Below are 69,101 nucleotides of genomic sequence, written 5' to 3'. Positions count from 1 at the left end.
AATGAAAACTTTTGAATAGTTTAGTGATCATGTTGTAATTTTTTTTAGTTAAGTGACCAAAACAAAAACTTACCTATAGTTTAGTGACTAATAGTGTAGTTTTATCTTAAATTGAATGTAACAACCCAAAATTTACGGTTATTAGAAAAGTGCATTTCCGGGTTATTGTTCTCGTAAAACGGGTCCGTAAATATTTATTACAAATATTTACAAAGTTAATTGTGAGGTTAATTAGGTTTTAGCTAGGTGAATTAGCTTGAATTAAGGTTAGTTTAGTGTAAGGATTAAATTGAATAAAGTGTGAAAGTTTAATTGTAGAATAAAGAAAAGATGAGGGACAAAATTAGCAATTAAGCCATAGGTTCCAAGGGTGTGGTAAAAATAAAATACATGTGTAATAAATAATATACATATATTTGTAATAAATACATGTATTTACTTATAATTTAAGAAATAATTATTAAGTTAATATAATATAATATAATATAATATAATATAATATAATAAAACATAAATTAAATAAAGAAATAAAGAAACAAAGTTAGAAAAGAAACAGAATAGCAAAACGAAAAACAGGGGAGAAGGAAGGAAAGAAAGAAAAGGGAAATAGGGATTTCAAGGTTTAAAGCTTGATTCGTAAGTTAATTTAGTCCCTTTTCTTGTAATTTTGATGTTTTTGGAATCTAGAACAAAATATTACTTGATTTATGTTGAAATTTTGAAAGTTAGTTTATTTTTAGATATTGTTCATGTTGAAATAATTGAAGAATTAGGGGTCAAATTGATAGAATTTCAAGTTAGAATTGAGAAAAGGATTGAATTGTAAAACAAATCATAAGTTTTATGTAGTAGGGACTAAATTGAAAGAAATTCAAAATTAGGGATTTATGGTGAAATTAGAGATTGAAATTGATTTTAAGTGATGGTTGAATGAAAAATAGAGAATAAATTGTAAAGAAAATTAAATTAGTTTTGGTTAGGGATTAAATTAGAATTTATTCAAAAGTTGAATAGCAATTGAAATAATTGATGTAAATTGTGTTGTATTGATAAATTTTAATTGTTTTAAATTTCGATAGCTAACGTTGAGCTGGAGACATCGGCTAAAAAGGGGAAAGAGAAAGTCAACGACGAGTGACTCAAAAAAATATGGTTTGTATTTCTATAATCCGAATTTAATTATTAATTGTTGAATTTTGATTATATGTGTATGAAAAGATATTAAGGTAAGTATTACATTTTGATATTGAATTGAATATATATGAATTTGTGATTAATATGATATTTGAATATTGGATAATTGTGGTGTTGAATTGAATAAAATGGAATTGAATTGAGTAATATTTGTTATTATATTGATATTTAATTGAGATTATGATGATTTGTGACTATTGTGAAATTGATATTGAAATGTATAATTACTGTGAATTGAGAAATAAATTGAATACCCTATTAACAATATCGGGCTGAGTCGGATATAGTTGGCATGCCATAGGATTGGGAGTGTTCAGGGATACTTCGACCTCAAGTCGATGAGGCACTGTATGCGTCGTAATATTGCTTCGGATAATTCCGATGAGACACTATGTGTCGTATTATTGCTTTAGATTAAATCCGATAAGGTATTAGGTGCCAATTCACTTCGGCATGGCCGATGAGGCACTGAGTGTTGTACTGGCGTCCGTCCGAGTCTGAGTCATGTTAATAGGGGTGTACAACTGTATTGAACAATTGATTGTTATTGAATGGTATTGAATGATATTGAATATGGATTGGAATGAACAATGAAATAAAATATGCAATTGAAATGCATGAAATTGCATGAATCATGGATTCATGAAAAGGATATTGATATTGAAATTGAATTGAGTATCTTATTATGAAAAGTTATTGAATAGCAATTATGAGATTGATATAGAAGAGATGATAATTGAAAGTGTTATGAATGATATGTATAAGAAATTGATTAATTGTTTGAATGATTATGTTTGTGTGAATATATATATAAACAATAGAAATTTTTGCTTAATACATATTTGGATTACAGAAATACTATTGAGTTTATACTTAGCGTACGGTTTGTTTCCGTTCGTAGGTTAGGTAAAGTCAGATCGTTGAATCAGCATCAAGATACGATCCCGAACTCAAAGTGGTAATGTACATTTCTTTTTGGTAAATAGCATGTACCTAGGGTGTTATACTTGTCATTTTGGATAATGTTTGTAAATGAAATATAAGTTAATATTGGTACTTATATAAATATTTTTGGATTATAGCTATTAAATGGTATATTTTGGTTGAAATTAGTATAATCTTATATTTGGTTCAAATGGTGGTTTTGAATTAATTTGGATATTATGGTTAAAGTATTTATAAAATAAATAGGTTAGGTTATTAGATTGATTAATTTATGAAATGTATGTTATTTAATTGTGTAATGTTTATATTTGAACTGAAATGACTGGTAATACTCTATAACCCTGTTCCGACGACGGATAAGGGTTTGAGGTGTTACATTGAAAAGCCAACTAAACTAACTTATTTTTAGAGACGGTAACAAGGCAAAGTGGGTTGATTTTTTTGCTTGCTTTGACCTCCAGCTTAGTATACTTGCAACATAACTTCATCTTAATTAGACTCAAAATTAAATATTAATTTATTAACTTAAATTCGATTCAAAAAGTCAACATTTAATGCTATACCCGATTTTTAATATTTTTTATCAAAATAGAATAATAATTTTAAATTATTTTATTTTATAGTTTGATCAGCAATGTTATTATTACAACAAGGAAAAATATAAATTCGAACGCACATAAGTGTGTTTTTTTCTTATTTAAGAATTTAAGAAATTATGAGTAAAAATAATCATTATATCAAAAAAAGGTACTAAAGTAAATATTAATATAAAATTTATTATCATATATTTTAAACAAGTATTATATATAAAGGTATTTTGATAATTATCTTAAGATGGGGTAGGATAGTTTTTTTTAAACCGATCATGATTGATTGAAAAATAAAACCTATATTACTCCAAAACCTGATTTAAAGAAACCCGATTCTATCGAATCAAGTTGGAACTCATATATTTATTCACTTTTTACAAATCGTTAATAATGTTTTAAAAATGGGTAAAAACTATGGTTAACGTTTATTTTTTTAATGAGCCTACAGAAAGTGAATTATTAATACGAAAAAAGGCTGGGACCACTGTAACAACAGGTGGGTAAACCAAACTGATTTCAATCAAATTTTATCCATTAATGCTTGTTTATTGGGATAGTTGGAGAATAAATATACCACAATGTCCATAAGAAATCGTTTTCTGTTTGAAAGCACGTAAGGGGCAGATAGAATGTTTTAATTTCACATTTCAAATACAATAAAATATCTTACAAGTACCAAACACTTGGATTAAAAATTTATTATAAAACAATTAATTTAATTATCAGCTCAATCGATTTATATCGGCTCAAGATTTAACTAGTTCAATATAATTCTTTATCCTATTGATCTAATCAACTAATTCAATTTAAATATCATTGTCTACAATGCTTTCATTAAATCAATCACATTGATTAGAGAAGCTTGTTCAACTTAAGATTAGCCAATGAATTATTTCATTTAATGGGGACATCTTGATCACGATAACTTATTTATAAATTCCATTTTATTAATGCATTGGATCAACTGCTCTGAAAAGAGATAGGATTGAGTGGTTAAATTCTTCAGGAGTAAAGAACCAAAAGCAGAGAGGAGGAAGAAGCCCCCTTTTGGGACATCTGTCGAATTTTATTAAACTAGGTCAGACCTCGAGTCAGATTATAATTATATAACAATTTGCCCCACCTGGTCAAAAAAGAGTTATAAAGTGACTCTTCTCAAACAATCTAACATTTATGAAGTGTGTAATTTGGGGCTTAACATATAGGTTTCAACTTGAAGCATTTTTTATAATCCAACCCGGTTTAATAAAAGTCGACAAACGTCTCAAAAGGGGGTTTCTTCCTCCTCTCTCCTTCTGGTTCTCTATTACTAAAAAATTTAACCTCTCAATTTTATCTCTTCCCAAAATCGTTGATTCAATGAATTAACACATTTATACCTTGCATATTCAATAAATAAGTCATCACAAAATCAAATCAAGATTTACTAAGAATATATCACCAAAATATTTAGGGTCCGGGAAAGCATGAAATCAACATTGTATCCTATCAAAGGTTAAAAGGACCTTCGAATGATATTTTGCGGCCAGTTCAAATTTGGTCAATAATGATGATTTGCCATCTGACCCAACTTGTGCATTGATGGCGTTGTGGAGTCTTAATTAGGACCCATTGGCAACGGTTGAGAGATTCTCCAAGTGATATCGTATAATCGAGACTCTTATTATGATTGAAAAGTGTTTTTGGAAATTGTTATGGAAAAATATGGTGAAAAAACGTGATTTATTAATTTTATATGTTTGATATTATTGTTAAAATGGTAATGAAAAGTTAAAATATTTATTTTATACATGGTGTTGAAATTAAAAAATTTAGATAATATTTAAATAATTTAATGCAATTATACATAAAATATATATTTTAAATGCTTTTCAATAATTAATAAATTATTTGTAAATTTAATTACACATGAAATATTTTAAAATTTTAAAATTAATAAATAATATTTAAAAATTTAATATAATGATACATAAAATATGAATTAATCTAAAATTTTAGATATATTTTAAATAGTTAATAATTGAATTTTGAAAATTTATACTTCAAAGCACAAAAGTCAAAAGCATCTAACTCTCAACTTTTGGGTTTAGGTGAAAAACACTTTTGCATTGTACTTTTTAACTAGACCTATTTATGGATTAGATTACCAACTTAGGTACGAAGATTCGTTTGAAATTCAAAAGGGTTAGGATAAAATATTAAGATCGAAAAATAGGTTTAGGTAAAAAAATTTATACCAGTTTAAGATATGGCTTGGGCTCAGCTTGAACAATTAAGGCCCAAGACCAACCCGACCAACCCATATTTAAGTTTATAATATTTTATATTATGTTATTTTTATATATTATGTAATTTAGAACATATTAAAAAATCTATACTAAATATATAATACTACTCTAATGTAAACATTAAAATAATGTTAAGATGACTATATGAAAATTTTCAATAAATAAAAGATGTATAAAATTATTAAAATAATATAATGTAAATATTTAAAAAATAAAAAAAATAATATGGATAGACCTAAATGGGTTTCGGTTAGTTTTTTTTGCAAATATTATGGGTGGACCAACCCAGATTCAAAGGTACATTTGAAATTTGGGAGGGTTTAGGTAAAAATATTAAGCCCGAAAAATGGGTCTAGGTAAAAAATTATGCCCGTTTAAAATATGGCTCGGGCTTGATCAATTAAGGCCCAAGCCCGACTGGCCCGACCTATTTTTAAGTTTATAATACTTTATATTATGTTAATTTTATATATTATGTAATTTAGAACACATTAAAAATAAACATATACTAAATATATAATACTACTCTAATATAAACATTAAAATAATATTAACATGACTATATGAAAATTTTCAATAAATAAAAAAATGTACAAAATTATTAAGAATAAAATAATATTAATACTTTTAAAAAATTAAAAAATAATAAAAGTGGACCTAAATGAGTTTGGGTTAATTTTTTACAAATATAGATGAATTTGGATAAAATTTTCAGCCCATATTTTAAGCTGGGCCGAGCTTAAATAAACATAAAAAAATATTAATATCACGCTTAAACTTAACTCAATCCATAGATATATCTAGTTTTAACCCTAAAATCCAAGTATTTTACATTGCTTATGGGGTGGAAAAGCACCCACAAGCATTCCCGAAGAGCCCCTTGGTCACATCTAGCTCCTCTTATCAAGACATCGACTTAGGAATCTTACACCAATTCACTGACTATATAAACATTCCCAACCAAAGGTTTTAGAATCGAATAAGAAGTTGAACAGATTAAATTATTGATTTTTGATCTAATTAGTCCAATCATCTAGTTTAATGGAATATATTATTAATAAATAAATAAATATTAAAAATAAAAATAAAAATAATTTAACCAATTCTACTATAAATTCAATTAATTCACGGCTTAAACAATTTAATACTTTATTGTGGATCAATACCCAAACTGTTTCGGTATGAAAACAGTGCTCTCAACTACTCAATAATTTCAAGACAATCACAAACAACAAATTTTGTTTAATAAATAAAATAAAATTTATTGTACACAATTTAATACTTAAAATATTTTTTTATTATAGTTAAATCTAGAAAAATCATTTTATTATCATCCTTTTATCTTTAATTTATCAACACATTTGGTAGTTGATGATGTACTTCCCCATGTCCAATCCTTTTCTTCCACTGCATGATTCTTGCAATTACAATTATTTTAACGTTTCTTCTTGCTGTTGAGAAAAAAAAAGGTTTTCTTCTTGCTTACAATGTTGGCCATTTGAAAAGTCTAGAACCCTACTAAATGGGGTCAAATTTGGTTGCTAAAGTATTTAGGTAACTACAATCAGGTTTCTCAACTATTAATAAATTTACATTTTAATAATTTAATTTTAAAAAGTTATAAGTTGATGCATTAAAACTTTCCAACAGTTCAATAACTTTACCCTGCAATAAATAGTAAGGTAACGGGATTTGAGTCTGCTATTAAGTTAACAGGGACAATGACGAAGCTGTAACTTTTTTTAAATTAAATGACTAAAATGTAAATTTATGATAATTGAGTGACTTAGGTGTAATTTAACCTATTTGTTTTTATTTGCAATTAAACAAATTGCTTTGCTTGGAACCCAACCCAATCCTGTTTTCGAAAACTTCACTGTCACACCAATAATTTTATTCCACCCAAACCACATAACCCATTTTCTTCCCATATAAAAGTAAACACAACAGCCTCCTTTCTCTACCAACAATCAAAACCAAATACCTTTAGTTTTTTTTAAGCTTTAAAATCTATAATTGTTTACCTTTTTGCTTCACTTGATTGTTAAATCTCCATGGCTGCCAAGGTTTTTGCATATTTTGTCGCTTTGGTTGCTGTCTTCAGCGTCGCCAAATCTGACCCTGATCTCCTCCAAGATATCTGCGTAGCCGATACATCTTCAGGTAATTAAAACAAAAGTCAACAGTTTGATCTAAACAAATAATACCCTTTTTTCTAGCTAACATAAATCATGTATGTATGTATGTATCTGTAGGGGTGAAGGTGAATGGATTTGCATGCAAGAAGGATGCCGATGTAACGGAAAATGATTTCTTCTTTAGTGGCTTAGCCAAGCCGGCGGTGGTCAACAACTCGGTGGGATCGGTGGTGACCGGAGCCAATGTTGAGAAAATCCCAGGGTTGAACACCCTTGGGGTGTCGCTTTCTCGTATTGACTATCAACCTGGCGGACTTAACCCACCTCACACTCACCCACGCGCCACCGAGATCATCTTTGTTCTCGATGGTGAATTGGATGTGGGGTTCATCACCACTGCCAACAAGTTGATCTCCAAATCCTTAAAAAAAGGAGACATTTTCGTGTTCCCTAAAGGTTTGGTTCATTTCCAGCAGAACAACGGCAAAGAACCGGCATCGGTCATCTCCGGCTTCAACAGCCAATTGCCGGGAACTCAGTCGATTGCCGTTACCTTGTTTGGTTCAACACCAGCAGTGCCGGACCATGTGTTGACCAAGGCATTCCAAATTGGTACCAAAGAAGTCAACAAGATCAAAAGCAGACTTTCCCCTAAGTAAGAAAAAAAAAGAAGAAGAAGGTAATTTGAGTTTTGAGGTGAAAAATCATAAAATTGTTTCTTTGGAGTTGAATAATGTAATTTAAATTACCAAAATAAGTTCACTTTGAGGCAATATAATCAACATACTATCATGTATTGAATATTTGAAGTATTTCACACGATATTTATTTTATGAGGTTTGGTATTTTTTTATCTGTTATTTTTATTCGCCTAGAATTATTTATATAATCTTTTCTTAATCTCTAAATAGGAATATAGTACATTTTAATATATTTAAATTTACGTTTTCTGTATTGATAATAATATTCATATTAATTGAATTAAAACTTAATTAATTATATAAATATTCATACTAATTAAATTAATATTCAATTACCTGCGTAATTTGGTAATATGATTATGTTTTCACTCAAACCAATGAGTTTTTCATTATTTAAAATACATAAGGTAGCTTAAAATATAATATGAATTATAAAATTCAACACTATCATTTTCATATGGCGCAAAAGTTTGTGATAATTATCAGTTTGTCAAATTACCAACTCATTTACCTTGTATGACCAAACTTCCATTTTTGAAAATTAAGTCATTTAATAGATATAAAAGTCAATTAAATATCTTGCAATAAATGAATTAGAAAATATTAAAACTAAAATTTCTTTAGCAATATAATATACCCCATGATTCTAGAAGATGATTTAACCAAAATTGAAAATAGGCCTAATAAACACAATGATGGAATTTATTCTTAAACAATAAATTGAAAGTATATTCTGTAACTGAAATTAGAAAATCAAAGTCAACTCAAAAATTCCTATTTATGTTTACTTCCTATTTTCGATACATGATTCATTTATAAATATACTTTTATATATATACAACAATTATATATTATGTATATTAGAACTTTTATATGTATGTGAAAATTATGTACTTAGAATACATTATTTTTAATAATGAAATATTTAATTTAAAATTAATTAATAAAATAGATTAAATTATAAATAAAATGAAATTTAAGCACATAAATATATTATTTTAGGAATGTTAAATGCAGTACAATGGTTTATCATGATGTTGTCATCAATTTTGAGTTATAGTCAAGTTGACTACTAACACCAACTCAATCAACAACATTATCAATATATACAACTGATTAAGGTAAAAATGTATAATAATATTAAAAAGTGAATTTAATATTAAAATAAAGATTTAATTTAGTGATAATGTTAATGTTTTATTGATATGAATATTACAGAGTTCAAATGTCATCCCATGTAAGTTTTTTATTTGTGTTTTTTAAAATATAAAGACTAAAATACACTCAAATAATATAACTTATTTTAATTATAAAATGATATTTCCTTAATTTTCCTAATTGAAATGGTTTCACAAGACACTAACTCAATTAGGGACTTAAATCATACTAAAATTCAATAACACATAAATGTGTAGAAATTATAAATATGAGTATAGACATAAAAATATATAAAATGTATATAACAAATATAGTTATTAAAGTTTTATATAAGAATAAAAATTGTTTTACTTCAAATTGTAAATGAAAAATTTTATATACATGGTGTCTTTCGTTCACATTTTATTATAGATAATTCTTTTATTAATTTATAAAAATATAAAAAAACATAAACCCCACATAAATATATAATTTACTTAGCAAATAAAATAGGTTTTGATAAATCTCTAATTGAGTTGAAACCTAAGCGATAGGTGACATCAATTCAATAAAAACTTAACAAATAATATAGATACATAATAGGAAAGAAAACCAAAAGAAAGAATATAATATAATATTTATGAGAAGTGTCCATACTTTTATAAACACAATTATTCATAAACATATTTCTATACGAAGAGTTGTGTCTTTTTTTAATTAATTTCATTATAAGTTTTTATCATATTTATTCTTTTTATATAATGCTTAAAATTTTCTATATTCCTCTTCGACTCTTAAATAGGAAGATAATACTTCAACGCACTCAAACTCACATTATCCTATATCGATAACAAAATCAATGTCAATCGAGCTAAAACTCAATTAGTAAAATTATCTTTTTTAAAGAGAAGCATAAGTGTATCCCTTAGTACTCTATATATATATATAGACACAATAATCAAAATTGAGTTCATAAGTGACTTACACAAACATTCTTTTTAAATGTTTTCTCTAAATTCATTTTGATTTGTTAAAATGATTTAAGTATAGTCAAATTATTCCAACTCAAAATAAAAGCATTGTATCCTAAAAATGTTGGACACAATAAAAAAAAAAAGCAACTCTTAAAAGAATTTTTATAAAAGTTTATAATTTATAATTCATAATTTTCCGATTTCATTTCCAACTAAAATTTTTATACAACAATAGGGTTAAACAAATTACGAGTGCCAATTTTAATTATTTTTAATTTGTTCAATATTATATAAAATCATATTTTGAATTGCGATTAATTATGTATATAAAAATATGGAAGAGAGAAGAAGGAAAGATAGCTGCAGTTATACTACATGGCAACCACTATGAATCTGCAAATATTGGTTTCTTATTTATAGAGGGGAAAATTTATTTTGTTAATAAGTGGAACCATACAGCACAGTTTGTCCTAATGGATTACACCCATATAGCACATGCCTGATGCCATATTCGAATCCAACTTTCGGATCCATTCAATTGCTTACACATGATTTCACGTTCTTCAAATGCAAGAGAAATTGTATTTTGTTTTTATTGTTTTTAAATGATCAATTTCTACCATTAGCATCATTTAATCTGCGGTTATTTTAATATATGAACATTTTTAAATTTTAAAGTTTTTATATAAACTCTAAAATTAACAATAACCTATCTTTTATTTTAAAAAATAGATAAACATATTTCAACGTACTTAAATTCACATCTTATTGCACTAATAACAATATCAATTAAACTAAAATTTAATTAACTAAATTTTAAAATTTTTATTCTTACTAAAAAAATAATCATTAGGCTCATTAAGTTAAATTATATTATTTCTAAAATATTAAATGACAAATATATTATTACATATACAGTGTCATGTCAAAATATTTTCACATAATATGAACAAAAAAGTGATTGATTTTAGTTAATGAATTAATAATTACAACACTAAAATTTCAAATTTTAAAAATATAGGAAGTGAAAATTAGATTAGAGAAACCAAATCTATAATTTATAACTTATACCTGTGTGAAACTAATAGCAAAATTTGACATAAAAATTTTATTATTATTATTGAGGTCAAAACTGAAATTTCAAAAGAAAAACATAAATTAATTCTACAAATTACTCATATTATATTTACTAATAGCAGAATGATATTTTTAAAATATACACAAGTAACATAACAAAATAAGTCATGGCTTAAAGGGAAGAAAATTGTCCGCTTAATAGTGAAAAGAGCAATGAATATATGGATCCGAATCATCATATCTATTGCTAAGAGCTGAATTTACATATGAATAAACTACCTCACAAACAATTTTGGCATATTATAATTCCATTAGCCAAACAGGTAAGGAATCAAGGATTCAAAATGTTTGAAACTAATCTACTATTCAAATTGATTAAAACTAATTACTTGCATTAACAAATCTCACTTCACTTGATTTCCATGAAAAAAAGAAAGAAAATGCTAATTGGAATTGGATTACCTTAGGAGATTTTACCTTTCAAGATTCAGAAAAGGGATTCTGAAGTAAAAAACGAGCATTACTCAACAGAGCAGTTGCCTCCTCATTTGATGCATCCATCAGTCTCAGTTCCTTGATCTCTTCCTGCCATTTCTCCATTTGTTCTTTATGTATCCTTCAAAAAAATATTAAAATAAAACAATTTTTTTTTTAAAAAGAAATCTCCTCCGATTTTAGATTTGAATACATAAGTAATAGGTGTAGAATCTTACATGATCAGCCGCTCTTCAAAATCGTTACTCAATTCCTTGAACATTGATTTTCCTGATTCTAACAGCTCCGAGACCTCCATGAAATTATTAAAAAGGAAATGAAATAATTAAAATTATTGTGAATATCTAGCTGCTTATGCAAAATTACAGTTACCAGTTGAGTGAAGCGCTTAATCTTTTCAAGAATGTGAGAGATATTGAATTCCATTTCTTCAGATCCAACGATGATTGCCTCAGATTGTTCTTTCTCTGTTATTTCCTCCATAATAGTTCCATTGCTTATGTGATCTTCTTGTTTCTCTCCCACCTAACGTTTTAGAACAAAATCACATACTAATTTGATTGAAAATAAAAAGAAAATAAAGAAAAAATAAGAAGAGAAATCAAGGAAGCTTTTACGTCTGGTTTCATGCGTTTTCTGGAAGCTTCATTCGTTGCACTTTCCATTTTATCCTTAAAAGTTAAAACTGAATATCTCTCATCATCAAAACCAAAAATAGTGAAGGAAAATTTGACTAAAAAAAAGGAAAAAAGAAAAAATTTCTTCGCGTTATAAAATTAATCGAACAATTAAATCATAAAGAAAAATTTCATACCGCAGAGAAAGTGAGAGCGAGAATCGAAGTTGAAAGTTGAAAATTGAGGAGAATGCTCAGAAGAGAAAATCCTCTCGTTTTTCAAATTTGGATTGAGAAGCGCGCGCCAAATTTAGATTTATTTCGTGTCGATATCCATATGGTGGGCCGAAATGAAATGGGTTTTATAGGCCCCAAAATTACGTAAAATGGGGTTTCTAAGTTTTGGTCCACGTAAGGCTTTTTTTCGAGGAATATGGTTAGATATATTTATGGGCCAGACTTAAATAATAGTAGTTTTAGAAATTTTCTTTGTTCAGGCTTGGCTCGGTCTGAAATATGAATTAGTAAAATTTTCAAGTCTAGCCTTATATAGAATGGTGAATATACTTCAGAGGTCCCTCTATTATAAGAACCTAATCAAATTAATTCTTATACTATTAAATGGATCATTTTAGTAATTGTATTATTAAAAAGAATCCACAAATGCCCCATTAGAATAGAGGTAATATTTCATGTTTAAAAATATAATTTACTATTTAAAAGAGTTAACATTTTAAAACTTCTTTTATGATTTTGTAAACGAAATCTTTTATTTGGAATTGAATTACAACTGAAGCGAATAATAGACATTTTTATACAATAAATGTTAACTCTTATACAATTTAGACTTATTTGATTCTTTTTAACAATATAGGGATTAAATTGATTTGGTGTCTATAATGCAGGACCTCTCATATACTTTAACGAGTTTTTAATCCTACAAGAAAGATTTATTTTAAAATATTTAAATATAAATTAACATCATTTAATGGTTTTTAATCTCATTTATGGAATTAATTTTTCTTTTTAAATCAATGCACCAAACAATTATCTTTTAACTAATATTTATGAAATTAAATAATTATTTTCATATTTTTTTATTTAATGATGAGATGGAATGAAATTATTCGGTAATAATGTTAGGTGTATTAAACTCATACACTGACAATACATCAAACATTGTTGCTAATAAAAATGTCGAAACTTAACCCCACTTGATGAATTGGACTTAGAATTGAAGACATATTAGGATCAGTTCATGCTAATATCTTTAACCAACAACCAAAGTTTTCAAAACTAAATTAATTAAATTAAATAATTTAAAAAAAAAACTTTTAATTTAATTAATTTTTAATTCAATTCAATAATTTGTATTAAATTATGAATCATTCAACTAACGTTTTATTCTAAATCAATACTTTAATTGATTTTTGATATAATCAATTCTACTTACCAATTCAATTCGAAAACCTTAGCGGGGACTTAACATGTTTGTGGCACGTCACTCTAGACTTGCTACTAGCTGTTCTTTATTAATGCATTCGATTCTTTAGGTCACATAAATTGATACGCCTTATGTAATAAATCAAGGACTGCCATATAACAAATATAGATAATTTGTCTTATTTTATCAAGCTGTCTTATAGAAATTTAAATAAAAAAATTAGTAGTAACTAAATTATGAGTATGTTTTTAATTTGATTATAAAACTATTCAGAACTTTTGATTTAAGAATTAAGATGTTAAAATTGATGTTATATAATTTTTTATGTTCGCATTGTCAGCACTAATCGAAAGGTTTTTCTCATTCTCTATTATAACTTTGTTTTTTTTTTTTGAAACAACTTTAGACGTCATGAATCTGTGAATCAAAATTCAAACAACTCCGATTGCTTACATTGACCGTCAAATTGACTTGAATCTAATGTATGTTCTACTACTTGTCAATGGGTATCGATCCACTACACTGATCGTCAAATCATTACTTAGAGTTCGCTGGCAAAATTTTTTTTCAAAAAAACTTAACTATACAGTGACTTAAATAAAAACTTTTAAATAATTCAGTAACCTGAAAACTTTCGAATAATTTAATGACCAGAACAAAAATTTACTCATAATTTAGTGATTAATGATGCAGTTTACCCTAAAAGAAATAGCAATTTTCTCTATTTAAATCCATTTACCCTCCACAACCTTTCCCATCTCTCCCAACTTCCATTTTCTTTTCTCCGAACTGTAAAATCATGACTATATTTTCTTGTGCTTCATTGTCGCTAACCAATAGGAAACGAAACCATTGGTTCCATTGTTTCATCTTGCTATCCCTAACATCAACCACCTTCCACCGTGAAACCCACAATGCTGCGGTTGATCACCCAATCGGCAGTACCTTCGTCCAAACAAAAGGAACCAACTTCGTCATCAACGGAAACCCATTATACTTAAACGGCTTCAATGCTTATTGGATGATGATATTTGCATCAGACCCATCAACAAGAAACAAGGTCACAAACACATTCCGACAAGCCTCCAAGCACGGCATGAACATTGCAAGAACTTGGGCTTTTAACGATGGTGATTACATGCCTCTTCAAACATCTCCTGGTTCTTACAATGAAGACGTGTTCAAGGTATAATTTTTATTTTATTTTTTGGTATTATTATCGGGTACTCTGGCCATTATAGCTAACATTGGTTCCTATATATATATATATATATATATATATATTTACAGGGGCTGGATTTTGTTGTAGCAGAAGCAAAGAAGTTTAAAATTCACTTGATTTTGAGTTTAGTGAATAATTTTAAAGATTTTGGAGGAAAAGGAAAATATGTTCAATGGGCAAAGCAACGAGGTCAGGACCTGGAAAATGAAGATGACTTTTATACAAACTCACTTGTTAAAGAATACTACAAGAATCACGTTAAGGTACTTGTATTTTTTTTGCTTAATTTCAAATTGACCCCAAAATTATTCCCTGTTTTTCCACTTATGTATTTTTTTTTTTTGTTAAAAGTGGTATTTAAACTATTAATTGAGGTAAAATGAGGTAAAATTAATAGTTTAAGCTGGACATCTACGTTGGCATTTAAAACTCATTTTATCTGTCACACCGGACTGTCATTTGAAAGATAATAGATCTTAATGGTAAAGTGACCATTTCGTAACAAAACGATAATATAAATGACTAAAACGTAACATTTCAAACATAAATAATTAAAATGTCACTTGAAGCAAATAAAAGTGACTATTTTAATGATTTACCTTCTTTCTTATCCTTTTTCTTTTCGGATAAGGAGGATAAGATCTTTGATATTTAATATTAGGGTTGACAACTATGTTTGCAGGCAGGGAATATTTTAGTTGATTAATTCTTATAGGGGTGATTGATAAGGTTTTTTTTAATTGAAAAATATGGGGGTATATTTGCAATTCTTTATTAACTTATGGATCGTGAGAAAAATATAATTCTGCAGGCAGTGTTGATGAGAAATAACACAATTACTGGAGTGTTATATAAAGATGATCCTACCATTTTTGCTTGGGAGCTCATCAATGAACCTCATTGCCCCACTGACCCTACGGGGGCTCTTTTTCAGGTTTCAATTATCTCTTTCTCTCACTATGTGGAATCCATTTCATGCTAGTTGTGCTCAATCGGTTAAATTTAGTTATTAGTCTTTGTATTTTATGAAAGTACATTTATACTTTAATTTGGTCATTTTAATTATTCTCTTTTTAGATTAAAAACTTCAATTCTCACCAAATAATAACTGTTAAATTTATTAAATCAAGTTTTTAATTTTCAAAATCTAATATGACAAACATATTATTATATGTGTAATGTCACATCAATTTGTTATTTTCATATATCACTCGCTAAAATTCAATTAATAGATTAACGACTATTATTTGTATTAAGACAAAATTTTCGAAATTCACAAAGTATAAGAACTTAGAATAATCTAATTGAAGAATATAAACCAAATCTACAACTGTAAACATAGTTCAATACTAATAATTGGATTTCACCAAATGAATTTAACTGCTACTATTTCTGTCAGAACTAAATTTTCGAAATTCGAAAAGTACATGTACTAAAATTTATCAAATTAAAGTACAAGGACTAAATCTATAACTTTCACAAAGTACAGGTACTAATAGCAAAATTTAACCTTTACTCATTACATGTTGAGTCTTGCTTTTGGGTGAATGCAACTTGGAGGTCCCTCTATTTTAGAGACCTAATCAAATTGGTCCTACTATTAAATAGATTAATTTAGTCTCGTACTATTAAAAAAGAACCAAATAAGGTCAAATTGAAATAAAGTTAACATTTTCGTTTAAAAAAAATCATTTAATGTATCTTTATTTGAAATTGATCAGCAATTGAAAAAAATATTTTTTTAAAACAATAAATATTAACTCCGTTACAATTTTTACTTTTGTGGTCATTTTAATAGTATAAGAACTAAATTTATCTATTTAACAATAAAAGATTTAATTTAATTTAGCTCCTATACAACACGGATCTCTTAGGTACTCTAATCCTTACCTTCGTCACAATCAAGTTGGACCTTTTTATTTGTGTGTCTTGATGCATAATTCAAATTTACTTTGTTTTATATTTACAACTTCTCAAAATTTTATTATTCTCAAAATGTGTTTTCGTAATTCAAATCTATATCTTCAGATAATAAATAAATATAATAAATATTAAAAATATAATTCCTATTTATGTGTAACGAAAAGACCAAGAACAAGACAGTAATGAAAACAAAATAATTACATTAATCTCATTTCTAAGTATAGTACATGCATGTAACTCCATAGGGAATCATATGAAGAAACTATGAAAGTGGCATATAGAGAAAGAGAATTTGCTTCTTTTGTTGTTTCTGTTTGTTAAAAATAATTCTATTACTTGTTCAATTTCCCTCTAAAAAAAGCTTTCTGCCCCCACTTCACTCAATCTAATTAGCTATATTTAGCATCACCAACTTCTCAATCCTGTTGCTAGGATTTTTGGCCATACTATTATTGGGATTTGCTTTATATGTCTTTTACGCATGTTAACAATAAAATATTTTTTAGTTAATTCACTGAGTTGGTTCTAGAGGTGATTATGAGTTGGGTTGGGCTCAAATAAAAATTTAGGCCTATTTGTTAGGCTCGGGTTTAGCCCGAAAAATGGGCCTAAAAATTTTCCCAAGCACGGCCCAGATAAAATACTAAAAACCTGGTCTGGCCCGTCTATATTAAATTTTTTTTACATAATTTTAAATATATATAATACATCAAAATACTAAAAATATTAAAATAAATATTTCTAAATAAATTAAAATAAATTTTAAAAAATATGTATATTTAAATAATACTAAGATAGATGCAACTTAATAAGAAAATATCTCTAAAATAATAATGAATTAACAATAAAACAAGTGTTATATAATATTCAAACAATAACAACAAAATAGTAGCAACATAATAGTGAAATGGTGGCAAAATAGGAGAAAACAACAATAATATATCATTAAAATAGCAAAAAAATAGCAGATTTAAAACAAACTTTATTTTTTTTGCCCAAATCTTTCCACTTTTTGGGCAGGCCTTTGGGTAGGGCTAGGTGCCCGGGCCCATGAGCAGGTCTAGTTAGTTCATGTAGACTTACTCATGGATCGGGTCATTCGTTTAGGTCTAAAGATTCGCCTAGAAAATGAGAGGGTTTGGACAAAATATAAGGCCCAAAAATGAGTTTGGGTAAAATTTAAGACCCATCTTCTATATGAGTTAGGCTTTGGGCAAGACTTTTTGGTCTAAACACGACCCGAATATATTATGTAATAAAAAATATTATATTAATTACATATGTTAAATAATAATTATATATTTATTTTTATATTAAATCATTAATCTATTAACAATTAAACTCATTACCCAAAACCTAAAAAAACTTATTCAAATAAATAACCCAACCCAAAATATAAAATTTTAAAATATATATTTAATACAATAAAATATTATTATTTTTGTTTTTTAATATAATAAAAAATTATTAATTTATAGAATTTTTTTAATATAAATACTTTTAATGTGTTAGAAAACTTTTATTTTAACTTTTTTAATACATTTAATGTAATTTTAAAAATTATTTTTAAATAAAACCAATATATAAAAAATCAAGTATGAATGGGCCAAGTTAGACTTGGGTTTACCTTTCTTAAATTAAATCAAGCTTGGGCAAAAAAGTAAGCCCCTTTTTAAGGGTTGTTCGGGCCTGAGTTTAAAAAATTAGTCTAGATACCTTACATGGGTCTGACTCGAACCCGGACTAATCCAACCCATAAGCACCTCTAGTGTCACGACACCAACTAAATCAAACACTTTGTATACAAGTAGACTATAGCACATCCAAGCTATGAGTGAAAATTTTATGTAACGAATTTAAATAATTTATATAATAATCAAACATGATTTGGTTTAAATGGTAAAGTAGAGATGTTAAAGATCATAATATTTTAGGTTCGGATGTAACTATTTTTCTAGAGTTTATATGAAAAGATAAAACTATCATCAAAATAATATCAATTTTTTTATAAAAATAATGAGTTTTTGATAACTTTATGTCAAAATTAAAACTCAATTGATGGATAATATAAATTCAATCAATTCTTAAATACAATATATATTTAGCATTCCCATTTTCAGCTGAATTTCTTTTTGGCTCAACTATCTTTACACTTTACAGAACTGGTTAAAAGAAATGGCTGCACATGTTAAGTCCATTGATAATCACCATCTACTGGAGATAGGACTTGAAGGATTTTATGGAGCATCAATGGCAGCCAAGAAACAGTACAATCCAAATAGTTCTCTCACAGGGACTGATTTCATTTCCAATAACCAGATCCCAGAGATTGATTTTGCTACCATTCATATCTACCCTGAGCAATGGTAACATCTCTACTCCTTCATACTTATTTAAACATCTAATTTTACTATTAATTTTTAAATTACGTTATATTTTGACATAATTTGATCCTTTAATTTTATAATATTATTAATAAATCCAAATAGATGATGTTATTAATTGCTTTTGTTAAAAATTAAGGGAAGGGATGAGATAAAATTCCAATTTTTAAGGATCAGAACTAAAAATTGCATTAAAATGGCTCACAATCATCTATCAAAGGTCAAAATGTAAATTTCCATTTAAATTATGCTTACAAGGGCTTAAACTAAATTAATAATTTTAAAAAATTACTATTAGTTAAATATGATTGATTGAATTTTCTTTAACTATACCACTGAATAAGAGTACAAGAAAATCTACATCACTACTTTAATGACATCAACTGTCCATGTTATGAATTTGGTTTTGTTAATAATATTATAAAAGTAAAGAATTAAATTATATCAAATTAAAATTAAAAATAAATCCTAAATTTTAGGGATAAAAGCTATAATTAAACTTGTCAACGAGATATTAGTATTGTTGGCAAAAGCTAAGGTTTTAATCTTTAAGTATTTAAATTTGTGTCTCAATATGTGTAATTAACATACGTGAGTTTTTAGTAGATTTGTCCACGGGCTGGGCCCAAAAGCTCATTCGAAAATTAGGAGAATTTGGATAAAAATTTAGTAAATCTGTCCATGGTTATTTTTTTACTTTTTTTTGTTATTTTTTTATTATTTTAGTATCATTTTACTTTTATGTTATTACTATTTTATTGTTATTATTTGGATATTGTATAACTCTTGTTTTATTATTAATTTTGTTGCTATTTTAGAGGCATTTGCTTATTAAGTTGTACCTATCTTAGTATTATTTAAATATAAATAATTTTTCAATTTATTTTTATTTTGTTGGGAAATATTTATTTTAATATTTTTAGTATTTTGATATATTATATATATTTTTAAAATTATATAAAAAAAGTAATACAAAGTGGTCAAACTCAAGTTTTAGTAATTTTATCCGAGCTGGGCTTTAACAAAATTTTAGGCCCATTTTTCAGACTAAGTCAAGCTTAGCAAATAGGCCTAAAATTTTTATTAGGAGCCCGACCGATAGACACATCTAATCTTTAGTTGAACCATACGTAAATATCATGATTTTTGTCCAGTCATTTCAATTTTTCGTCTGTTTATGCTTTGTATTAATTTAATTTTTATAATAATAGAATTAGAATTAATTTAAAAGAGGGAGTAAATTGATTTTTATTTTCCCCTAATCTAATTACAGGTTACCATCAACAAACTTAAGTGATGATGGCCAGCTTGCTTTTGTTGACAAATGGATCCAAGCCCATATTTTAGATTCCAATTCAGTACTGAAAAAACCACTTCTAATAGGGGAGTTTGGCAAGTCTTCCAGTTTGCAAGGGTACAGCTTAGAGAAGAGAAACAATTATTTCCGGCGTATTTACACCGCCATATACGGCAGCGCTATAGGTGGTGGATCATGTGCCGGTGTGCTGTTTTGGCAACTCTTGACCCTGGGAATGGATCAAGTCGGAGATGGCTATCACGTTGTTTTGGAGCAAAGCCCTTCAACTGCTAAAATCATAGCTCAACAGTCTTGCAAGCTACATCGTCTCTCACAACCAAAATGATAGAACAATTATCAAAACTATGTGGAAGTTGTCGGAAGGTTAAACTATGTTATTAGTTCTTATATTATGTTTAAGTTGTGGATTTATTTTATGTAATTGTACTTGGTTATTTTTAGTAATTGTACTTTTAGAATTTTGAAATTTTAATTCTAATAAAAATCTAATTGTTAAATGCGACAAATATAGTATCACATATATAATATCATGTTAGCAGAGGCAAAGCTAGAAAATTTTTTGGAGGAGTAAAAACTAAGTTATATAATTTTATGAGAGTTAAAATGTAATTTCGCTATTTTAATAGTTTGTATCTTTATAATTTTAAAGGATTATATCAAAATTTTATCATTTTAAAGGCTAAAGTATAATTCTACCATGTACTAATTTAAAATGTCATAAATTTTAAAGGGTCAAATTTTAAATTTCTAAATTTGGGAGTGTCCAGGCTCCTACTATCCCTTTGTTGCCCCCTGCATATTAATTTGCTGTTTTCAAATAATATTCACACACACACAAAAATACAATTAATGAATTTAATTATTGTTGTTGCATCAAAATTAAAATTCTAAAAATATAAAGATTAATAATGAAAAATTTTAAAAATATAAACTAAATATATAATTTTACGGATGGAATAGGACTATTGGCAAAATTCAACCAAATGCATTTAACTATTGCAATTTGGATAGGATTGAAATTTAAATATATATACATATACATATATATATATATATATATTGTAGGTGCTAAAATTAACATGTTGTTGGCCTCATTCTTAATGCGTCTTTGAGTAATTATTCGATGCTAATGGTGAATTTTATATTCCTAATCTTTTAACTTCATCTTTTAACGATAACTATGACGTATATACGGGTAAGTACTAAGGCTCGACGTGGCTTCACCCAAGGATGGTTCCTAAGGTTCACTATATGCGGTATAGTTCTAGGAAAAGGGGTACCCAAACCAGCAGATTCCTCAATCCTCACCCATTATAGGCTCATATAGATAGAGTTCGGTTCGGAGGGATACATTTCCCTATGACCATGCGGAGATGAAAATCTCACGAAATCATAGGTACAAATGTACCCCGGAAGCAATCCACTAGCCTATGCGGAGGTGAAAACCTCACGAAAATGTAGTTTCTTACTCCCACTTGGAAGGTGTGACCACAGTGGTCATGCAATGAAATGCAGTACTATTATACAAGACCCGCACCAAAACAATCACAATCGAATGTAATCAAAAGATACATATTTTTAAAATACATTTTTGGTTTTTGACAAAAGGACAGTAAATAATCGATTTTTATGGCTCGACTCTCAAGTCCCCAGTGGAGTCGCCAAGCTGTCGAAACCATCCTTTGATTTTAAAAAAATTTAAATTTAATAAAAAAAGAGGGAATCGACTTTGGGAAAACCAATGCGTGGAGCCGCTACCGATCTTTTTGTTTTGGTGTGATCGGATCACCTAAGAATTTGGTTATTTTAATAAAACATTTTTGGTTTACTAAAACAACGATTCTGGTCTACGAAAATATGAGAAAACGGGCTCGGGAGTCGGTTACGTATGAGGAAGGATTAGCACCCTCACTACGCCCAAAATTGGTACCAAGTCGATTAAATACTGCCCTTATGTCTAAAATTAAAAATGTTTTTGGAATGTGGTTCTTTTTTAATAACATTTGAATAACCCGAGTTGGTTGCCAAAAATCTTCTTGTTTCGACGTCCGAAAATTTATAATTTGAAAATACAAAAGGGTGTTCAACTATTTAGTCCAACAGAAAACCGAAACCAGTACAGTAGAGTATGATTCCTCGAATTTCCAAACATTGACCATTGCCTTAACTTAGAAAATACGTGTGAAATTTCGAAGAGATATTCAATTATTTAAGACAAATGAAAAAGCGCAACCCAGCACGATAGGGCACGATTCTCAAATCGCCAAACGTTGAACATCGTTTTCGTTTTTAAGTATTTTTTTTATAAACATGAGTGAGAATATAAAAGAATATTCGATCGTTTTGAGCAAACGAGAAATCACAACCCAAAGACGATAGGGCATGATTCTCGAATTGTCAAATGCCGAATGTTGCCTTCGTTTTAAATAATTTATAGAAGATATGAATGAAATTCTAAAGGGATACTCGATTACTTGAGCAAAGCGAAATTGCAACCCAACACGTTAGGGCACGATTCGCGAATTGCCAAACATCGAATCTCGTCTTCGTTTTGAAGAATTTTTGAATGAATAATCATAAAACTAGCTTAAAGCGTCTTAATGCGTTTTGAAATAGGACAAAATTGGTCATAAAGATTTGAATTTTATAAAACCACATTTCATAAACCAAAAGGAAAATGATGATAGAGGATAATGTGCACACATAAGACACAATCAATTAGCGAACTAAAAATTAAATACAATTAACCAAAAAAAATATAATCCGATTACAATCATGCATAGGAAATAATTGATATCGTAATACAATGACGAAAATGATAATGTAACAATTCAACACAATCAAAACAATACACACAATAACATACCACAAAATAAAATGATGCACAAATCAAAAAGATATATATATATATATATATATATATATATATATATATGAAACAAAATGGAATTAGAAACCAACATAAGACATTTTCAACATAATGATGAATTAGTAATCATATAATACGTATATAAGTTGACAAATTTGCATAAAAACTTAGAATACATATTTATTGAAATAGTTATTATAAAATACAAAGTTCAAATCAAATTATATATGAAACATTTAAAACACCAACTCATTTAAAATTGATAATTCACATGATAACTTAAGTAATGTATTAAATATGAAGGAATGAAAATAATATACAAAATAAATTTATGAGACATGTATATACAAGTAAAATTGGGTATAATTATTTTAAAAAGTGAAATTAATAAGGTATGAAAGAAGCGAAGTTAATATATAAGTTATATAAGTAACAAAATATATATAAAAAATATATAATACATAAGGATAATATGAGAGTGTATACAATAAATAAATTATAAGATTTAAAATAGGGTTCTTAAAAGAAATATATTATACATATAAATAACTTTGAAAGAGGATACATACATAGAAAAATATTTACATAAAGTTATATGAAAATAATAACATGTACCATAGTAAAAATAATTTAACATGGATTATATACATGTGAAGAAATGTTAGAAATAATTGTATGTCAAAATATTGTTTAATTAAAACAAGATTAACTTAATTTTATTATAAATTATATATATAATAAATTTTAAAAACACAATTATATAAGATATATATTTTTCTGTTAAAAAACTATATGTATAAAAGCATGGCTTTAATAATGTGTATAGGTCAAAGAATCAAGTATGTACTTAATAATAATTTAAACAACACATAAAATAGGTGGATTTCCTTTAAATAACAAAAAGAATATATACATTAAAATAAGTTAATAGATTCAAAAGAAATTATAAAATAAGACAAAATTAAAAGTATACATAAACTAAAATAAATTTTATTACAAATTATACATACCAATTATTAAAATAATAGAATAAATAAAAGGATCATTATAATGTTTTTTTTTAAAACGAAATTCAAATACCCAAAGCAACAAAATATCACAATCAATACTCTAGCATGTAAAAGAAATTTTATGTGCAGTAAATAAAATAATGAGGATAAGACTTAATTGAAATAAAGTTAAAACAGGAGAAACAATTTACAAATAAATAATTGCAAAATAGAGTCAATGTGTTATGCGCACAAATATGCGGGGACTGGGATTGTAAATATCTCGCGCCCATAATACTAAACTGGATCGTGGATCAAAGTGAAGCAACGCATGAATTAGCGAGCTAAATTTTAAAACATGAGGGAGGGAAATTGGGGCGCAAATTGAAGGCTGTGCACAAGGGAAGGATTCAGCACGCAATTTCCCCATTCACACAACATGGTGCAGATCCATTTTACTATTCTGGCCCACGCGCGGACCTTTATGGTCATGGGCAGCACTGTTTTGTATTTCAGACCATTTTAAACCATTTTTCCCTTCCTTTCCTTTCAAATACCCATCCATTTTAACAAAAACCAGCAGCCTTGAAATTAAATTTGCTAGGGTTCCTTTTACAAGCAGCTAGATCTCCATCAGATTTGGTGTCCAGCGGCGCGCAAAACAATTCCCGATTCTGTTGCTGTAAGTACTCGATTATGCCTTGAGGAAATTAATAAGTATTTTCTTTTTTACTTGAGAAAAAATAAAACTTCAAATCTCATACATTTTTAAAAAACGAAGAAAGTTCATAAAATAGAGATTCAACACCACTTGACCCCTCTCCCCTACTTTTGTATCTTAAAGTATTTGGGATCTCATTGGAGTCGATTTACCTACTAAAAGACGATCTAAACCAAACAAAAAAAAAAAAAAAAAACGAAAGAAAACTTGGGATTACCCTTGCAAATTCTTAATTGCTCCTTTTTTTTATTTCTGTGCGTGTATATTCTGTGTGCGTCTGTGTTCGTGTTCCCCTTTTCTTTTATTTACTCTCGAAAAAAAAGCAAGAAAATAATCACAAAGAGAAAGCCCAGAGATTTGGATCGGAGAAATCACCTTCCAATATTGCTTTTTTTTTTTGTATTGCCTATTGTGTATTCGTTCGTAAAAATATGCCCCCGATACACTAATTTTTGAGGCTTTTATAGCTGAATAAATTACAATATATTCTTCTATTTTGTTGTCCTGTTGCCTCTGTTGTCTCTGCTTTTGTTTGGCTTGTGGCTTTGGTTTTGTTTTCTTTTGCAGGTACGGAGCACGGGGCTGTGCGTTGGCACTCGAGTATGGGTTCAGAGACTGGGGCGACGTGAGGCCGTGCGTTGGCCCTTGGCACGAGGGTATGGGGCGATGGCAGACAGTATGGGCGATTGAACTTGGGGGCTGAGAAGTTTTAGGACTAGTTGGGCTAAGGTTTAGTTTTGGGCTTGGGTATATTGGGCTATTATATTTGTTTATGGGCCCGGGCTATATTGGGTCTGTACAGGGATTAGTTTTAATAAATAGAAAATATAAAAAAACTACATTAAAAGAAATGAAGAAAGGAGAAAAACAGAGGGAGATGCAGGAAAGAGTGAAAAATAAAGAAAAATAAATAAAGTTAAAAGAATATAAAAAAATTAAATTGCTCAAAACAAAAAAATTTGGAGACCGATTGTATAAATTAATCTAAAATTTTTGTTTGAAATGATGATTTAACGTGCCATATCAGTTTACCGTTACACCATTAACGGCAATTAACGGCTCAATGACTAAAATGTTACAACGTGATAATGTAAGTGACTAAAACGTAATATTTCAAACATAAGTGACTCAAATATAATTTAAGATAAATAAAAGTGACTATTTTAATAGTTTACCCTTGATTTTATTATTCTCGATAAATTTTAAATTTAAATTTATTGAAAAAATAATATTCACAGTTATATTAAAACGACGTGGCATCAAGACTGCAATAAGTATATATTTTAGACGAAACATTAAAATTACAAATTATTAACAACCAAGAAAATAAAGCGATTCCTTAAAAAAAAAGAAAGAACGAAAGCGATAAATTCAAACAATACTGGGCCAAGCTAAAATTCCTTATCCAAAGTATACTTACCACCGGCCCCTTACTCTTCTCTCCTCATTTCCGACCACCACCGGCCATATATGCCCAACAGGCAACAATAATAACTATAATTATAATTATTTATTTATTTAAAGAAACAAAAAGCTTTTCAACTGTAAAACCCGCGAGAGTTCAAAAATTTTCTTTCACCTCCGATCTGATGTTATCTTTGCAAACTCAAACCAGCGTCACCGCTCCATCATCATCCCTTGAACGGTGCCCTTTTTTAGGTGCTCGTTCACCGGCTTCTTACCGGTTATTACGGACCGTAGCCACTCTCAAAGTTCCCGGTATTCCGCAGGGACTCCGCGCCGTATCCACCGAGCCATTGGGAACGCGAAACGACGTTAATTTAACGATCACCGATACCAGCGATGTTGTTCCGAGGATAAAGAATGAAGAAGATGAAGACGAAGAAGAAGAGGAAAAACCAGGAATTTCGAGAATTCAAGTGCCTAGACAGAAATACATACCAGTTTCCAAGGCGGAGCTCTTGGATGCTATTGTTTCGAGCTTGTTCGAATCTCGAGATGAAGATGCGCGTCAATTTCGCCTCCTTTCATCGTAAGTTTAAAAAAACTTCTCCGATTTCTTGTTTATTGCGTTCAACTTTGATATTTTCTTTTACGGTGTAAAATTTCCAGGTGTCTGGATTCAATCCTTCACGCCGAACACAAAAGCATTTTGGAGCAAATGCGAACCGATTATTACTATCCTTATTCCGTAGAGGGAAATAGAAAGACAGAGCACGTTTCAGAATCGGAAGTTGTAGCCAACGGTGAAAGATCTAAGTTCACCGACGAGGATAACATCGAACCTGATACGTGGTTCAATTACGGTTTGGACTTGAGGAACTTTCTAAATTCTTCAGCTAAAAATGTTAGGAGGTTTTCCGATGATAAGACCAGGTTAGTCTTATAAATTCGGCCACACATATAATTGTTCTTTTAGATCAATATTTCAGTTAAATTAATACTTCAATGCAAAAACTGTTTGTAGAGTTGCAGTTGCTACTCGTTTTCAAAGATCTTTTATGCAACTTCTTAATGACGCGCAATTTGAAGAACTATCAGTTACGGATTTGATGTTGACAAATGCCTTGAACACCGATTATCTCCTAACTTTGCCCATATATGTGGACTGGAAGAAAGCATCCGAATCCAATGCGATTATATTCCGGTAATTTAGTTACTGTGTGCATGTACTTTCTACATGCTTTCACTAGTAAATATGTTGGATTCAGAATGGCCTCTTTCTTACAGGCGGGGATATGCAACTGAGAGGCAGAAGGGTCTACTTATTGTTGAAAAGCTGGATTACTTACAATCCAGACTTCTGCAAGCATTCTTCTCGATTATATCAAAACCATTGGGAAAGGTTGGCAAATGGATTACTTATAATCTCAAAGAGGTAATTCCCCTTTCCTAGTTGACTTTCCAACATTAGAAGGCATGCCAACAAGGTTTTCTGAATGGAATTGACTGCACCGATATATTTTAAGTGACCTTTCGAGGTGTCAATGATTGATCTCTGTTATTTAATTCATTAGTATTCTGGTAGTCTGAGCTATATTATTTGTTTCATCTTTGTAGTTTTTTAACTTCCCGAATTTGAGTAATATATCATTCAGTTTGACAATCTTCAACTTTAGGACAGGCTTTCAAATCTGCTTATGAGAAAGACAAAGCAGGAAACTGGGTTAGGAGGTTGAAGCTTTGGCTTGAGGAACTATCTCTCTTTCAACAGTCATATCTTAATGATGAGCAAAATTCTGAAAGTCTCCTGGGGGTTGACCAACTATCAGATCGCGACCTTCCTATCTGGTTGGCAGCACAGAGGGCAGTTAGTCGCTATGAAGGATTTCTATCAGCCATTGGACCCCGTGGAAGGCTTCTAAGGAAGTTACTTGCTAGAGTTGGACTTCTACCTCCTACACCAGAAACACCATTTCAGCTTGACAGTGTTAGTAGTGTTTCCGAACCTTATTTAAGGTATGTTAAACCGAACTTTTCATGTTCTTTACATATGGGAAGGTTGTCATCAAATTGTGCATCCAATGCTTCATGTTTTCCATTCATGGACAGGATATGATGGGAAGGGTTGAGATAACATCGGCTTACATGTTCTTCAAAAAGTACTTTGTTAAAAAAAAAAAAAAACAATAGTAAACGAGAAACCTAAAGTGTTAATAACATGTGCTGATAATTAGACAACAGTTTGGATTTTTTTAAAACAATAATAAAGATGTTAAATATTTATGAGAAACCTAAAGTGTTAATAAAATGTGCTGATAATTAGACAACAGTTTGGAAAATAAGGAAAAACAAAGAAATGAATCATCTTGATCCGACATCACTTCATCTTATAATGTGCACTGTATAATGATTTGATTTGATTATGAAGGTTTTATCTTAGCCTATTTTCTTAGCAAGTAATGAAAGAAAATTTTCATTCAGGCCAACTTTTTTATCAAGGATCTCCCTAGGTGACATTTGGAGGCCAGCCACAAGGAAATATTGTGGCAATGATGTTTGGAAAATGATAAAAACTTCTGTTTCCATTCTCCTTTCACAGTCAATCCTCCAGGTACTGTTTCCGTTTTGAACAGTTAATTTTCTTTTGTTATACAGTAATTGATACACAAGGAAATGCTGTTTAAAACTTTGTTGCCTTTTCTTGTCAGGAGCCAGCATTTCAAGAACTGATTTTGCTCTATACAAAGGATTTTGCTGAAGGAGATATCGAAGAGGACTCTGAGGCTCAAGCATTAGAGTTGAAGATCTATGAGAGAATTCCTATTCCGGATTTATCAGTAAATATTCTTAACATCTCAATGTCTGTCAATTCTCTTTCACATATTATGCTTTTTATGTTTTTAATGTTGTCATAATGATTCATTTATGTGCCTTTGAATTTTAACTTTGCTGTTTGATTATTTGTAGGTTGTTTTTCCTCACAAAAAACTGTCTTTTCGTATCATAGACACGGTATGAACAAGATATCCATGCTTCTTTCTTTGGGATTTTAGGATCTCGTCTTTCACTGTCAGCCCCTAAACTTAATGATAATCAACTGAAGCAACATGGACATCAACCTTATTTAAGTTGCGTTATCAACTTATCTCACATCTATTAAGTCCGGATTTCCTATAGTCTATATTCAGGTCTGGTCTCTCCACCTGTTGTCAATTGGTTTTAGGTTGGATTCTTAATATCTTATTAGAGCTGAGGTGTTTTCTATTCTTTGTTCTTAAGGTTGGCCTCGTATAGGCTCTTGTTGAGCTACTTGTTAAAACACATGCAACCAAGGGCATGCAGGTTAATTGGCCTTGGCTAAGGACCGCAAATAGCTAGTGCTTACCTAGTTGAGCCAACTTGTATTCAACTACAAAGTTAATTTGCATAACCTATGGACCTGATATTGGGGAATTTGACTTGTAGGTACGATTAGATGTAGCCACAATATTGGGGCTTTCAGCATTCTTGATAAACTACAAATTCGAGGACATTTTATCTTCCCCGTATGTCTTGTTGTATTTCTATTTGATCTTTTTAGAAAAAGTTGGTTCCACTTGAAATCTTGTGTTCAATTTTTCATTTTGTTACAGATCAGCAATAGTTCTTGACGTGGTTGCAATCACTGCTTTGATAATCTATGTTTCTCGTGTGGCCTTGGGTTACAAACAAACGTGGGATAGGTATCAGGTAAGTTTATAATTTTTTTCTACGCAGTACTGGGAATAATTATTTTTTGAGAACTTATATCCAATGTCCAAGTATTCAAACAATTTCTTAAAAAAAATCCGTTTCCACAGCTATTGGTTAACAAGACCCTTTACGAGAAAACCTTGGCAAGTGGCTTCGGCTCAGTTCATTTTCTTTTGGATGCTTCCGAACAGCAGCAGGTGAGAAAATCTTTTGCTTATTTATTTTGCAAAAGAATAATGGTAAGTGTTCAATTGAGGGGAAAGCAAGCTGCATAGAGATTCTTATATTGAACAAAGAATAATATAAAATTTTCACTCCTTTCTTGGATTTCATATTTTCATGAAAATTTTACATGGTCTTCCTTATTTTTCACTCTTTTTCTCCTCTGCCTTTACTATATGCAGTACAAGGAAGCCATTTTAACCTATGCTGTCCTGCTTAACATGGAGAACGGCCAGGTTTGTCCCTTATATCCCATTTCTGATGGTTAAATAAATCTGATATAGGTGCCTTATTGTTGTCCTTATCAAGTACAGACATAGTAATCTATAGTTCTTAATCTATGTTTAAATGAACTCTTAAACCATAGTCAACTTAATTTTTTCCAGTTCTCAAACCAGCCTTCTGTGCTCCGTGTTTACTATTTGTTTCTTGCGATGTTACAAATTAGGATGTGAGTACAGAGATGTAACCTTCATAGAACTCTCTAGATTCATGGAAAGATATAAAAGAAAAAAAATAGATACACCCATGTCTACCATTGACACTCGAGTTCAAATAACATGTTTCTCGAATTAATTCGAAGGGAAACTTTATTCATTCTTAATGCATTACATAGATAATTAACAACATCCTTGATTGCAGGCCAATTGTTACCAAAAAGTTGGAGACAAATGTGAGAGATTCATATATGACATCTTTAAACAAAAGGTAATACAAACTAATATCTGCCAACTTATTGACGATATAGTTTATTTTACCATGACGTTGAAACAACTTCTGCAGGTTGAAATGCCGGTCGACAAGGCAGTGAATACATTGGTAAGGTTAGGCTTAGTTACAGAAACAATCGGTGATGGAAGGCTTAAGCTTCAGGCTATTCCTTGTCCTAAAGCATATGAGGCTCTTAAATATCGTTGGGAGAGCTTGCTTGGTTAAATTGTTCTTGTAGTACATTTCCCAAATTCCACTACCAGAAACTGCTTCGTGTAGGTAGTTATTTTTGGGCTTATAGGTTGTCTTATTGAGAAGTTTTTTTTATACACCCTTAGCCGTAAATTTGAAGATAAAAGGTCATTATTGAAAATAAGTTTAACAGTCAATAACGGTAGAAAATGGATATGTTAAAAAATGCTAGAATTTGTCGTACCGATAAAAATAAATATTTTACATTTTTAAAGGAATTGAAAAAAAAAGCTAGCATAGAAAAATGAATAAATTAAATAAAAATACATAAGTAACAACAATGATATAATTATCTTTTTATTTTAAATTTATTTAGTAAGATTTTAAGAGTTTATATGAGATTTTTTCAAATTTGAAGGATTAGCATATATTCATAAAGAGTGAATTTATTTAATTTTTTATTATGAGTTTGTTTTATTTGGACTTATTCACGAGCATTCTTAAATTACAACTTTAAAATATTCTAATCAAGTTCTTTAATTGTTAAATACTGATTTAAATTTAACATAAAAATATTTAAAATATGTGATTAAATCATATACATTTTATGTCTATCCTATTAATAACTAATAATTTGATTTGACCTGTTCAAAGCAAATAAACACTTTAATAAAATTAAGACGACATGGAAGTCTTTACAATTTGATCCATTGCCTCAAATTTGAGTCGTCATTTATTGTTTAATTTGACAATTAAGTTTCAAATGACACTAACTTGATGGAAATAGTTTATTAAAATGATAATTAAATTAAATTAAATAAAAGAATAATTTAAATTTTGATTAGGAATTTTTATGCAATTATGAATTTTTTATTCTAATTTTTATTTAAAATTTAGATCTATTAATTTTTTTTAAATTCATTGATGTGATTTTTTGTAAATAAAAGAATAGTCATTTAATAGTCATGTAACAAAAAATGGCATTATAACATGCTTGAATTTAATAGCATTAACAACTGAACTTACATTTTAAAATTTAAAAATAAATATTTTAAGTTTTTTTTAGATAAAAGTAAAGGACTGAATTTTAAAAGTATAAAGGTACAAGGACTTGGAGAAATTTAAACATTTTCTATAACCAAATAACCCTATGGGATAACTAGACCCATGACAAAAAGCGCAGCAAAAAAACCCAACACCACCCGACCCTTTATCTCTTCCTCCAAATGGCCAACATCTTTGCAATTAATCGCTGCTCTTCCTCAGTTTATCAACGCTTTATAGTTCAATTCAATAGCACACAGCGATTCAATTCGTTATCGTTACACGTATCCAAATCCAGATTCATAAAGTTGAACAATCTCAGAAGGAATTGCTCACTTTCATCAGATGCTGCTGCTCCATTCATCGTAGCAGACGATGAAAAATACGGCAACAAACAAGTCATCAGTATCACTCCTCGCCTTTACGATTATATCCTCGCCAATGTTCGCGAGCCTCCGGTACTAAAAAACATTCCACCTTTTTCTTTTTCATTTTAGAAAAATCCATTTTGCCATAATTTTTCATGTTTACTGTGTTTAGATTCTCCGGCAATTACGCGAAGAAACCGCTAATATGCGCGGCAGCCAAATGCAGGTACTAAAGTGTATAATTTGATACCTGAACTTTGATTGAATGCAATTATATATAAAATTGCACATTAGACTAAAGTTGATATATATAATTTTGAGACTTATCCTTCCATTTTCCTTTTTTTTTTTTGTTCACTCAAAAAATGTGGATTTTTTTTCTTTTTTACAATTTTAAAAGGTGTCTCCTGATCAAGCACAGTTACTAGCGATGTTAGTACAGATTCTTGGGGCTGCAAGATGTATTGAACTTGGTGTTTACACTGTAAGTTTATGCATTAATTCCTCTTGAAATCTGCCTATGAACAAAAAGCTTAGCTAACTTTTGGAAACTTGGATTTCAAATTTTGGATTTGGATACAAAAAATAGTGTAAATTAAGTGATAAAACATCTACAAAATGTTACTTTTTTAATTATATGTTAAATTTGTGGATTTGTTGTATGCTTGTTTAGTAGTGAATTTGAAATTATTAAAGCTTTTATGAATTTGACAAATTCAGGATTTTTATACTTTTAGAAGACATTTTATATTGGAACCTAACTAATTTTTTCATATTTATTTCTTAAATCCACGGATTTTTGTTTAGGACTGAATTTGAAATTCTTAAAAGTATTTATGAATTTGACAAACTCAGGATTTTTATAAATTTCTAATATATTTTGTATCAAAACCAATTAATTTATTCATATTGTATGCATTTCATTCTTACAAATTAAATAGCAAATGAAATCCAAATCCAAATTTTCAAATTCATATTTCCAAAGATAGCATTAAAGTATTTGGAAGTTGGAACTTTTCCAAAGGAATTTTTTAAGTTTTGGTAGAGTGAATTCGTATTGTCTTTTTTCTTTAGGGATACTCATCATTGGCTATTGCATTGGCTTTACCTGAATCAGGATGTTTAGTTGCCTGTGAAAGGGATGCTAAATCCCTTGAGGTTGCAAAAAGGTATTACGATCTAGCCGGTGTTTCGCACAAGGTAAACTACCTATACATGTAATACAATTCTCTTTCCAGTTCATAGCTTACGTTGTCGTGTTTCCTGCTAATGCAATAAAATGCCTTAAGTGTTTGCAGTAATCGTGCTTTACGATGGTATCTTTTATGGAAATATGTTGTTTGTTGGTGTTAGGTAAGTGTGAAACATGGACTAGCTGCAGATGTCTTGAAATCTATGATTTCTAATGGTGAGACTTGTAGGTGAGTTATGATGGCATTTATTTCTCTTAATCCGGATTTTCTTTGCAGCAACCAATATTATATGCTTCTCCTTTTGCATGCATTGCATTTTTTTTGATATAGTGCATCACGTGAACTGTTACTTTAACCCACACATTTCACCTTTAAAGCAGCTATGATTTTGCATTTGTTGATGCCGAGAAGAGGATGAATCAAGAATATTTTGAACTGCTACTGCAGCTGGTAATAATACCAAACTAGAATATCGAACTTCTGAGCATTTTGTTAAAAGCTTTCTCGAACTTCTCTGCTTGGACAAGTTAGGTTATAGTTGGTCCTTTTTACAGGTTCGGGTTGGGGGAGTGATCGTGATTGATAATGTCCTTTGGCATGGCAAAGTTGCTGACCCATTGGTAAACTGTTTGCCTATGATTTATAAAAATCTGACCATCGAGATGAAGTTTTATATCTTCATCTAATCTTTTCTTATATAACAGGTAAATGATGCAAAGACTGTCAGCATTCGGAATTTCAATAGAAGCCTGATGGCAGATGATCGAGTAAGCATCAGTTTGGTAAGTATTTGCATTACTAGTCACTTTTTACCTAATTCTCTATAAAAATATCCGGTTCTCCCGTAACAATGTTCCTATCGGAACATTAGGTACCTATTGGAGATGGAATGACAATATGCCGAAAACGATGATCTAATCTGAGCTCATACTACTTTCTTGACAAAGCATGGTTTCCCAGCTGATATCTCCACTCTGGTATTCTCTGAAAATTCACCCATATCTTTAAAATGGCACTTTTAAATGACAGGCAAGAAGCAAGTCATCAAGCCCTTAAACCGTCGCAACCATCGATGATATCCTTCGAAGTTGATTCAGACACGGAAAATATCGGCCTCGATATATGCTTTGTTAGATGAACTCTGCTCCCTTTTTAAAACAGGGTAGGGGCTGGGGATCATCCTGATGTACATTTACTTGTTTTGTATCATAGCAACAACTAACAAGAGAGCTATAAATTAGTTTACCTTTTTTTTTTAGTAAAAACGTGTATACATTTAGCAGTGGAATAAAATGATATTTTGCTTCCTAAGGTCGTTTGTTGGAGATAGGAGTGTAATCGAGCTGAGCAAGCTTCTATTAGAGATATAATTGAACTTACTCAAACTTGTAACTCAATGAAGCTTGAGCTCAAGTTGAAGCTTGATAATTTAGCTTATAGTTAATAATACTAGTTAAATTCTGATATTAGTCCTTGTACTGTACAAAAGTTGTGGATTTGATTTTTGTACTTTAATTTGATTAAACTTGGTCTTTGTATTTTTTGTATTTTGAAATTTAGTCCTGATCCTAATAGTAGCAGCTAAATTTATTCGATTAAATTCAGTTATTATAGACTATGCATACATTTGTAAATTGTCGTTAATCCATTAATTGAATTTTTACTGAGTATATAAAAAAAAAAAAAGCTAGTATGGCATTATACATAATAATATGTTTGCTTAATCAGATTTTGGAAATAATTAAACTTACCCAAATGAATTTAACAACCATGTTTAGTGAGGTTTGAAATTTTAAAGTTTAAAAAGTACAAGACTAAAATTACCTAAATCAAAGAACAAGAGTTAATGGTTGGATTTGGCCAATAACATTATTACAATAAGTAATTTAACAATACTAATATTTAAAATATACCAACTTCACAAAGACTCACCAATTGTTCGACCCGAATATTACTAAGATCAAATTCAACTCAATTAATAACTCAAACTTAGTTCAATAATTATCAAATTGAATTTGAATTTTTTATTCAAAAACCAATTGTCTCAATTACACTCTAATTACAATGTATCAATCCACAAACAAATATTTGTCTGAAATTGCTAGACTAATATTGTTTATATTCTATGTAAAAACTAATGAACTTAAATGAGTTTAAAAAATGTCCACAAAATTGATATCACGAGAGAGTGGCACAAAAACATTTGTAAATGCAACTTGAAAAGCAAAAAGAATTTTACTTCCTACACGTTAAACTGATATTACAGAATGTGTCAAGAGACATTATTGAGAACTTGATTATTTGGCCTAAATGTTTTTCATCAAATCTTTGATACATTGCAGCTCAGAGATCTTCATTGCCTTGGCCTTGCTCGTTAACTCGGTTTTCATCAACTATGCCATCTTCTGGACCTCCGTAATTAACCCACGGTAGCAGCGACTCAAACAAAACGGCCAATGGATTGCGATTAGCAACATCACGTAGTGCTGGAGCCTGACCACCAGCAGGAGGATTGGCAACCTGACCGCCAAGATGAGCGGGGTCCCTCATGTCAACCATAAAGTTCTGTAGATTATCTGGGGGAAGAGTTTGAACCGTGTCGGAGAAGTCCTGAACCAACAAATGACCGTACCTGACCACAAGGTGAAAAGATTGTCAAACAAATTCCCGACTTATTCAATAAGACAAGGAAATATATAATATAAATAGTGCAACAACATTAGTTAATCTCGATACTTACTCGTTTTTGTTGGATGGGAATGCTTCTTTTCTCACACACGTCCAATCTTTAGCAACGTTTTTATTATGCTCCAGAGTTTGAATAACGTGGGAGGCACCATCTCGAAGTAACTTTTGTAGGTCGGGAAGTCTCCATATGAGATAATTTTGTTCTACGTAGATATTAATCAGATGATCCACGGATGGAATCCCGATTTGATCTGAATGGAAATAGGAATTTTTGAGAATATTTGTCCATGCTTGATCTTTTAAAGGGACCTTCGCAACTAGTTTCTTAAGGACAGGAGGATGAAGCATCAAAGCTTGATTCATAAGATCAGCTGAAGAAGCCTTTGCGGTGTCTGCATCGGAGGATTCTTCTTGCTTGAGGTAAAACCGGCAAACAGCGAGGGAGTATGAAAAATTTGGCAACAGCCATAAAGAGGTATCAGTTCTATAGTCTTCAGAGAACTGTTCTAACCATGCATACTCCCCTGCCCTCAATGCAAAGTAGTCAAGGCAAAACATAGCTCCCGTCGGGTCGTCTGAATCGAGTGCGAGCAACAATTTACAAACTTCTAAAGCAGATCGATGACAGCCTCGTCTATCCATGTTTTTCATGTGAGTGAAGAGTGCTTTGAATAATGGCTTGTTCGAGTCATGACTGAACTTCAATTGGCAATTACCTTGCAAAGGAGTGAACATAGGATGCCAAGCACATTCCATGGCATACAAACACTTTGCAATAGCATCTGCAGACATCTGATGCTCGCCCACGAATTTAAAATAATCGGCCATGGTTATAAGCGAATCTAAATGATAAGGATGATACATCAAAACACTTGCTACACCGTTTAGGTCATGAATAGCTTGAGCAGCTTCAAATGCTCTCTGAGCTTGATCATAGGAAGACGAGTGTGTATACCTAAAAACAAGAAAACAGTTTAGGACAAGAGTACAACCAATAAACCCAAAAATTCTTTATACATCTACACTTCTGTAAATGTTGCAAAAGCATCGCACGTAATCTCAGGAGAGCTATCTATCAAGCATACACCTGAAGTAAGTGAACAAATACAAAAAACAGGAGCACCCGGCAAGGTAATCAACAGTTAAGCAAAGATATGGCAGTACCAGAAACATGGAAAGATCATTACCTGAAGAAATGGCACCCATCTTTAGTTTCTAGAAACTCCATTGACAGAGATCCATCCCATCGAGGCCAATGGTCCGATGGATATATCAAAACGGTCTTTCTAATATGATGATTTCCCCGTCTTCCACCACGTACCTGTCTCGAACTGCTGCTTTGGTTGCTTTTCTCAAACGACTTAACCACCTTTGAACCAAATATTCTCCGCAGCTCATTCTCGACATTCAGATACTTAGGATCCACGTGCAACACAGATGGTTTAGACTGCTTAAAGTTTTCAAATCCGGGTTGTTTATTAAGACCCGACTGTTGACTAGAAGATTCAATATCCAAAGCTAAAGCTTCTAAATTCACATCCAAGGGTGTTTCACGTTTACCCGTACTCAAAGAACCCTCTTTTCCTTTCTTTTGTTTCTTTTTCTTCGATTTGTTATTAGATGTGTAAGCCGAATTAAGAGCATTTTTCACTGATGGTGGCGGTTCTTGTTTTCGGGTTGAGGTCTCATCAGCATAAACCTGCAGCCGAAACCGATCGTAAGCTAATCGAAACTCATCCATTTCCCAATACTAAACCCTAAAAGCACATAGCTTGATCAATACAATGGAACAACACATGAAAAATTAAGGTTTTCCAAGCAAAAACAAAGAACCCTTTTTTTTATTCTAACATTTCTAAACAACATTAATGTCACAAAATTTCAGTTTGGTCCTTGACATATTATTATTATTATTAAAAACAGATAATCCAGGTTCAAATGCGATGAATGATTTAATCCTAAAAAAGAACAATACTTTCAAAAGGGTGGGTTTAGGGGCTGAACCTGGTCGGCGTTATCTTCATCGGCGTCATCACCTTCGTTGAGGAGGTCGAAAGGGTTCTTAGAAGAACCAGCGCCGGAATCTGGGGACACCGATTCGTCGTCGTTTAGAAGCTCGTCTTGCTCATCTTCCTCGATTACGTGCTGTTTCTTTTGTTCTTGTTCTTTCAGGACTTTCTTCAGTAACCTAGCCGACATGGGTTTTTTGTTTTTTTGTTTACTTTTTTCAGGCACGGCGGGGAAATTGCAGAGATTTTGGGTTTTCGGATTCACCCTCCTCTCTGTAAATTCGACACCAAACCGGTTGTATTAAAGGTCAGAGCTTGGGGGTGATGGAAATGACCCGACCCGATTTGCTGGCTGTATTTTAGTTTGGGCTTTTGGTGATAATATAATGAGCCCAATTATTGTTCTAAATTCTTTCCGGGCAAACTACAAAATTGGTCACTTATGCTTGTATAAATTTATGTTTCAGTCACTAAATTTAAAAAATTTACTATATGGTACTAACGTTATCGATTTATTATGTTATTGTCACTAAACTATTAACTCCCATTAGGAGTGTAATGGCAAGCTAATGTAGCACGTGAATTTCACTGAAGTTCAAATGTACCAAGGACTAGTTGAAATTTTTTTCCTAAACTAGAAACCTTATGAGGTGAAGTTAATGGGATATGTTAGCTTATCGTTACACTTTTAACAGGAGTTAATAATTCAATGACCATAACATAATAAATCGGTAATAGTAGTGATCATATAATAATTTTTTAAAAACTCGATAACCAAAATGTAAATTTATGTAAATATAATTGACTTATTTTGTACTTTTACCCATTCTTTATAGAAAACTCTCACAATTTTGTAAAAATAGGTTGGGTTTGGCTTACTTCAATTCAAGTTTCATAGGGTCTTAAACATAGGTGAACTTTCGGTTTGTAGCCTTTAATCAGAATTTAGAATTAGTATCTTTTATTTTTAGTTTTATTTTTATGTTATGGAAAGTACACTATACACTTCCTTTAATTTTTAGGAAATTATAAATTAATTAATGTAATAATAAAATTACACTTTGCTCCTTCTAAAAAAAATTTACTCATTCCTAACCCCTTATTCTTGATGTTTGTTTCTCCCAATAATGTCATCTTTAAGGTCCGAACTTAAATTTTCTTGTTGAGAATATAAAATTTGACATAGTTTAATCTTTCTATTTGTATATTTCCATTAATTACTCAAAATAGTTCATATTATTAATGATTCTACTTAAAAAATTGATGTTGGTTTTCCTTGAAAGCACTCATTATCAGCATGATGAGTTGAAAGAAATGTTTTTCAAGAAAAAATTACTTGTGTCCTTTAATTGAAATGATTAATATTTTAAACTATTTGGACAAATTAAAAAGATTATAAAGTAAATAAATTAAATTATGTTAAATTAAACTATAATAACTAAATTTCAAATTTGAACATAGTAGAATTATTAAAATCATAATTTCTTTCTCTTATTTTTTTAAGTTAGAGTTTACTTTTGAAAGTTGTTGAGCGTTAGACCCTCACACATTTAGTGTTGTCCTCGATGAGGGATTTTGTCTCTTAACTTTGTCTAGGGGTCGAATGCATGATGCGTGTAAAATACCAAAAGTCGACTAAAAAGTTTGAGGTGTGTGAAACACTATACTCAAGTAACGCATGAGGGATGAGTTTTTTAGTGCATTTTTTAAGATTAAAACAAAAACAATATACTCTAATAAAATAGTCATTTAGTTATTTAACTTTTCATCTTTGGTCTTCAACCATTAAATTATTAATAGAAAGATAACTTGTCAGCTTTTAAAATTGACATGATAATAATTTTAATTCTTAATATTTATATATTATGTCAATTTAATCTTTATTCTAAAAAATTAACTATCAATATTTACTCATTATGTGATTTGCCCTTTTTTACCATTTTGCTTTTTTTTTTTTGGAAATGACGGTTAATTTTAAAAAATGCAAAAATATAAAAATGAGGAAGGATCCACTTACACCTGTATAAAACTAAAGTGATTTTACACCATTTCGTAACGTTTTATACAATTAATATTTTGACAGTTCAATTGTCTTATTTTATGTTTCATTCATGTATATCATGCATGTTAAGTTTTGCATAAATGAAAATTTTTAACTATTTGTTTTATTTTAAAAAAATTGAATGTTAAATATATTTTAGATTGATATAATATATATATCAAATCGATTAAAAATTTACATGCGTGACAAGTACAATAATATTGATAAATTTAACGGTTGAATTGTTAAAATATTAATTATATAAAAAGTTACAAAATAATATAAAACTTGCACAGAAAAATAGGACCAAATTACGTAATATATAAAAATTATTATTTTATCATTTTATTAATTATAGGCATTGAACTTTATAAATCAATTCCTTTCAATCACCCGTGAAGGGTAAATTAAAATGATTTATAAACTAAAAGAAAAACTTTTAACTAAAGGATGTGGGATAGATCTCTCCACACCACCAGTGGTGGGATTACAATATTATAGCCGTTTTATTTACATCTCTGGCTGGCGTAGATTGCGGAGATCTTTATGCAGGTTGACAGCCGGAGCTGGGGACCGGAAACGAGGTTTCGAATAGTATTATTTTAAAAAGCCCAGTGGCTGTGTGGATTCCGATTTCCATGTGAGTTTCATAATTAAAAGCTCGCCTTTTACAGGCTACTGCCCCCATCATTACATGCACTTCAAGCACCGTAAACCAAATCCATTATTATGTATTTTCTTAATTAGATAAAAAAAAGGAGTTTGTATACTCTTGGGTCAAACGTAAACTGATCAAATTATTAGCATTGCCTAAAGTTAGTTTTTAAAAAATTAAAGGACTAATTGTTAACCTAATCCTTTTTACTTTACAAAACCCCCAAAGTTACTTCAATTTGTAATTTGATCCTTGTATAGGGTGAAAGTTTAAGTCACTAAACTATTTAAAATTTTTTATTGAAGTCATTAAATTATCGAGGTTCTTTTTTTTAAAAGAAGAAAGTTCAACTAGCAAGTTTTAAACAATAATTCAATGATTTGTACAATAAATTAGTACCTATAAACGAGTAGAAGAACATACCTTAGATCCAAGTCAATCTGATAATCAATGTTAGAGATTGGAGAAAATTATTTGAATTTTAATTACCTAATTCATGATATTTAAAAAAACTGAACTGTGAAAAAGAAAAAGGAGAGTTTTTTATTGATGCAGGCGATATGAATAAAAAAAGTGATACAACAACGATTTTAATAGTCTAGTAACTTAAATGAAAACATTCGAATTATTTAGTGACCATTTTATTACTTTTTAAAATTGAATAATTAAAATGTAAACTTATTATAAGAGTTTAGTGATTTCGAGTATAATTTACCGAAATAAATAATGATGGAGACCAACCCAAAAATGGCATTTTCAACAAAGAATAGGCCGAAAAATCATAATTATAAACCAGCATCGATCATGGACATAATGTGGCGCCATGGGAGCCCATTCGCCACCTTCCATACACACACACGAAAAAGGTCTTCATCATCAGTTCATCACCAATCTTTGCTCTCATCATCATTTCAACTTAGCTTTAGCTTTGTCCCACAAAAAAACCAAAAGAAAATAAACTCAATTCTACACCTTCTGCTATAAAATTCATCCCTCGTTTGCTCCACACCGACCATAACACCCAAAAATCCCAAAAACTCAAAGCTAAAAACAATGTCTAGAAGCAATTTCAACAACGCCGTCGTATCATTTCTTGTTCCTCTCCCTTCAATCCTCTTCTACCTTTATTTCGTCAACCATTTACAGACCAACAATGGCGGCGCTTCTCTTTCTCCTCTTTGGTCATGGTGCTTTCACCACCCTTTGCTCTTAGCTAATGTCTTATTTTTCTTCAATGTCAATGTTCTTTTCTGGACCATCGGTCACATCCAATCTAGCAACTGGGTCAGTGAACTTTTTCAATTACTAGTGTCCTGTTATTATTATTATTATTTAAATTTCCATATTTGTGATGGGTTTTTCTTTTGTTGGTTTTTCAGATGATTGATTTGTATTGGACGGTGATACCGGTGATGTTAGTTTATTATTATGCAACACACCCATTGGCTCAATTTAATTTATGGAGATCGAAGGTTGTGATAATGTTGACATGGGTTTGGAGTATCAGGTTGACTCATAACTATTTTAGACGTGAAAATTGGCAATGGGGTGCTAGAGAAGATTGGAGGTTTACTGATATGCGTCGACAGTATGGTCGCCACTGGTGGTGGATTTCATTCTTTGCTGTCTACTTTTCTCAACAGGTGAATTTTTCATTTCTTTTTGTTGCTTTTATCAATTTTAGTGCTTAAAATGATTTTTTAATAAAATAATATGAGCAAATGAAAGATTTGGAATTTGTAGTTTTGTTCAAGGTTTGGCTTTCTTTGCAACAAGTTAATTGTTAGAACTTAGAAATACACGTGTATTTCATAAATATTTCTAAAATACAAGAATTTTCAATTTATTTTACTATTTTAAATATAAAATATTTATTTTTATATTATACAAAAGTTTACAGTGTTAACTGATGGACTTGAATTTTAAAATTTAAAAAATAGAGTGACTAAATTCTTAAAAATAAAAGTACATAGACTAAAATTTAAATTTTAGAAAAGTACAAGGACCTATGTCACATTTTAACTAAAATTTATCGTTCACTCTTTGCCTATTGTGTTGTTCTTCTTGTTCATGTTCTTTTTTGTAATGGAAGTGCTTATTAAATCCTGAAAGATGCGCCATGGGTGAATTGTCCTTAATAAATAGTGATTCTTGTTTTCTTGTATTTTTCTTCCCTTGTATTAAGCTTATTTATCAACATATGCAACTATAAAAATGGTGATGAGAGAACTTGAACTTAGGTTATTTATTAAACTGTGCAGATATTTTTGATTGGGATATGTCTTCCACTCTATGTGGTACACTCAGTTGATAAGCCCTTGAATTTGTGGGACTTTGTTGCTGCTAGTGTTTGTTTGTGTGGCATTGTTATAGCCTACTTTGCAGATACACAGCTCCATGATTTTGTGACCACAAATAGCAAGCTAAAACAACTCGGAAAGCCTATGGTCCCTAATCTCGACCAAGGCTTGTGGCGATACTCGCGTCATCCGAACTATTTCGGCGAGCAATTGTGGTGGTGGGGACTGGTCGTATTCGCTTGGAACTTGGGACATGGATGGACCTTTGTTGGAGCTTTGATTAATAGCATGTGCTTAGCTTACGTTACCGTGCTTGTCGAGCGGCGGATGTTGAAACAAGAGTACCGAGCTGAAGCATACAGGTTATATCAAAAGACAACCTCAGCATGTGTACCTTGGTTCAAATCTTCTGTTATAGCAGTAAAAGATAAGGATACTTGATCTAAATTTTTTGTTTCCTTGCCATGTTTTTTGTCATGTTGGTGGATTCTATACTATTTATGTCCTGTCTTTGATGTGGTGAGCACTTGTGATGTATTCTGCTATGTCTCTATTTGAGCTCAAAATGGTTGCCGTCTTTGGTAATCAAAGAGATATCACTGTATGAAATCATGTAAATTCTTTGTTTGTTTATTTGCAATAGAATTTTTTTCTTCATTTTTCTTGATTTTTACACATGTTTTGTAATAGTAGAATCCACAAAATTAAAGTATTGTTTATGTTTGTTTTATGATTTATAAAAATTAAATTTTTAAAGTTCGTGACTATTTCCTTTAATAATATTGTTTTCGGATTTAAACTTAAGTTATTATTTCCAAAATTGAAGTGGTTGGAACTGAGAGAAAAAAGAATCATATAATAAATCCTCTAACCAGTATATCAAACATAATGAGGAAGAAGTAAGGGTGGTTACTTTATATTGAAAATTATAAACTACACCTAAGGTGATTAATCAATTAATAAAATTAAGTTTTGGTCATTTAATTTAAAAATTATAAAATAGTTATTAAATTATTTGAAAGTTTTAATTTAAGTCATCGAATTTTTATTTTTTTAAAATCTAGCTAGTGGACTCAAGTGAAGATTCGACGATTAGTACGGTAGATCTTATTTCAAAATAGGATTTTAAAAATAGAGAAAGGGATAAGATTCTTTTTAGAAAGGAATAAAGAAATCATGGATGAATCCAAGCGATATAAAGAAATCATGGATGAATCCAAGCGATCTTTTTGTAGGCATTTGCCATCGATCCAATTGGGGGATCGAATTGACTATAGAAACATGAGTTTAATTAGTCGGTTTATTAGTGAACAAGAAAAAATATTATCTAGGCAAGTAAATAGATTAACCTTAAAACAACAATGATTAATTACTATTGCTATAAAATAAACTCGTATTTTATCTTCGTACCCATTGACAAGTAAAAGAATAAACCTTAGGTCCAAGTTAATTTGACGGTTAGTATTGAAGATCATAGAAAAAAGCTGTTTAAAATTTGGTTCATAGATTCGTGACATTTCAAGTTATTTCATGAAAAAATTGAATCATAGAGAAGAAAGAAAATGAGAGCTTTCAATTAGAATAGACAATGCGAATAGAAAATATCATACAATAATGATTTTAACAATTTAGGGACTAAAATAAAATTTTTGATTAATTCAATGACTATTTTATAAAATTTTAAAATTAAATAACTAAAACATAAATTTACTAATAATTTAGTGATCTTTAAGTATAATTTACTAAAACCTCGGAGCAATTGCTGCATTCATGTTGGTTAATGGCCATGGGAATCGCCTTTTCCTTCTGGTCAAAGGCAAATCTAAGGGGGCTGGCAAAGGCCCTTAAAATGAAAAATTGCTATTTAGACCTTTTAAATTTTTTTTTTTAAATTTTAAATTATTAAAGGTAAAATTACATTTTATCCCTCCTAAAATTATAAAAATTCGATTTAATGCTTTAAAAATTATAAAGATACAGACTATAAAAAAATTAAAATTTCATTCAATCCCTCCTAAAAGATTATTCTGGCTTCGCCCTTGCTTCCAATTATTTTTTTCTTCTTTATTTTAACGTCACTATATTATTTTTTAAGTGTAGATGTTGAGTGGTTGTAAATTTGTTTGAGAGAAATCTTTAAATTATTGTTCATTGAGAGTCTATATACTCTATAATGAGTCAATTTTATCTTTAATCAAAGTATTGTCTTTTGACTTTAAGAATAGTGTGAGTGCTTGAAGAAGATGGTCCAATAGAATAGAGCTCCTCTCCTAAATAGACTAGCATAGTATCGTTGCTCAATGTTAAAGTTTAAGTCCTATGAAGTGCAAATACTCACATTTCTTTAGTAGTTGACCATGTGTCATGCACGATCTATTATAATAAGGTACTCCTATAATGTTGAATTCATCATCTTAAGCATTCAAGTACTTCACAAAATCGAAAAACAAAATTCCGATTAAATACAATACCCACTTGTTGAAAGATACACCAACACTTTAAAAACTCTCTCAATAGAATTCAATGAATGGGACATGTTTTTAACTCCAATTAATCATCGTAGAATTTTGACGTTGGAAGACATGATGTCAAATATTGAAGCTCACGGATTCACAATCTCGTGAGAGGCTAGATCTTGTCCTGTGATAGGTTATGCTTTTGTATCATTGGCACTTAGCTGTGGTGATTTCATAGTAAACTCCATTAGGTATATGCTGGATCCAAGGGACAAAGCGACAGTGATGCAGATCTTTAATTGTTTTTACATAAAAAAAAAATAATGCATTAAGATGTTCATTTTGTCCTTTATTTATTTATGGTATAATATAATTTTTTATCCATTAACTTGGAATTAGATTCACTTTAGTACCTGTATTCTTTTTATCCACTTTGATACTTGAAGTTAGTAATTGGATTCATTTCAGTCTCTATAATTATAAAAAATTAATGATGTGAAACTCTGAAATTATAATTTTTCAAATGATGATATGATAGAATCTTAGAGTGTCACATATAGTGTTCTAATAACCAAACCTGTGACTGAATCGGTCAGACCATTAGTTCTTGATTTAATCGATTTGGTTGGTTCAACTATTAGACCAACAATAATTAAACAAATCATAATAAATCATAAAAATTTAAAAATGAAATTTTAATAAACCGGTTCAACCATTGGTTTTTGTCTCAGTTTTCAATATTTATTGGTTTCAAGCAATTTCTAATTCAATCGGTTCAACTCCTTTGTTTAGACTAGTATACGAGTTAGCTGTTAGTCCAATTGCTCCAACTTACCAATCCACACATGTTCTAAAAATATTGGTCATATCACCAAATTTTGATGAAATCCAAGTTTAGAGACCAAAGTAAATCTAGTTGCCAAGTTCAAGTATTAAAGTGAATTAAAAAAATGTATAGGTACTAAAGTAGACCTAATTGCCAAGTTCAAAGACAACAAATTATATCGTCCTTTTATTTATTTACAAAAATCTACCCAATCATCTTTAAAAGGTAACATTTAGAGTTTGTTTGGACAACACAGAGTAATTGAAAGAAGTAATTACACTCTCTTGTAGTTACAAAAATTGTAATTTCTTATATGTGTTTGGTTGACAAAGTCTAATTACATCGTAATTTCTTATGTCATGTTTGATAGTATAAATTGTAATTATGTACTTACATATTTTATATTTAAAATATATTATAAAAATATTAGAGTGATAAAATAATTTTTGTAACAAAAATAATATAAATTTTTGTTATAATTTTATAAAATACACAAATTATTTTTATAATATAATTTTTAGGATTATAGTATAAGAAATTTTTGTCATAAAATCCCAAGCACTCATAGGTGTTCATACTTATAATATAATTTTCATAACTTATATAAAATAATTTTTAAAATTAGATTTAGGTGTAATTATTTTCGTAATTACTCCAATTCTCACCCTCCTCTAAGAATTGAAAAATGTAATTGAGGTGCTTCGTTACACCTAATCCTATGAAACCCACCAATTACAATGGTTTCTCAAACATGCTATCAAGAGCGAAGCCAGAAATTTTTCTTAAGTGAGGCCAAAGTATAATTTTACCTTTACTAATTTAAAATTTTAAAAACTTTAAAAGGCCTAAATAAAAAAATTTCCATTTTAGGGGGTCGGGCCCTTGCCAGGCCCCTTTAAATATGTCCTTGCATGCTAGTATTGTGTAATTTATAAACAATTACATCTAAATCTAATTACCAGATAACTTTCTAAATATTATCTTAACAAATTTAAGTTTAACAATGCATATAAATAAAATTATATCAAAGTTTACACTATGCAAAACCTACTAAATAGTATAGAACCTGAAAAACAACTTATAAAAGAATTTGGGCTATTAATTTTATAAATTTGCAAAACAGTACATTATTTTACCAACAATTTCTATGGTTATTGGCTAGTCCATTTACTTTTAATTTCCAGAATTTATCTTTCTATTTTTATTTAACAATTGAAATTTAATAATTAATATCGTAAAAATATTTCTATTAAATTGAATTATATGATTTTTTAAATGAAAAATTTTCATAATTGAAATTCAATTACTAATATCATCAAAGTAAATAAAAGTGTTGAATCCCAGTAAGTAAAAAAAGAAAATTACCACATTGAAAGTTGAAGAAAATTACCACATTGAAAGTTGACATTTTTTTTTTTTTTTGCTTATACAGCTTTCAAATATTTTTAAATTGCACAAGTGAACAAATTTTATTATTTTAAAGCTGTCATTGTTGAAGGGAGGTCAACTCTTTCAAGAGATGTTTGCAAAGTATCATTTGTTGGGAGTCGATAAACTCCTCAACAAGTCTATATTGACCCTGCTGAAGGTTTTATCTCTCAAATCTGTTAAGGGTCTGAGTGACTAAAAAGGTAACTTGAAGAAGTGATGGGTTTACAGAACGATGCGTTTTTGAGTGTATGATAAGGTAGACCATGCGTGTTGCACATGATCGTCCATTAAGGAAATCTCATATTTGTACTTGATGAGTTTTGAACCATGCTTTATGGCATATACAACATTGTTTTGCAATCAAACACTTTACATGACACTTCTATTTTGTGAATTCGTCGCCTCTTCATGCACTCCACCTCTCGCAAAAGTCGGGAGACATTATTAACTTGTTGAGGGATCCATCAACTCCAAGTAGATGACATATTGTAAACTTCTTCCAATAGAGTCGACCTTCCTTCAATAGTCATGCAATCAAATTGAGCCAACTTTAGTTGTTAAGTTAGAAATGTAGGGACTAAAATTTTTAAATTAAAAATAAAAGGGTAAACTACATATTTAGTCAGTCACATATTGTTTAACTTATGTTTTTGTCACCGAATTTTAAACAGTTATAATATGGTTATTAACTTTATCGATTTACTACATCTTTTGTCACCGAGTTGTTAATTATAATTGACAAGTTGACATGTCACATCATATCATTGTTTCGCAATGATGATATAACCTATCACGTCAGCTTACCTTATACCATTAATGATTAAGTGAGAAAAATGTAACAAATTGATAACATTAATGATCATATCGTAAATTTTTAAAACTCAATGACCAAAACATATTTTAAGCCATATATAGAGTGCAAGCTAAATTAATGGAATTTTTATGGTTAAAATATACCATAAATCTTTGTACCATTAGTAAAATTGAAATTTAGTTTCCGTGTTTTTATTTCTACGAATATAGCCTTTATTTTTCATGTTTCAAACTTCAGGTTCAACTGTTAAACATTGTTAAAATTATTTTATTAAATTCAGTTTCATTACAACGTTACTTTTTTAGTTAAATGGCTACCAAGTGCATATTTTTTTATTTCAAAATTTCACACCAACAAATTTAACAATATTAAAAATTGGACTGAATTTTAAAATCTGAAAAGTAGAGAGACTAAATTCCTAAAAATAAAAGTATAGAGACTAAATTCCAAAATTTTAAAGAGTATAAGGACTTAAGAGATATTTTAACAAATACATAAATTTAATACAAACGACATATGACGGGGAAAGCAAAGGCCACAGCGTCCCTGTGATTCTGTGATCCTCTTCTGCAGTAAACTCTCACGGTGCCTTAAAACCCAAACAACGGGGCAGTGTGTCATTAACTGTAAACCGAGGAAAAAGGGTAAATGGAAAGAGCAACAATGGTGCGACCTTCTTCAACATTTGTTAAAATCAACAAGAAAAAACTCTGGGTTTCACTTGCGATCGCTGTGCTTTCGCTTTGTTTTGTGCCCATTAACGTCTCCGCCGCCGTCAGGCGACAAACTCCGCAACAGCATCATCTATCGCGGAAGCCGTTTTCGAAGCTGAGGTTTGGCCGGAACGGAGAGTTCAAGATACTCCAAGTGGCGGACATGCACTACGCTGATGGTAAAACGACACCGTGTGAAGATGTGTTGCCTAGTCAAGTTGATGGTTGCTCTGACCTTAACACGACGGCGTTTATCCACCGCATGATTGAAGCTGAGAAACCCAATTTCATCGTTTTCACTGGTAAAGCTAATGAACTATTTTTATTTTTTTGTTTGAATCAATTGATGCTATTTGTGGGAAAATTTTGAACTTTATGATGTGAAAATTTTAGTCTTTAATTTAGTAATTGTTTAGTTAACATACAGGTAAAGCAAGCTTGCTTTTTGTTTATATGGTGGCTTTCAAGAGGACATTGGCTAATACCCTGAATTCTTCTTGTAGAGATTGACCAAAACCCTAAAACTTGAACTTTATGAGATGAAAATGTGAAAATTTAATCTTTAATTTAGTAATTGTTTCGTTAACATACAAGTAGAGCAAACTTGCTTTTGTTTATATGGTGGCTTTAATGGTGTTTCAAGAGGACATTGGCCAATTCCCTGAATTTTCTTCTTGCTAGCTATTAATACCATAGCATAAGATGAAAGAGGATATTGACCAAAACATGGTAAAAGTACCATAGAGGTCCCTGTAGTTAGATTGCATTTTGCCCTCTCTGCATGGGCAAATTAATCCTTGTATATTAGATCAAAGAGCAAACTAGTCATTTTTGTTAAAATTTTCATCTATTTGTATGGTTAAAAATTGGTGTGACTGATGGAATAACCAGACAGTGAAACGTGGCGTGCCACATTTACATCATGCTGATGTACAAAGACCAACTTTTAACACTAGAAGTGAATGAAATTTTTAACAAAAGGATCAATTTACTCTTTGATCTAACATGCAAGGACGAAATTGCCTATTTTTTTAGTAGATAGGGTAAAATGCATTTTGACTCTTACTTCAGGGGCCTCTAAGGTACTTTTACAACCAAAACCCTAAAATTTGAACTTTATGAGATGAAAGTGTGAAAATTGAATCTTTAAGTTAGTAAATTGTTTAGTTAACATACAGGTGGAGCAAGCTTGCTTTGGTTTATATGGTGGCTTTAATGTTCTTTATTGTGATATGCAACTGTTATGCATATATGTTTAGGGGATAACATCTATGGATTCGATTCCAAGGATTCGGCGAAATCAATGGATGCAGCATTTGCCCCTGCAATTGCTGCTAGAATTCCATGGGCTGCTGTTTTGGGGAACCATGACCAAGAAGGCACGTTATCAAGGGAAGGCGTTATGAAACACATTGTTGGATTGAATCATACTTTGTCTCAATTGAATCCTTCTGAATTACATGTTATTGATGGTTTTGGCAACTATAACCTAGAGGTCGGGGGAGTCGAAGGGTCCGGTTTTGTAAACAAATCTATTCTCAATCTCTACTTCCTTGACAGTGGAGATTACTCGACGGTTCCAGCTATCCCGGGTTATGGTTGGATTAAACCCTCTCAACAGTTATGGTTTCAACTTACTTCTGCAAAGCTTCGGGTATGAACCTCATTTGATTCTCGTTTGGATGCCATCTTTCGTGCCTAGTGAATTGTTTTATTTGTACTGCAGAGAGCTTACATGAGCCCACCAAATGCTCAAAAATCATCTGCACCTGGACTTGTTTATTTTCACATACCGTTGCCTGAAGTTGCAAGTTTTGACTCTACGAACTTCACTGGGGTGAGACAAGAAGACATTGGCTCTGCTTCCGTGAACTCGGGTTTCTTCACAAGTTTGGTAGAAGCTGGGGATGTGAAGGCTGTATTTACTGGTCATGATCACGTCAACGATTTTTGTGGCCAATTGACTGGTATACAACTGTGTTATGGTGGTGGATTTGGATACCATGCTTATGGGAAAGCTGGATGGCCTAGGAGAGCTAGGGTGGTGGTAGCGTCTTTAGAGAAGACTGAGGAAGGAGGTTGGGGCACTGTCAAGTCAATTAAGACGTGGAAGCGCCTTGACGATAAACATCTCACTGCCATTGACGGGGAGGTCCTTTGGAGCAAGAAACATACTGGTAAAGTCGAGTAACTTTGGTCACTCTTATATATAAGGTTAGAAAGCTCTTTAAGAACGTTATGACTGTGAATTGTAGACATTAGCTGACTAAACAGGACCGTGACCGAACATGACTGACTGCTGTTGCAAGGCTAATTATTCTTGATGGTCTTTCTTTAGGATTTTGTCTCCTATTATCCTTGAATTCGAAACATAATAGGCAAAAGTTAAAGGTAGCTCATTGAATAATGGGGATATGTCTCGAACTTGCATGTTTTAGATTGTAGATTGTAGATGTCATTTCATTTTATATCTGAATGAGCAGCAATATTGGTGAAATGACAGTAAAAGTACCATGGAGGCCCATATATTGCATTTTGCCCCTTTTACTAAAACAACAAATTAGTTCCTGAACATTAGATCAAATAGCAAACTGGTCCTTTTTGTTTAAAATTTCATCCATTTTTACTGTTACACTGTGTTTCATGCTGACACAAAAAGGACCAGTTTTTAACAGTAAAAATGGTTGAAATTTTTAACAAAAGACAGGTTTGTTCTTTAATCTAACGTACAGGGATAAATTTGTTTATTTTTTAATAGAGAGGGCAAAATGCAATCCGGCTTCTACTACAAGAATCTCCCTAGCACTTTTACCGTGAAATGACTCATGTTCATCAATTTCGAACTGTATTTGTATGTGCTTTTGGAATAAAAAACACAGGGTGATTAGTGCATTAGATGATATGAATTTGTAGGAATAAACAACATGATGATGTTTTTTTAGTTTGGTCCTTTTGAGTCCTAAAGCGATTTCGCATCTCAAAACATCATTGTAACGATTCTCCGCCTTGTGCTTTAGTTCCCGTTCCTTCTTATACAAGTATGCAATTCATGCATGACATATCTATGTTAAACCCGACCTCAAGTTATATGCATATTGAATTCATTTGCTTGTTTCGGAAGTTGATGCGGAAGTCATATCTGGTTTGGCAATTGGCATCGTTACAGGTACTCGTAGAAAGAAACATATCAATGGCAGTACTGCTTGAACTTCGGGAACGGACCAACTGACAGTATTATTACATTAATGTCTCGGAATATTTTGATCTCAACCGGCTTTCAAGTTTCGGACTACTATGCAACAAGGAGTTTAGCTTGTGTAAAATGGTTTACGGACTTGAAGGATTTGCAGTCAATGGTGCTGTGCTGGTTTCTAATAATCCTACGAATTGTGATTGTATACATATGAAACATTGCTTTAAAAATTCTATTCTTGTTTTTTTTTTTTTGGGGGGGGTAAAAAATAAGGGAAATCTTATGTTAGAATGGAATATATCGACTAAAATATGTATCTTTTGAAAGTACAAATAATTTTGTTTGGCCTTTTCTTCAATTGTCATTCTTTTTTTTTTCACATTTTAGATCGTAAATTATTTTTGGGATTTTGTATTAGGATTCTAATTGTATTTTACTTTTTTATTGGTTAAAAATATCATTAATTTTTACTGTTAAAATTAGTCTCATTACATCAGGATAAAATACACGTAATATGACACGTGTTATTATTGGGTTATTTCATAAGTGAAGTCAATTTTAATACTAAAATGAATGAAATTTTTAATAAAACATATCATTTTACTTGTTGATTTAATATATAAGAATTATTTTACATATTTTTTGAATAAAGAGATAAATTGTAATCTATTTATTGGTATGGGGATTTTATGATATTTTTACCCAAAAGAAATTAGTAAAGTCCACAATTTAACAATTTATATCAAATGGATTATTAAAAAGAACTAACTCAGGCCTAAATTTTCAGTTTTATAAAGTACCAAGGATGAAATTTTGACAAATTAAAATGGGAGGACTAACCTGTGAATAATACACGGCAACTCCGTTCCACATTATAGCCTTCTTTCTCCTCTTCTTTTGGTTGCTGTGCAGCACAGAACCCTAATTTCTCGACGCGAGTACCAGGTCAGAAGGCATGAGCACGCCATCAACAGCGGCAAACAGGTCCCGTTCGGAAGCAATTGGCCGGGCATGATGCCGGCTTGGTGAATTGTGCGCAGATACCTCCGTTCCCAATCGGCGATGGTAAATCCATCGGAAGGTAACTAATATGAATTATATGATTGATTACATTTACATAAGCTAAAGGTTTAAGATAGGTATTGAAAGAAGAATGAATTTGATGGAGATCATGAGCTTGACTGTTTGAGGAGCCTTCTTTGTTTTTTTTTTTTTTTTTTGAAGTTTGATTGGTTTAGGTACTGAAAACAAAATCATTTGTTAGTAGTTAAATCCAATTAGGGCTGCAATGCAAATGCAAATGCAAATGCAATTTTTCTGCTAGTGCTATCTTATCTTAGGAATTGATTATGTTTGTAAGTTCTTTTTCTTAATTAAGAACAAGGATTTAGGGTTTTCATTCTACTTCTCAAATAAAAAGGAAAAACAAAACAGGGCTACTTTTGTGCTGGTCAATTAAGTATCACATTCGAGTTGACTCGAGTCAAATTGGGGCCAAGATGGGAGTATATGCAGTTGCAATCTGCCTCTTCTTCTCCCTCTCGGTTGTGTTGTGTCTCCGCATCCCTAATCTCTCTTCAGACATTGAAAAAGACACAATCTTATCGTCAGTATGCCACCCCGGAAATCAGCCCAATCCTCGCACTCTCAGATCTGATCAGTTAACTGTTCTCATCAATGGCTATTCCGAGTCCCGCATCCCTCTGCTTCATTCCATTGCTGCCTCTTACTCCGCATCCCCAGTGGTATCCTCTGTGCTGGTTCTCTGGGGTAACCCCCATACCTCACCCCTTACTCTTTCTCATTTGGCACACAATCTGTCGGTTTCATCCTGGGGCAATGCTGCCATCTCCCTCGTGCCTCAATCGTCAAGCAGCTTGAACGCCCGGTTCCTGCCGAGGTTGTCGATTGGTACACGTGCGGTTCTGGTGTGCGATGATGACGTGGAAGTGGATTTGAAAACGGTGGAATTCGCATTTAGGATGTGGAAGGGGAATCCAGATCGTTTAATTGGGATATTCGTGAGATCGCATGATATTGATATGACAAGGAAGGAGTGGATTTATACGGTGCATCCGAACAAGTATTCGATAGTGCTCACCAAGTTCATGATGATGAAGAGGGAGTATTTGTTCAAGTACAGTTGCGGGGGAGGTTCCCTAATGCGTGAGATGAGGAAGATGGTTGATGAGATGCAGAATTGCGAGGATATTCTGATGAACTTTGTGGTGGCAGAGGAGACAAATACAGGGCCTTTAATGGTGGGAGCGGAAAGGGCCAGAGATTGGGGAGACCCAAGAAATGAAGATAGCGATGGCGATGGCTTAAGACTAGTAAGAGACGTGGGGTTGAGCAGTAGGAAAGCAGAGCACCGGAAGAGGAGAGGGAAATGTATAACTGAGTTCCATAGAGTTTTCGGAAGGATGCCCCTTCGATTCAGTTATGGTAAGTTGGTTTCTTCTGTTGGAGAACAAGGCCTTTGTAAGAAAGGCACCAATTTGGTGCTGTGTGACCATTGAATACATCTTTTGTTTGTGTCACTTTACAATGAAATACAGTGTAGTATAGGATAGTGTGAGAATACTCGTCATGGTGATACAGTTACAGTAAAACGAACTAATAATCAACATTGATCAATGATAATTGAGTATCCTTAGATTGTTAAGAAATTATATTTTATTTATTTGGATTTTTATGTGGCCACTTCTGGCTATGATTCAGGCAGCTTTTAAATCCTATGATAAGCTATTCAGCTTCGGAAAACTTTCCCAATAATATAATTTTTGGTCTCTCAACTTGACAATTAGGTCTACTTTAATATATGTATTTTTTTTATTCATTTTGGCACTTAAACTTGTCAGCTAGATTCATTTTGGTTACTGAACTAGAAAATTATAAGATTGATGATTTGAAATTTTAAAAATCTATATAAATTTTTAGGTGATGATGTTATGCAATTTTAGAGTGTCACAAATAGTGTTCTAATAATTGGACTAGTGAATGAATCGATCAGACACTAGTTCCCGATTTTATCTATTCAATTGCTAGACCGGCAGTAATTAAATAATTAATTAAAAATTTTAAATATAAAAATTTTATTAAACTGTTCAATTTGTTTAACTACATGTTTTTGGTTCAATTTTTAATTTTTATCAAATTTGAGCAATTTTGTATTCAATTGGTTCAATCTCTTCTTTGGATCAATATAACGATCAGTTCTTAGTTTAATCGGTCCGACTGACCAATTATGTTTCAAGAACATTGATCGCATTATCAAATCTTGACAAAATCTAAATTTATGATCAAAATGGATCTAGTTGTCAAATTCAAGAGCCAAAGTGAATAAAAAAATAAAAATAAAAATATCAAAATGAGCCTAATTACTAATTTCAGGGATTAGATTATCCCTTCCCATCCTAAAACTTCACTGAAATTGTGTTCACTACTATTCAACTCTTGTCATCTGCTATTTCAGAATTGAATTTTTATCTTATTTTCACAATAGAATTTTACAGTTTTCCCCCATACTAATTCTACCTATCAATTTGAATTCAAGCCTGAAGATTTAAATTGATTAATCTAGATCGAATCTAATTCGATTTGATTGTAAAAAGTCAATAGTTTATATTTTTTTAATTTTATCTTGAAATTGATTTGGACTTAAAATGATTCAAGACCCAAATAACCCAAATCTGTAATGATCCGTGACTTTTAACTATACAAAATAATTTGAATAAATGATCCTAAAACTTAAAATGACCTAAATCTAAAATGTCAAGAATTAATTCAAATATGAAAACTTTTTTAACTCGACAGATGTATAATTTTTTATTATAGGTCCTGATCATATTTTACATAACACCTAAAATTACCTATAGTTCCTCTCCAATCCATAAATAAGAGGATAATACGTTTCAACGCACTTGAACCCATGTCCTCCAACCTTAACAACAATAGTCATACTAATTGAATTAAGACTTAATGAACACGTGTCCAACAATTAAATAGTCCCTATTAGTAGTTTTAAAAAGTTTACCTTGCATACAAATAATATTTTTAATTATCTTACCAGACATTGATGAATATTACCTTTGGAATAAAAAAACTTAGACAACCAAAGTTTATGGATTAATTTATAATTGCAATTATATTTTTAATTATTTTAATCTATTATTAAATATATAAACAAACATGCTTCTGCTGAAAAGTAGATGCAATCGATTTGGGCTTAGAGAATGATTACGAAAAATATCATTAGTTTGAGATTTTTTCTAAGGAATTAACTTAAAATTAATGTTAATTAAATAATTGAATTCAATTTTTTTACTTATGTTTCAGTTTAATATAAAAATTGTTCGGTATTCAATGCTAAATTATGGAGATCCTTGACGACTTGATGGTATTACATAATAAGATTGAGACAAAATGTTAATTTAAACGGATAGTGAAAGTTATTCAAACCATTTAGGTAACTTTCTCAAGATCATCTAAATCTATAGCAATTATTGTCGATAATAGTACAATGAAAAATGATACGTACCCCTCTAGAAGAGAATATAGAACCTCATCGCATTACTAAATTGACTTTTAATAGAGATGAGGGCCTGCAATTGTTTGCAGAAAACCTGTTAGTTATTGAATATAACTATTGTATTGTTTATCTTTTAACAAAAGATAAAAATGTGTCTGCAAATGAATTAAATTAATACAATATAACAAGAAAGTGTAATAAAATATATGGTTAAAATATATTTCAATTCTTTATATTATTTTTAAATTTAAAATTTAATTTATTTATTTTATTTTTAAGAATTTAGTTCTTTATGCAAATTCAATTGTTATCACAATTAAAATTTATTTGTTAAATTGATTCATTACAATTTAATTTTTTATTAAATTGCTACTAAGTAAAATTTTTATTTTAAAATATCACACCAATCATTTTAGTAGAAGAATTTTAACAGTATTAAAATTTAGATTTAAATTTTAAATTGAAAAAGTATAAAGATTAATTTTTAAAAATAAAAATATAAGGATTAAATTACAAATATAGGAAGAATGCAGGGCGTTGGAGCACATGTTAACCTAAAATAAATTTAAAAAAGAAAAAGGTAAAAAGTCATATGGACGTTACGTTAGTTAACCGACATCTATTTGCCTCATTAAAAATCTCGACTCAATTTGGGGATTAGGGTTAGGGTTCGAAAAATTAATTGCAGCAGTTCCTTCCGATCTCATCCACATGCCGTGCTTCACTGCAACTCCGTTCTACCTCTTAACCCTGTTTCCCCTCTTCTTTTATTTCTCTCCACAGATCGCACAATCTTCTCCGGATAATTCAAGATCTATCCGTTTACCTTCCGATGGATTCACCATCGCCGACGATAACGAAGGCGTCTGCGCTCGATTCACCAAGCCCGCATCATGTCCGGTCACTTGCTTCCGAACGGAGCCAGTTTGTGGCGTCGACGGCGTAACATATTGGTGCGGTTGCGCGGATGCCTACTGTGCCGGCACTCGCGTGGCGAAATCAGGATTTTGTGAAGTTGGAAATGGAGGTAGCGCGTCGGTTCCTGGTCAAGCGTTGCTTTTGGTTCACATTGTTTGGCTGATCTTGCTCGGTTTCTTTGTATTGTGCGGTCTTTTCTGATCATTCAAAGGTGAGATCTTTTGTGTTTGATTTTTAAAATTGATTCGATCTGTATTTCTTTTGTCTACTATTTGTAAATCAAATTCTTTGGATTATGTACCAATTTGATTCGTTTTTGAAAAATCTTCATCCATTTCATTGAGGAAAACCCTGAATTCATCAATAATTAGAGCCTTTTTCTTATGAAAAATAAATCATTGGAGGGTGTAGAGAGCATCGTGTTTACTGGTATTGATTGAGTTGAAATTCCAAAAGGATTTAGAATTTCATGTTTGAAATCAAGCAATGGACGTAGAAATCCGCACATTTTTCATATCCCTTTTATTTTTTTATTTTTTAAAGAATAATCCTTTGAATGACTGAAGCCAACTTCCACGGTTATCCAGAATTTCCCCAAATGTCCAAAAATAGAAGAAAGGCATAAAGAGGGTTATTCCCAAAATAGCTGGTGGTAGCTAAGTCCTTTAAAGTTTTGAAAATATTTAATTTCTTAGATTGAGTTTTAATTTAATTAGTATCGTGATTATTGTAATAATTAAGAGTTATGAGTAGCGGTAGAAATTATATAAAATAAAATTCAATTTATCTCTTTACTTTATAAGAATTGAGAAATTAGTTTTTTGTTTAAATTTTTTAGAATTTACAAATTACAAATATTGAAAAGTTAGTTTAATTGTGATGAAATTCATAATTAAATTTTTGAAAACCTGCTTATTTAGGAACCCTTGATAGTTCTGGGATTCGATTTTAATTTAATCAGAGTTCAATATTATTTTAAAAATATTTGTTTACCTTAAGTTGATTGTACTAAACATCTCTGCATTTTGATCTGAAAATAATTTTTTTTTAACAATTTTATTATAAGTTTTTAGTTCTTTTTGACATAAGTTTTAAAACGACCCATAATTTGTTCTCAATTCATAAATAGAAGGATAATGCACTTCAGCCTATTCGAATTTACGTCTTTTTACATTGACAACAATATCCATATCAATCGAGTTAAAGACTCAATTAGAAGTACCAATATCATATATCCAAGTCAGAATTGAACTAATAATTAATTCTCATTTTGCCCCACGATGTTAAATTTTACACATTTTAGCCGAATTGAAAATCATGGTTCTCATTTTTTTTTTCTGTTTATAGCAGAACAAAATAATAAGCATCTGATTACTTGGATCGTAGGTAATTTAAAATTATTTCTTTTTTGCCATTTTTTCTTCCAAGACTTGACATAATGTTCTCAGCTCTACTCCCTCCCTTTTGTAAATTACCCAGTCAATCTTTTGTATCTTTGAAGTTGGATGCCACACACAACAAGCCGATGCTTAGTCTTGTCTGTCACCACTTTCTTAGATGCTTAATGACATGTAATGAAATTTTGTTTTATAACAGCCTAAGAAAATAGGGTTTAGGTTCAAGTTTCGAGTATAAGTTTGAAGTTCGAATCTTGTAAAATGAAGATTAACAAAGAGTTTGAAAATAATTTTATCGGAATAAAAACAAAAGTTCCAGCCTATCACTTGTAAGCAAGTTTTTATTCCTCCATGCCCTCTCATGCAATCAATATCTTCACGATAGTAATGACCCTTTAATGTAAATATCTAGGTATAATATTGGAGATTACATGCAAAGAATAGGTAAAAGTACTATATAGGCTTTTATATAAGGAGCCAGAATATATCATAGAGTAAGTTAGTCTTTTTGTTAAAAATTGATTCTTATAAGTCAGAATGAAGTAAATGCATTAGCCAATAAAAATGTATGTAATTTTTAACAAACGTACATATACTCATAGTTTACGCGCCTCCACGATGGTTTTACCGCAGCAAACATCTCAAGAGATAGTGTTCTGAAGCAGAAACATCGGGTGCGCCCATAGTTCTTCCTTTGTACGCCCCCACTGGTACAAAACTGACTCTTGATCCATCGTCCTCTCGAAAGACATTAACAATACTAGCAATGAATCTCTCCAAAAAGTCTAAAACTCGTTGATGATGCATGAACTTTTTCTTCTTGATTCTTATGATCTCTTACTGTTCAAAAAGGTAAAGAAGAGAAAGCTCAAGAACAGAATAAAATGAGAAAAAAAAAAAGTTTGGCAAAGTTAATTGGAATATCAAAATAATTCATATTTCAATTTCAGAGTAGAGAGACCCCTATAAAAACTGGCAAACACCGAATTACATCTTCAAAGCTCAAAATTTTCTCACAAATACTGTACAAGATGAACAGCTGCCAACAATGGAAGACTGTGACTGCAATGGTGGCTATAAACTTTGCCATGGCTATAACAAATGTGCTTGTCAAAAAAGTTCTTGATAATGGTGTTAGCCATATAATCATCTTAATGTACCGTCAAGCAATTTCAGCTGTATTTTTGGCACCAATTGCCTACTTTTGGGAAAGGTAACCTTTTCGGTACAATTACAGTTAGAAGTAAATCATTGTCAACTCGCGCACCGTACTAACGGGCTTTTTTTTGGCTTTCTTGCAGGAAAAGTAGACCAAAGCTCACAGCTCGAATTTTATGCCAGCTTTTTTTTAATGCTCTTATAGGGTTAGTAGCTTGTAAAAATCCTTTAATGGCTATTTATATAATTTTCGTAAGTTTATTAAGAAACTTATAATAAATGTTGGTTTACAGGGCGACACTCTGTCAATATTTTTTCCTTTTGGGACTTGAATATACATCTGCAACTTTCTCTTGTGCATTCCTTAATATGGTTCCTGCAATTACCTTCATATTGGCTCTACCATTTGGGTAAAAAGTCTTAAACACCAAGTGTATTAAACTCGGTCAGGTACGGCTCGGTTTTAAGTCTTTGATATCATACATTTTTGCAGGTTAGAGAAGGTGAAAATCAAAAACAAGTCCGGGATTGCCAAGTTTGTGGGCACGACGGTTTGCATCGGCGGAGCTATGGTGCTGACACTTTACAAAGGGAAAACGTTAGTCAGGTCGGATTCAGAGACCATGGTTCACGCTGTAAACTACGTTAAGAAAGAGAGATGGGGCATCGGTTCGATATTCCTAGCCGCGGGTACCGTCTTTTGGTCATCATGGTTCCTAGTGCAAGCCAGTATAGGAAGGACATATCCATGCCAATATTCTAGTACTGCATTCTTGTCCTTTTTCAGTGCAATTCAATCAGCCATTATTAGTTTGATAACAGAAAGGGATTTCACAAGATGGGTCTTGAAGGAGAAACTTGAACTCGTAACAGTGGCGTACATAGTAAGTATCGGTCTTTTCGCGATGTTTTCTAATTCTTGGTTTCATAATCTCAGTCCCAGATTGTTTCAATCTATAGGGAATGGTGGGATCTGGTTTGTGCTATGTGGGAATGTCTTGGTGTGTGAAACAAAAGGGTCCACTTTTCACTTCAGCTTTCACTCCCTTGGTGCAAATATTTGTAGCCATTTTTGATTTCTCTATTCTACATGGGCAAATCTACCTTGGAAGGTTTATATCTTATTAAATTTACCCCTTCTATTAATTGTTGGTTCTGTATGGCTTCTAACATGTTTTTATTGGCTATGAACATTGAACAGTGCCATTGGATCTGTTTTTGTTGTGATTGGTTTATATATGCTGCTATGGGGCAGAAACTGTGAGGCTAAAGAAGAAACTCAAAACCTCAAACAACCACAAATGGAGGAACAAGACTGCAATGGAACGCCACAGGTTTAACCAATTTCTATTTTACTTGTGCAACAAGCAAATGTTGTATTGAAATAAATATATTTATGGAATTTATATATATATGTAAGCTATTTAAACCGAAAATGACTCTAAATTATAAAATCCGAATTCAACTAATCCAAAATAAGAAAATGAACCTTCTTGGACTAATATATCCTATCTGAAATAAGCCCAATATATATTACTATTAGGCTTTGAGCCACTATCAATATGCAAAAATAGAGACTACATATTTCTTTCTTTTTTTTTTTTTTAATGTGATCGACTCACTGGAAAGACAAATATATTTAACTCCAAACATGTAAATTTGATTTTTAAATTAAATGAAAAACTCGTTTTCTCAAATATATATATTTGAAAATTGATCAATAGAGATGATTTTTTACTAGCTGCTTGTCGGTAACGACGTAGGTGAATATATATTATAAAATAATTATAAGTTGTCGATTGAATCTTAACAAAATTGGTATTATTATTTTCAGTATATATTTTAAAAAAACAATCACAAGTTCAGGCTTCAGTTCTGCTGTATATTCGTTTCTCGTTAATTAATTATTAAATTATGCATTAAAAGAAGAAAAAATGCATATGCATGTGGGAATTTAGATGAACTGTTGTCTTACTAAATATTCTGATATATTATTTATTTATGGATTGTTAAATTTATCCCCGATGCCAATTACTATAAGAGAAGAACATATGACAGCAAAAAAAAAAGGTGCTTCTTTCCATCATTTCTATTGAATTATTCCTGTAAAAAACTGGGTTTAATTAGTGGAATTTGTAAGTCTATATCTTTTTTGAAGATATGTATTCACATTACTGCAGATGAGCTGAATATATATATATATATATATATATATATATATTATACTTTAACTAGATGCTCTTTTTCGTCGTTTGGTTGCATGATTGGCTTACAGTTTATATCAACCTCTCTTATAATGGTATAGTGTTTTGAACAAAGGGATTAAATTGATTAAATTATAAATTGTTTTCAACTAATAAAAATTGGTAAAATTAAGTTTTTTAATGTTTTGAAGCTAAAATTTACTGGCCTAAACTCAATTCAAATAAAGAATAATATTTTTTCTGATTTTCATTAATTTTTTAGATATTTTTAAAAAATGAATCAATCGGATCTAAAATCAATAATCTGATCAGTTTGGTCATTGACTTAATTTTGAAAACATTGTTTTATATCCATTTTAAAGTTATGGTAATTAATATTTGTGGGATTTGTGTTTATTTTTCTGAACAATATCATTTACAAAATCCGAACTTAAATTCTCTTAATAAAAGTGCAATGTGCATCTCCCTCTCTGCAGCCGTCACTCAAATTATATATTATGTGTAAGTTGTGATCTAAATGTTGTTAAATTTATTAAGTTATATTCTCATAATGTTCACCCAAGAGATATGGGACCTAAGCAATGTTAGACACGAGGCAAGATCCTAAAAATCAAATCTAGTAGAGTCGTCACTAACCGATTGGAGCTAGATTGGTTAGTCACCTATTGTTTAAGTTTCTTTAATTAATCTTAAGAAAAACCCGAAAAAACTAGATTCAGTCTCATTACCAAATCTAGGTTCGACAGTACAATTACATGTAGGGAAGATTATAAAACCCCACGATGCCTATTCGAAGACAATCTTACATTGTTCAACAATTAGGGTTTCTTAACTAAAGGAATATAACTAGAGGTGAGTATTCAATCAAGTCGAATCGAGTCAAAGAATTTCGAGTCAGTCGAGTTGATGAATCCTATTTTAGCAACCAAATTCAATTTGAATTTTTTTTAATCGAATCGAATCGAGTCAAGTTGAGTTGAGTTAACGAATCCTATTATTTATACTCAATATTGCATTTACATGGACCGATTATTTAGCTAGTAGACGAACTACAATATTATTTAACTACATAAATAATATAATGGTTTTGCCTTTTAACTTAATGGATAAACATTTATCAAAACGACGTAGTTTTGTCTTTTCAAGTTAAACCGAAAAACTTAATTTTTTTCGATCAATCCGAATAATTTGATTAACTCAAATAACTCGAACTATTTAATTTAAAATTAAATTTTTATCGAATTTTTCAAAGCAAATTAAATTTTACTTTCCTAAATATAACTTTAACTCTAAAACTTAACCAATTTAAAATCTCAAATAAAAATCTTAAAATCTAACTTGATTTGATATAAAAATTGAAAGATGTAATTAAAAACCTAATGAAAATCTCAAATAAAATCGTAAGTCTAACTAAATGAAAAGAAAAAAATCTAAATTAAAATAAAATCATAAAACTAATTTAATATATATAAATTCTAATCTAAAAGACCTAATAAAAATCTTAAATGAAAATATTTATAAATTTCCTAATATTCTAATTTAAAACCTGAATTCAAAATTCCTAATGAAATCCTACAATTTAACTAGATATACATGAACCAACGGGTCACCTACCTAAAAAGGCTTTTTTTTTTTCAAAAATTATCGGATTAGGCCGATTTTGGAGAGAGAGACGCGTTTTCAGCGAATTTGACAGGAAAACGCTTCTAACTAGATGCACTTTCTTACTCAGTTAGCAAAGTGCATTCAAATGGACATGTTTTCACACCTTCTCTCCAAAGTTTTTTTAGCGGTTTTTTGGGGTTTGGGTCTTAAATTTTTTATGGGGTTTTATTTAAGGTTTGTAAGGGTTTAGGATTTTTGTTTTAGGGCCCCAAAATTATTATTTTAAGAATTTTTTAATTTTATATATTCTTTAAAAAGTTTTTATAATATTCATATTTGGTGAAAAATAAATTTTAGATTTGTTATAAATATTTTGAGTTTTAAAATAATATTATTTTAAAATTTTGAAATTATTCTGAATTTTTTTGTCATTATTTTTTAGACCAACTTGGTAATTTTTAAAATTGAGTATTTACACCAATCTGTTATTTAAATTGTAAAATTTAACTCGATTCCAAATTGAAACTCGAATTACTCAAAATTCTTATTTTTTTAATCGAATCTAGTTTTGGTCACCCATACCTTACGGTAGCTGGAGGTCGACTTGAAATGTTCAGAAATAATTATCAGACAATCTTGACCCAGTACTCGTGACAACACGCGTATGCAAAGCGGTATATTTCTTTATGATCCACAATCCCGTCTTTTTCTTCACAGAAGCCATGATTTTTCATGGACATCTATTGTCTTGCATTGCGCATCAAATATCTTTGACTAAGATTTAACAACATAGAAGTTTAACCCGTTCTTTATGTTGTATTGCTTCACTGCTGCGACCAAAACATCTTTAGAGGAAAACTCCTTCATTGCTTTTAAATTACCAACATTCAATGAAGAACTCACATAGCCCGGTCTTTTGTGTGGGAGTTTTGAAAACTCCAACCCACCTTTTGCTGAAAGGTCCACATTATGCATGTGGGTCAGAGGTGAGTATGCACTAAATTACAAAACTTCTTTGACGGCTTTGTTCGGACCTTCACCGTTTGAACCTTCATCTTTTGGTTAAGTTGGAATTGGCTTTAGTTCAGAAAATAATGCAATTTCCAAATCATTTGACCCTGACTCCCAGATTGGATCCTTATCTAATTCAATGTCCTCTTCAATCTCAATCCCCTTAGCGTGTCCATGGTTGGATGTCCCTTCACTGGTGGAGGTTGTAGAGAGTATATAATCCCTTCTTGTATAATTGTCGGTACAACCAAAATCACCTGCGGATTTTCCACTAGTGGAACTTGATGCCATACCACTATAAGTGTTCTTGGCGTAAAACATCAGCCTCTCGAAGTTGAAATCAAAACTACTAACTGAGTGTTGTGCTGGGGTGTCAAATTCTCGGTTATCGTCCTACCCCGACTATTGGACATTCTAACTACAGCGGTTGAAATCTAAGGTAGAAATCAACGAGTGTCTTCCCATTGATGATTCCGGGATATCATAATGGGAACTTTTCAACAAAATCGTGAACCTACCGCACAACCATGTCGTTGGACACTCAACTTCCTCTTCCGTTTCTGCCTCTCGAACTTGAACATATGTTGACCTCTGACCGTCTTCATCTGTGTTTGCAAACTCTGCATATAACTCGAGTATTTGTGATTTAATAGCAATATGCATCTAGACTATCACCTCCATCTTCCTTGCACCTCTGAGATCGAAAGCCTCATATTTGACGGGGCTGACCGAAGCTAAAAATCGACATTTCAATGACAATACTTTCATTTGGGTGGATTCAATGATTTTTCGCCTAATTCTTGCATGGGGCTCCGAAAATTATATGCTCAGGTTGAAAGCCAACCACGCTGTGTTCTTCGATGAAAAAACGACCCCAATGTCGATGTCACGAATTTCACCATCATAATAAGCAACAGCATTAACTTGTCTACTAATTTCAATGAAATAACATGTTTCACATGTTGGAAACAAAACATTATGCAGAAAAATAGTGTTGTAATTATATATGAACAACAAAAATCAAACCTTACTTGATGTATATTACGTGTTTGCTCAAAATTATGTCTTACGAAACGTCTTGCGAACTTCCTCTTCGTGTGATTTAGTATGCTTGAAATTGGCTTATGGCACTAAATGCTGAAAACGATCAATTTATACAGCAGGGGTGAGTGGCAAAATGGTTCAGAAAATATTATTCCCGGGTATTTGACGGATGAGTGACAACTTTGTAGGGGGTTGAAATTAGGAGAGTGAAAATATACAACTGGGATGAAATTTAAAATGAAATAAATGAAATATTTAAATCAAAATAAAAAAAATGTAAGAAGTAGAGGGATTAAATCGACAATTGATTTGCCTGAAATTTCAAAATTAGAGAGAAATCGAAAACAAAAGAGATCAAATTTGAAATTAGCCCATGCGGCAACCCCTTTTAGCAAAGGGCAAGATACAGAGGGACTTATTAAATATCCCTTTTAATAACCCTAAAACTCCACACAAATCTCTCCGTTCTTTTCTTTAGTTAAAGATCGATTTTCCTTTTCTTTTTTGGTAAACTTTTAACGATTATATCAATTTAATCATCATCATTAAAAAAATTCTCAAAATTATCACTCAACCGTGATTAAATGGTTAAAATTTCCCTATATTTTTTAAAAAAACTCTAGCTTGAACGGCAGCCATGGATTTCAGATTATTCTCCGGCACGACTTCATCGCCGGAAAGCTCGAATATAAGCTCAAGTTCCATTTCTTCATTTCGAAGCTCACAAATGATTGATCAGGGCCTCACGACATAGTGGTTTGTTTCTTAATAACAAAATAGATCCTCATTTCAGTAAAAGACCCAGAAATGTTTTGTTGATAAAAATGAAAATGTGTGTTCGGTTTCTTGTTTTTCGGGTGGTCAAACTCTGCGTCCTGTGAAGCCTTGGTGGAGGGAGGAAGGGTATGTTGGGGAATCAAGAGAAGATTGGAGGCAAAACAGGGATAACAAATTGGAAGCGGTGGAAATGGTGGAAGAGGAGAAAGGGAAGAAAGGATCAAGTGCTTTGGATACCACCAAACATCTCTGGGCTAGTGTTGTTGCTGCTATGGTTTCAAGATTTTACTTTTTGATTGTTGGAAAAAATGGGCATGAAGACAATGATGGAACATTAAATAACAAAACTTTGATGGTGAATTTTCACTGTTTTAAGACCTTCAGTTTTTCATGACTGGGAAAAGAAACTAAACCAGCACCGTCGGCAGCCCATCGTCCGACATCTCTGACAGTTTTTCTAAAGAACAAGATCGATTCCTCCCTCCCCGCCAATGCAAAAATATTCAAAGAAGCCAAAGAGACAGTTAAAATAATAATGGGCTTGAATTCAAAATCTAGTTTAAAAATGATTTTGGGCTTCAGATTTAAAATAGAAAGCTTGGACCACCTCTAATTGGGCCTAAAAGAAATAGAAAACCAGGCTTGGAAATTAGTTTGACTATCAAGAAAAATTTTGAAAATTGATTTTGGGTTTATGAATTGAACAAAAATTCAATTTTTTATTCTTTTTATGCATAAAAAATTCGACACCAAAACCTCTACCGAAGGTTCAACTAAAATTCAATTGATGATTCCAAAGTTGATGTATCTTGTGAATAGGTTCGGGAGACTGTTTACCAGTCTTCGTAAAGTCGTAAGACTATGCATGGGGACTAACGCTTGTCTAATGTTGGAAGGTCAGGATAGTTGGTGACCTAATGATAGGAGAGCCGGTGATCAAAGCCCCTATAAATGGCGGCCGTAACTATAACAGTCGTAAGATAATAAAATTTCTTATTAGGTAAGTTCTGACCCGCACGAAAGGCGTAACGATTTGGGAAGATTTAGAAATTTAGTCTAATCCCAAAAGTTAAATATTAGGCATTGGCATTATTACTAATGCAAAAAGATATGAGTTTGAGTGCCGTAAGCATTATGTAAAAAAAACATATATAATCATAACCTATAATAAGATTCAAAATTACACACCTTTCTCGAATTAAAATGGAAAAAATATAATTTTAAGCTTCCAAAATATAAAATAAAAAAAATTTCCCATTTAAACTTGACGGTGAAAACCAGAAAAGAAAGGACACAGTTTAATTAATTTTTATACTTTTCTTCATCAACTTTGTAGCTTGCACATGTGGTTTGTCTATCATTATCATCAATTATGCCTACTAAACCTATGTATTGCTCTCTTTATAGGGATTTCAATTTTCAATGACTTCTTTTTCTTT

General features: G+C 30.8%; 11 protein-coding genes across 15 annotated transcripts; 9 read left to right on the top strand and 2 right to left on the bottom strand.

Moving 5' to 3' along the window:
• The first annotated feature begins 6,882 nt into the window (after window positions 1-6,882).
• LOC108458064 (germin-like protein subfamily 2 member 4) lies at window positions 6,883-7,988 on the top strand. The gene is made up of 2 exons (XM_017757304.2): window positions 6,883-7,180; window positions 7,273-7,988. Exons 1-2 carry the CDS (start codon window positions 7,072-7,074, stop codon window positions 7,812-7,814), a joined length of 651 nt encoding a protein of 216 aa, XP_017612793.1. The 5' UTR covers window positions 6,883-7,071; the 3' UTR covers window positions 7,815-7,988.
• A 3,346-nt stretch (window positions 7,989-11,334) lies between these two features.
• Window positions 11,335-12,480, bottom strand: LOC108459988 (uncharacterized). Of its 2 annotated transcripts, none has more exons than XM_053023604.1 (5): window positions 12,354-12,480; window positions 12,157-12,224; window positions 11,912-12,064; window positions 11,758-11,831; window positions 11,335-11,660 (listed from the first exon to the last, which is right to left on the bottom strand). In XM_053023604.1, the coding sequence occupies exons 2-5, from the start codon at window positions 12,202-12,204 to the stop codon at window positions 11,525-11,527; spliced, it is 411 nt and encodes a 136-aa protein (XP_052879564.1). In that variant the 5' UTR covers window positions 12,205-12,224; window positions 12,354-12,480; the 3' UTR covers window positions 11,335-11,524. The 2 variants fall into 2 exon arrangements, with proteins under 2 accessions (XP_052879564.1, XP_017614864.1); XM_017759375.2 differs by having other exon boundaries at window positions 12,157-12,210; window positions 12,354-12,461.
• A 1,918-nt stretch (window positions 12,481-14,398) lies between these two features.
• On the top strand, window positions 14,399-20,952 carry LOC108458943 (mannan endo-1,4-beta-mannosidase 4-like). Its single transcript, XM_017758330.2, has 5 exons — window positions 14,399-14,785; window positions 14,890-15,084; window positions 15,633-15,755; window positions 18,905-19,110; window positions 20,402-20,952. Exons 1-5 carry the CDS (start codon window positions 14,399-14,401, stop codon window positions 20,769-20,771), a joined length of 1,281 nt encoding a protein of 426 aa, XP_017613819.1. The 3' UTR covers window positions 20,772-20,952.
• A 5,380-nt stretch (window positions 20,953-26,332) lies between these two features.
• On the top strand, window positions 26,333-31,452 carry LOC108459547 (uncharacterized). Its single transcript, XM_017758936.2, has 14 exons — window positions 26,333-27,018; window positions 27,099-27,362; window positions 27,454-27,633; window positions 27,717-27,864; window positions 28,111-28,445; window positions 28,911-29,040; window positions 29,138-29,266; window positions 29,397-29,441; window positions 29,895-29,974; window positions 30,062-30,158; window positions 30,269-30,358; window positions 30,566-30,619; window positions 31,026-31,091; window positions 31,167-31,452. The coding sequence occupies exons 1-14, from the start codon at window positions 26,615-26,617 to the stop codon at window positions 31,317-31,319; spliced, it is 2,175 nt and encodes a 724-aa protein (XP_017614425.1). The 5' UTR covers window positions 26,333-26,614; the 3' UTR covers window positions 31,320-31,452.
• Window positions 31,453-32,444: 992 nt separating this feature from the next.
• On the top strand, window positions 32,445-35,491 carry LOC108459419 (uncharacterized). 2 transcript variants are annotated; one of them, XM_017758785.2, is made up of 9 exons: window positions 32,445-32,788; window positions 32,871-32,924; window positions 33,099-33,182; window positions 33,773-33,898; window positions 34,052-34,119; window positions 34,272-34,341; window positions 34,446-34,511; window positions 34,596-34,673; window positions 34,921-35,491. In XM_017758785.2, the coding sequence occupies exons 1-9, from the start codon at window positions 32,513-32,515 to the stop codon at window positions 34,945-34,947; spliced, it is 849 nt and encodes a 282-aa protein (XP_017614274.1). In that variant the 5' UTR covers window positions 32,445-32,512; the 3' UTR covers window positions 34,948-35,491. The 2 variants fall into 2 exon arrangements, with proteins under 2 accessions (XP_017614274.1, XP_017614273.1); XM_017758784.2 differs by having other exon boundaries at window positions 34,763-35,491.
• Window positions 35,492-35,892: 401 nt separating this feature from the next.
• On the bottom strand, window positions 35,893-38,938 carry LOC108460967 (uncharacterized). The gene is made up of 4 exons (XM_017760693.2): window positions 38,584-38,938; window positions 37,767-38,278; window positions 36,632-37,534; window positions 35,893-36,523 (listed from the first exon to the last, which is right to left on the bottom strand). Exons 1-4 carry the CDS (start codon window positions 38,776-38,778, stop codon window positions 36,235-36,237), a joined length of 1,899 nt encoding a protein of 632 aa, XP_017616182.1. The 5' UTR covers window positions 38,779-38,938; the 3' UTR covers window positions 35,893-36,234.
• Window positions 38,939-42,003: 3,065 nt separating this feature from the next.
• Window positions 42,004-44,296, top strand: LOC108459637 (uncharacterized protein C594.04c-like). Its single transcript, XM_017759037.2, has 3 exons — window positions 42,004-42,568; window positions 42,664-42,927; window positions 43,546-44,296. Exons 1-3 carry the CDS (start codon window positions 42,338-42,340, stop codon window positions 44,023-44,025), a joined length of 975 nt encoding a protein of 324 aa, XP_017614526.1. The 5' UTR covers window positions 42,004-42,337; the 3' UTR covers window positions 44,026-44,296.
• A 5,332-nt stretch (window positions 44,297-49,628) lies between these two features.
• LOC108458042 (probable inactive purple acid phosphatase 29) lies at window positions 49,629-53,375 on the top strand. Of its 2 annotated transcripts, none has more exons than XM_017757279.2 (4): window positions 49,629-50,126; window positions 51,084-51,478; window positions 51,551-52,001; window positions 52,991-53,375. In XM_017757279.2, the coding sequence occupies exons 1-4, from the start codon at window positions 49,760-49,762 to the stop codon at window positions 53,029-53,031; spliced, it is 1,254 nt and encodes a 417-aa protein (XP_017612768.1). In that variant the 5' UTR covers window positions 49,629-49,759; the 3' UTR covers window positions 53,032-53,375. The 2 variants fall into 2 exon arrangements, with proteins under 2 accessions (XP_017612768.1, XP_017612769.1); XM_017757280.2 differs by having other exon boundaries at window positions 51,551-52,038.
• A 408-nt stretch (window positions 53,376-53,783) lies between these two features.
• Window positions 53,784-55,686, top strand: LOC108457708 (glycosyltransferase family protein 64 C3). Of its 2 annotated transcripts, none has more exons than XM_017756790.2 (2): window positions 53,784-54,098; window positions 54,438-55,686. In XM_017756790.2, exon 2 carries the CDS (start codon window positions 54,517-54,519, stop codon window positions 55,534-55,536), a length of 1,020 nt encoding a protein of 339 aa, XP_017612279.1. In that variant the 5' UTR covers window positions 53,784-54,098; window positions 54,438-54,516; the 3' UTR covers window positions 55,537-55,686. The 2 variants fall into 2 exon arrangements, with proteins under 2 accessions (XP_017612279.1, XP_017612278.1); XM_017756789.2 differs by having other exon boundaries at window positions 53,785-54,098; window positions 54,452-55,686.
• Window positions 55,687-58,086: 2,400 nt separating this feature from the next.
• LOC108459596 (uncharacterized) lies at window positions 58,087-58,815 on the top strand. Its single transcript, XM_017758999.2, has one exon. The coding sequence runs from the start codon at window positions 58,260-58,262 to the stop codon at window positions 58,665-58,667; it is 408 nt and encodes a 135-aa protein (XP_017614488.1). The 5' UTR covers window positions 58,087-58,259; the 3' UTR covers window positions 58,668-58,815.
• A 2,026-nt stretch (window positions 58,816-60,841) lies between these two features.
• Window positions 60,842-62,457, top strand: LOC108460043 (WAT1-related protein At3g30340-like). The gene is made up of 6 exons (XM_017759424.2): window positions 60,842-61,076; window positions 61,165-61,227; window positions 61,315-61,431; window positions 61,515-61,905; window positions 61,982-62,133; window positions 62,223-62,457. Exons 1-6 carry the CDS (start codon window positions 60,895-60,897, stop codon window positions 62,359-62,361), a joined length of 1,044 nt encoding a protein of 347 aa, XP_017614913.1. The 5' UTR covers window positions 60,842-60,894; the 3' UTR covers window positions 62,362-62,457.
• The last annotated feature ends 6,644 nt before the right edge of the window (window positions 62,458-69,101 follow it).

The sequence above is a fragment of the Gossypium arboreum genome, chromosome 12, assembly GCF_025698485.1.
Source record: "Gossypium arboreum isolate Shixiya-1 chromosome 12, ASM2569848v2, whole genome shotgun sequence".
NCBI classification, from domain to species: Eukaryota; Viridiplantae; Streptophyta; class Magnoliopsida; order Malvales; family Malvaceae; genus Gossypium; species Gossypium arboreum.
The sequence above is the reverse complement of the archived record's forward strand: the minus strand, read 5'-3'. Positions and strand labels throughout refer to the sequence as shown.

Excerpts from the sequence above, each read along its gene's own strand:
- LOC108459988 (XM_053023604.1), bottom strand. The coding sequence starts at position 12,204 with ATGGAAAGTGCAACGAATGAAGCTTCCAGAAAACGCATGAAACCAGAC. Across the intron at positions 12,065-12,156 it reads GAAAACGCATGAAACCAGAC|GTGGGAGAGAAACAAGAAGA; the intron begins GTAAAAGCTTCC and ends CTAAAACGTTAG. Across the intron at positions 11,832-11,911 it reads TTAAGCGCTTCACTCAACTG|GTCTCGGAGCTGTTAGAATC; the intron begins GTAACTGTAATT and ends AATTTCATGGAG.
- LOC108458064 (XM_017757304.2), top strand. The coding sequence starts at position 7,072 with ATGGCTGCCAAGGTTTTTGCATATTTTGTCGCTTTGGTTGCTGTCTTC. Across the intron at positions 7,181-7,272 it reads CGTAGCCGATACATCTTCAG|GGGTGAAGGTGAATGGATTT; the intron begins GTAATTAAAACA and ends ATGTATCTGTAG.
- LOC108460967 (XM_017760693.2), bottom strand. The coding sequence starts at position 38,778 with ATGTCGGCTAGGTTACTGAAGAAAGTCCTGAAAGAACAAGAACAAAAG. Across the intron at positions 37,535-37,766 it reads GATGGGTGCCATTTCTTCAG|GTATACACACTCGTCTTCCT; the intron begins GTAATGATCTTT and ends TCTTGTTTTTAG. Across the intron at positions 36,524-36,631 it reads TTCCCATCCAACAAAAACGA|GTACGGTCATTTGTTGGTTC; the intron begins GTAAGTATCGAG and ends CCTTGTGGTCAG.
- LOC108458042 (XM_017757279.2), top strand. The coding sequence starts at position 49,760 with ATGGAAAGAGCAACAATGGTGCGACCTTCTTCAACATTTGTTAAAATC. Across the intron at positions 50,127-51,083 it reads CAATTTCATCGTTTTCACTG|GGGATAACATCTATGGATTC; the intron begins GTAAAGCTAATG and ends ATATATGTTTAG. Across the intron at positions 51,479-51,550 it reads TTACTTCTGCAAAGCTTCGG|AGAGCTTACATGAGCCCACC; the intron begins GTATGAACCTCA and ends TTTGTACTGCAG.
- LOC108459547 (XM_017758936.2), top strand. The coding sequence starts at position 26,615 with ATGTTATCTTTGCAAACTCAAACCAGCGTCACCGCTCCATCATCATCC. Across the intron at positions 27,634-27,716 it reads TCCAATGCGATTATATTCCG|GCGGGGATATGCAACTGAGA; the intron begins GTAATTTAGTTA and ends TCTTTCTTACAG. Across the intron at positions 30,359-30,565 it reads ATGCTTCCGAACAGCAGCAG|TACAAGGAAGCCATTTTAAC; the intron begins GTGAGAAAATCT and ends TACTATATGCAG.
- LOC108459419 (XM_017758784.2), top strand. The coding sequence starts at position 32,513 with ATGGCCAACATCTTTGCAATTAATCGCTGCTCTTCCTCAGTTTATCAA. Across the intron at positions 34,120-34,271 it reads TCTAATGGTGAGACTTGTAG|CTATGATTTTGCATTTGTTG; the intron begins GTGAGTTATGAT and ends CCTTTAAAGCAG. Across the intron at positions 34,512-34,595 it reads GCAAAGTTGCTGACCCATTG|GTAAATGATGCAAAGACTGT; the intron begins GTAAACTGTTTG and ends CTTATATAACAG.
- LOC108459596 (XM_017758999.2), top strand. The coding sequence starts at position 58,260 with ATGCCGTGCTTCACTGCAACTCCGTTCTACCTCTTAACCCTGTTTCCC.
- LOC108459637 (XM_017759037.2), top strand. The coding sequence starts at position 42,338 with ATGTCTAGAAGCAATTTCAACAACGCCGTCGTATCATTTCTTGTTCCT. Across the intron at positions 42,569-42,663 it reads ACATCCAATCTAGCAACTGG|ATGATTGATTTGTATTGGAC; the intron begins GTCAGTGAACTT and ends TTGGTTTTTCAG. Across the intron at positions 42,928-43,545 it reads CTGTCTACTTTTCTCAACAG|ATATTTTTGATTGGGATATG; the intron begins GTGAATTTTTCA and ends TAAACTGTGCAG.
- LOC108460043 (XM_017759424.2), top strand. The coding sequence starts at position 60,895 with ATGAACAGCTGCCAACAATGGAAGACTGTGACTGCAATGGTGGCTATA. Across the intron at positions 61,077-61,164 it reads ATTGCCTACTTTTGGGAAAG|GAAAAGTAGACCAAAGCTCA; the intron begins GTAACCTTTTCG and ends GCTTTCTTGCAG. Across the intron at positions 61,906-61,981 it reads TCGTAACAGTGGCGTACATA|GGAATGGTGGGATCTGGTTT; the intron begins GTAAGTATCGGT and ends TTCAATCTATAG.
- LOC108458943 (XM_017758330.2), top strand. The coding sequence starts at position 14,399 with ATGACTATATTTTCTTGTGCTTCATTGTCGCTAACCAATAGGAAACGA. Across the intron at positions 15,756-18,904 it reads CTACGGGGGCTCTTTTTCAG|AACTGGTTAAAAGAAATGGC; the intron begins GTTTCAATTATC and ends TACACTTTACAG. Across the intron at positions 19,111-20,401 it reads CATATCTACCCTGAGCAATG|GTTACCATCAACAAACTTAA; the intron begins GTAACATCTCTA and ends ATCTAATTACAG.